This window comes from Solanum dulcamara, chromosome 8 (assembly GCF_947179165.1).
Source record: "Solanum dulcamara chromosome 8, daSolDulc1.2, whole genome shotgun sequence".
Classification (NCBI taxonomy): Eukaryota; Viridiplantae; Streptophyta; class Magnoliopsida; order Solanales; family Solanaceae; genus Solanum; species Solanum dulcamara.
The window spans coordinates 53,403,691-53,475,779 of NC_077244.1; the positions used below are offsets into that span (position 1 = coordinate 53,403,691).

General features: G+C 34.6%; 1 protein-coding gene across 9 annotated transcripts; it reads left to right on the plus strand.

Annotated features, from left to right (window-relative positions):
- Positions 1-11,349: 11,349 nt before the first annotated feature.
- Positions 11,350-45,552, plus strand: LOC129898542 (MADS-box protein AGL42-like). 9 transcript variants are annotated; one of them, XM_055973115.1, is made up of 8 exons: positions 11,350-11,461; positions 12,669-12,869; positions 33,798-33,885; positions 44,315-44,376; positions 44,469-44,568; positions 44,814-44,855; positions 44,942-44,983; positions 45,205-45,552. In XM_055973115.1, exons 1-8 carry the CDS (start codon positions 11,388-11,390, stop codon positions 45,346-45,348), a joined length of 753 nt encoding a protein of 250 aa, XP_055829090.1. In that variant the 5' UTR covers positions 11,350-11,387; the 3' UTR covers positions 45,349-45,552. The 9 variants fall into 9 exon arrangements, with proteins under 9 accessions (XP_055829090.1, XP_055829092.1, XP_055829099.1 ...); XM_055973117.1 differs by having other exon boundaries at positions 12,675-12,869; XM_055973124.1 differs by having other exon boundaries at positions 45,098-45,341.
- The last annotated feature ends 26,537 nt before the right edge of the window (positions 45,553-72,089 follow it).

The window sequence follows — 72,089 nt, forward strand, 5'->3', positions numbered from 1 at the left end:
TCACACAAGGGCAAGACCTTGTCCTAATATTTGTCAAAGTTGATCACATATGCCCTCAACATATCATCCAGCAATTGGATAGTGCTCTCTGATTGTCTATTTTTCTGTGGATGGAAAGCCATGCTAAAAGTGATTTGAGTGCCCAGATCTTCATACAACTTTCCCCAAAATTTAGAGGTGAATTGCGTTCCATGATCTGAAATGATAGAAAGGGGCACTCCATGCAGCCTTACTATCTCTTTCACATAGATATTTGCCAACTATTGTGCATTGTATTCTACTCTTACAGGAATGAAGTGTGTTGACTTTGTTAACCTGTCAACCACCACCCAAATGGAATCATACTTCCCCAAGGTCTTGGGAAGTCCCACCACGAAGTCCATGGCTATTCTCTCCTACTTCCATTCAGGAATGAACATTCTTTGAAGTGTACCTATAGGTCTTTGGTGTTCATATTTCACATGTTGGCAATCCAGACACTTAGCTACATACTTAGTTATGTCCATTTTCATACCCGGCCCCCAATATAGACGTAGTCTTGATACATCTTGGTTACTCTAAGGTAAATAGAGTACCACGAACCATGAGACTCCGATAGAACTTTCTAAATTATACCATCTACCTGGGGAACACAAATATTTCCCCTAAAGTTGAGCACCCCACCTACTTCAAAGACTGAATCTTGGGCTTTGCCCATCAAAACGTTTTCTCTCATCTCATTCAAGCTTACATCTTCAAACTGTTTGGCCTTAATTTCTTCTATAAAAGTGTGTCTTAGATCAACATTTTCCATCACCCCACCCTTCTTTGAGATGCCTACTCTCATGAACCTGGCCTCCAAGGCTCAAATCTCTCTAGCCAGGGGCCACTTGCAGGCTCCCAAACAGGCTAGATTGCATATGCTAACCGGTTTCCATCTTAATACGTGTGCTACCATATTAGCCTTACCCTGATGATACTGGATAGTGACATCTAGTTTATGAGCAACTCTATCCACCTCTTTCATCTCAAATTCAAGTCTTTCTCGATGAATATGTGTTACAAACTACAGTGGTCGGTAAACACCTCACACTTGATGCTATAAAGATAATGCCTCTAGATTTTCAAGGAAAATACTACCAATGCCAACTCTAAGTCATGAGTTGGGTATTTCCTCTCATGCACTTTCAATTGCTATGAAGTATAGGCTACAATGTTCTTATCCTACATCAACACTACACCCAAACCTGAATGTGAAGTGTAATAATAAACAATAAAGTCAATAGGTGATGTGGTCAGACGATTTGGAAGCTTTATTCGCATTTGTCCATCCACTCGAATGACACTTCCTTTTTAGTGAGTCTTGTCAAATAAGTAGAAATAGAAGAAAATTTCTTCATGAACCGGCGATAATAACTGGCCAGTCCCACAAAACTCCTAACCTCATTCACTAAACTAAGTCGAGTCTAGTTCTTAACTGCTTCAATCTTTTGTGGATCTACCATTACCCCTTTCTTTGAAACAACATGGCCCAAAAAGGTATATGAAGGGAACCAAAATTTACACTTAGAGAGTTTTACATATAGCTTCTACTTTCCTAGAACAATACGAAGATGGTCCATGTTCCTGTTCACTCTTCGAATACACCAAGATATCATCTATAAACACAATAATGAATGAATCTATGAATGGTTCGAAAACCCTATTCATCAAACTCATAAAGGTTGCAGGTGCATTAGTCAGTCCAAAAATATCACCGAAAATTCATAGTGTCCGTACTTGGTTCTAAAAGCTGTTTTGGGCACATCCTTAAGCCAAATCTTCAATTGATGATACCCAAACCTAAGATCAATCTTTGAAAATATTGATGCACCTTGAAACTGATCAAAGATTTCATCAATACATGGCAAGGGATACTTATTTCATATGGTGACCTTATTCAGGTGTTGGTATTCAATGCACGTTCTCATGCTACCATCTTTTTTCTTAACAAATAACACCAGAGCACCCCACAGAGAAGCATTGGGATGAATGAATCCCTAATCAAGGAGTTCTTAGATTTAAGCCTTAAGTTCTCTTAATTTTGTTAGTACAGCAAGGAGGAATTGAGTTTGTGTGGGTGTCCGGCTCTAAGTCAATGTAGAAATCTATGTCTCTGTTAGGAGGCATACCAGGCAAATCTGTAGGAAATACTTTTGGAAACTCGAACACTACCGGAATAAACTCAGTAGAAGAAGACTCTAAATTAATATTTCAAATATGGACCAGATAGGACAAACAACCTTGCTCTACTATCTTTCTAGCCTAGAGAAAGAATATGACCTTAGCTGACTTAGGCTTGTACATCCCTTTCCACTATAACCTTTTTCCTTCTCGGAATCTCCTGAGCCACAATTTTTGTATTACAATCAAGTAAAACAAAATAGAGGGATAGCCAAGTCATGTCTAAGATTACATCGAAATCAGTCATGTCTAAAATCACTAAGTCAGCCAAAGTCTGAAACCTCATAAACATCACAGAACAAGCACGATAAATATAGGTGACTATAATTGACTCTCTAACACGGGTAGAAATATGGATGGGGGCATCAAGTATATCAAACAGTGTATCAAAACCCAAGGCATATTTCACGAAAACATAAGAATAAGTAGACCCCAAATCAAAAAAAATCGTAGTCATCTAGTCACAAATAAGAATAGTACATGTGACAACTATGTCAGACAACTCTACCTCGGTCTTGCCCAAAAATGCATAAAACTGAGCTTGATCATCTTGATGGGTCACCTCCCTACATGCTACTCCTCGAACTACACTACCATTACCTAGGCCCCTACGACCTCTCAGGTTTCCTCCTCGCCCACCCTATGGACGTCCTCTACTATTTTCTCCCCCACGCATGGGCACTACTGCTCTAGCCTGCTATGGTACTGAAACTGTCCCATGGGGGTGAGGACGTTCTCTTATTATATACCCCCTCTCTCCATAATTGAAATAAACACGCTCAAAGGATGACTTGCTACCTAGAAAAGATGCTTATTGACCCACATGGGCTGGATGCTGCTATGGAGTACCTGAAAAACTACTAGTAAAAGTGGGCAGAGCTGAATGAAATAGTCGGGTTACAATTACCGGCTTGGTTGACCCTCTAGAATATGATCCCTAAAAATTACCTGTGCTCTTAGAATTCTTAGCCAAAGCCTTGGCCTGCCCATATCTCCTCCCACCCTCTACCTTCTTCACAAAGTCAGTGACTTCATTGAAACTTCGGCCTGACAAATTCATATAAACTGATAACACCTGAAATTCGGGGTTCAACCCCTTCATAAACCACCGAATCCTCTCTTCCTCTATAGTAACCAGTTGAGTAGCATACCTAGACAGCACATGAAATCTTGCCTCATAAGCATCCACGGGCATACCACCCTATTTCAAAGCGATAAACTCATCCTTTTTTGCAATCCCTCAAGATGTGTGGTACATATTTCTCCAGGAACAAGGAATTAAACTGGACCCAAGTAAGTGGGGAAACATTGGCGAGTGACACTCCATATAAACCCGCCACCATTGCTTGGCCTCGCTCTGCAGCTAGAAAGTCACAAATTCTACCTTATGTTGATGTACTATGCCCAGCTTTTGCAATCTCTAATATAAATCAAGAATAAACTCGTAGGCATCCTTATTTTAAAAGTCATAGAAGACAGGGGGCTTAACTTTCAAAAAGTTGTTGAGCATGTCATGTTCTGTGCCAATCATGACTGGACCCATGAGGGGTCTAAAGAAGACATCAGTACCTACCACCTCATCTACCAAGGGGGATGCGAAAGTAAATGGATGAGCAACAGGGGCTAGTGCCACAGGCATGGTGAGATGGCTTCAATGCCTGCTAACCCACTTAAGAAAGCCATGATCTACTGCACTAGGATGGGGTCCATAGGGGGGAGTCTATTAGACCCGTCTTAAGTGTCTTTCTCCTATTCAGCAACTCCTTCTTCCTCAACCTCTAGGTTCTCCTTTAACTTATTTTGAGGAGCGGGAGGGGGCTCACCTATTGGTATTTCTTCAAATGGAGCCTCAACCTTGGCGGATGCTACTCTCCCTCACCTTCTGTTGCACCTCCCTCTCCTGTCTCTACCTCGGCCGAGCCCTCATATGACTGGCTCTTCCTTTATCTCAACTGGAGCTATGGGCCGAACAACATTGTAGCGAGTGTTAACCATCTGCATACAAGAGAGTGAAAGAATTTAGATACCAATTTGGATCACCGTATACAAATTAGAATCAAGTTATAGCACGAGGGAAAGAAGATAGAGAAACTTTCCCTATACTCCTATAGCCTCTTGAAGAAAAAAGTACAAACGTCTCCGTACCGTTCTGAAAGACTCTATTAGACTCATTTTGGTAGGACGAGATTAATGAACCTAGGTATCTAATACCAACTTTGTCATGACCCCAAACCCGTCATGACTCACACCCATACTAAACCTCTAGTGGGAGAACCATTACTACAGCCTAACTAACAACAATCTCAAGATATAAAATATTTTTAAAATGCAGAAGCAGGTTTACTCAACAAAACCTAGGCTAAGTTCTCATAAACTCAGAATTGTCTAGTTATCAACCCAAATATGCAAAAAATCATCCTAGGAACTGAAATTCAATCGTACCAAAACTCTAAATAGTTAACAAGTCTAGGAAAGGGGACACAACCCCAAAACAAACATAACAATAGTGTTTGAAGTTTATGTCCCGAAAGAAGGACTATGAATAAAAGAGAGTCCACGACAGCCTGAAAGAAATAGATCACCCTTGAACTCAACACTATCACTCTTCTAAGTGACGTCTCTCCACAGTTGGATAAATATGTCATGTCCTCGACAAAGACAGAGCAAGTGTAGTATCAGTACATAAAATCAACAGTGTACTGGTAGAATCACGCAGCTAGCCAAAAAGCAAGTCATGGACACTTAAACCCCACATAATAAGAATATATATACAAAATAACTTAACTATTTCCATCTCAAACAGTACTCAAAAAGATCACAGTTCATCAATCCCAATATCATGAAATTTGAAATAAGGGTCCTCTTATGGGACCTTCAAACACTAATTTTTATCGAAACGTGACACTGGATCCAAGTTTTGTGTCAGAACGTGACACACAATCCAAATATGTGTCGTAACATGACATGCGATCCAATTATGTGTCATAAAAGCTTGCAACGGCAAGCGCAGCAATGGGTTGCTCGCAAGCTCAAATCAAAAAGAAATGTCGCCTTTGAGGAGATAAAGGAGAAGCTCGACCTAGACAGAGCTTCCCCCCAAAAACTACAAAACATATTACAACTGACTCGATCCAAACATACAAAGCAGACATAATTACAATCATTAGTCAATATCATATCATCAATAACAGGTTATTCACAAGTTAGGACAGTAAGTGATCATTTCACATAATTAATAGCATGATTCCATATTCATATACACACATACATACAATAAAACAATTTAACAAGTGCATGAAACACATGTTGGAAACAAAACCATCACCTACCTGAAATTCGAGCTTCAACAACTCTAAGATGCAAGAGCTTTCTATTTCTGGATTTGTGTCGCTTGTTCTTGGTCTAAAAATAGTAAATACACACAAAGGATCAACATAATAGTACACTTTACTCAAATTACAATATAATTCCCCTCCTAGACCAACCCATGATCCTAACCCCACCTAGGGCTAATTTTCACCATTACCCTCAGGCCAAAACCCTCCCCAAATGATCATCCACCATAGTTCATGGGTTCTAGAATCCGAATTATGAGTTGGGAGTAGAAATATTACCTTTTGAGTGAGAATCCGTGGAAATGTGATAAAAAATGCCAGTGAGAATTTGTGGAAAAGTGATTAAAAGTGCCCTGGGTCACCTTCTAACGTCTTAAGAATAGTTTATATGCAAAAAAACTATGTATGGGGCTTTTACTACGTAAAAAGTCGCGACTGTCCCGCCATAGTAGAATCATCCTGCTCGGGTGGGTTGCACGGAAATAGAGATCTCGGAACTTGAGCCCTAAACTCCCATTTCACAACTCATACTCATCCCATGGCATCTTAAATCATACCTTCATGCCAAATTAAACTCTGAGAGTTTTACTCACCCAAATGCAATTCCATGAAGCCATAAATGCTCTGTATCGTCTTGGCTACTAGCTAATTTAATTAAATTGCTGATTTGATCCCCCACCTATCACTAGGTCACCCTAGACCTCTTCTGACTTGGAATTCATCCAAGTCTGGCCTAAGCTCAAATTTCCGAAGTTACTACCCAAAGTTTTCTGGCCCAAATTCATTTCCCCTTGGCCTATCCATAATGAAGGGGATAGGTTGTTACACTTGTTTATGTTAGAATGACCTATTTTTGTTTAGTTTCTACCCTTAAACATATTACTAGCTATTTTGGGTTACGGATTAGCTTACCTACTGGGAGGTTATAGTAGGTGTCATCATGACCTGAGGAATAGAGTTGTGACAAATATATGATTATGTAAAGTAACTAAAGTTATTTAATTAAATATATAAAAAATGTATGAAAAAGACATTAAGAAATGTAAGGACTCGATGATATTTGACTTTATTAATATATTAATAAAATTCAAAATATATAAAATTACAATTAGTTATCTCTAATTTCATAAACTTAAATAAGAAAAATTAAAAAATGCAATAAAAATTGTAAATCTACATATTTTGAAGGCGGAATGACCTCGCAGACTCCTGTACTTGGCCTCATTTGTCAATTGAGCCCTCCTACTTAGTAGTTTGCCAACTGAACTCTTAAACCTATTAGAACACAATATTTTAAACCCCTCTAACCATTGACCAACTTATGTGGTGTTGCGTTGGATAAACGCGTGAAAGCATGCGTTTAAAAAAGAATACATACATAATTTTACATTAAAATTATTTTTTAAAATAACAATTAATTTTTAAAAAAACAAAAAAAAAACTATCTTCTTCAACCACCCCCCCCCCCCCCCATGCCAACTTTCTTCTTCTCTAACCAAACCTCCTCCGCACCCCAATCCCCAAAATTCTCACCTTCAACCCTTTTCTTCTTCGAATTCACCCATAACCCCCATTCTCCACCTCATCTTATTCTTTTTCCTCAACTTTTTTGCTACAAATCATCATTCCATCCCATAGCCCCTTCGTTGGCCACTCCCTTACCTCTCTAATTTTTAGTTTTCTAGATTTTAAAAATATTGGCACCATTATTTGTGTTGGTTAGTTTCAAAGAAGAGGTGTGTGTATGGATTAACATGAAGGGTGATGATGGGTATTGAAAAATTTTAAACTCCATGGATGAATTTGAAAAGGCTTAAAGAATAATAAATGGGTCTTGTGGATTTGTGAAATTAATTTTAAAATGTGATTGATGCTCATTGGGTTTGTGTTGGTAAATTTGAAGTTGAATTTTTAAGTAAAATGGGAAGAATTTAACCTACTTGGCATGAATTTGGTGTTCAATTTGTGAATAATGATGGCTACTTGAATTTTTTCAGAAATTGCAAAAGTGGCATATTTGATATTTTAATTTTTTAAATATAATTTCTTATGTGTCATTAAAATGGTGTGAAATGCTACGTGTAGTCGAGTGTATTATACGCATAACGATCGGATGGGAAAAGAGTTTGACATGTTGTTTTCTAATGGGTTTAAGGGTTCAGTTGGCAAACTGCTAAGTAGAAGGGTTCAACTGACAAACGGAATTAAGTACAGGGGTATTCGTGGTCATTCCGCATAGTTTGAATCATCTTTCCCAAGTCTTCTGTATCGACAATAATAGAAATTGGTTTATAATTTTCAAAATCTACTAATCCGTAATTTGGATTTGCTTGTGCCAAAGGATCTCTACTTGACATTATTTCTTCAAGTTTTTCTTCTTCTTTCGTATCTTGTTATTTTCCTTTATTTCTTCATTCTGAACTAGTCTAATCTCTTAGACAAACTAAACATTCATGGCATTGCTTTCTAAAGAGCGTCGATTATCTCCGATCTTTTACCTTACTTGACTAAATTCGCTCTTTGATGCAACAGTTGACATTGGAACATTTAGCATATTCCTAGCCAGGGTTGAAAGTATTGGATATTATTTTTGATTGTTCTTCCACCATTTCAGTATGCTAACATTATTTTGATAGGGTTTTGGGACCTATCTCAAATAATAAAGCTCGTCTTGATTATGCTCCTTTGTGATGTAGTTTGTATTCTATTACAAACAGATAAATTAGTAACACAATGGACAGGCATACCTTGTACTTGCATTTTAGAAGATGATGGCTCGTCAGAAGGACGAGATAGAGGAACAATATGAGTATAGATATCATTATCAAGTAAATTGACATAATGATTATATGATGTTTGAATATGATCGTTTGTATCACTCATTGTCTTAAATATAGTAGGTTTTTCTTCATTTTTAATTTTTAAAGAGCTATATCTAATGCGAACAAATTCAACCATAGTAGAAAATTTCATACACGGATTTAACATAACACCAATCAAATAAATAGAAGGAATAGAAAAAAAAATAAAAAATTTCAATCATTTCAGTAACAACTTCTTTGAATTCTACTTTAAATTTATATTCCATAAGCAATAAAGAAAGGTCGATTATATGAGCTAAAAGATTACAAATAGTAGGATAATAAGCACCAAAAAATTCAACAATAACGGCATAAACTTTTTCTAAAAAATAATAATATCATTAGTTTTACCCCAATATAATTCTTGCAACATGACTTCGGAAAATTTATATGCATATTAGTTAAAAATAGTAGTTAAAGACACTCTATAAATATTACAAGTCTTTAAAAAATCATAAGTAGAATTCCACATAATCTTTATTTCTTCGGGCATTAATCTTATTCTAAGATTATTTTTCTCATATTTTTTTTAAATTCTCTTAGTATAGCATTTCTATTATTTTCTTGAATAAAATCAAAAACATGCCTAACTTTTTCAATTATGGGCTCAAAAATATAAAGACCATCTTTTACAATTTATATATATGATAAATACATCTAATATGAAAAATATCAACTAAAGGGGGAAAACTCAGTTTTTAAAAAATTAATAGTAGTGATTTTGTTAGATACATTATCAAAATAAATACATAAAATTTTGTGTTCAAGACCATAATATTTGGCAACCATTGATATAGATTCAAAAATAAAGTGTGCAATATACCTATGGTCTTTATCATACTAAAATGCTAAAATAGGTTTTTACATGACAAAATCACTATCTATCCGGTGACAAGTAATAGTTAAATAATTATTTTTATTTATAGCACGATCAAGATTAGAAGTAAGAGAAACTCTACATGAAAGATTTGTTAATAACAAACGTAAAAATTATGTGTATTGTCCATGATGTTTAAAAATATCTGATCTACAAGTACGTTTAGGAATACCTATAAACATGAGATTATAAATTGATTGTAAATAGTGAATAAAAGCATCAAAAGAAGCAAATGAAAAAGGTAGACAACTCAAACCTATCATTTTCGCTAACTCTTCACGATTCTTCATTTTATTATATGTCGCAACTAATTTTTTGATTTGGGGGTTAAATCTACTTTGGGTTGGTCCAGTAACACCCTCAGATTGTTGTATTCGTTCTCTCCAACCAGTATGTTCTTTATCTAGTCTAGTCAATTGACTCGTACCACCTTTATTAACTTCGGCCTTATGCTCAAATTTTGTTTGGCAAACACTACATTCAACTAAAGTTGTTCCTTTTGTTCGATTAAAATAATGTCAAACTAAACTAGTTTTTTTCTTTCTTTTATAGGTCACAGAAAAATATTAGAAGTTCGAGATTGAATATTACCAACAACACTAGCAGGACTAGTTGACGTATCATCATCATTATTGTGTTTTACTTTTACTTCATTTTGTTCTTCTATATTGTAAGTTTCTTGAAGTTCATATTTATTCATATCATGTGCACCTACACCTATTTCTTCAATTTCACTAGGTGGTACTTCAGGCATACGAGAATAAAATTTACTTGTACTACATCTACTAGAACTTTTTTTTACAACCACTATTATTTGTGGGACACAATTTTTTAACACTTTGACCTATATTTTTAAAAATCTATCCATTATGCAAATTAAAATAGTAAAAATTATAAACACACAAATAATATAATTAAATATTCAAGAATTAATATATTAAATAAAAGCAAGAGAAGGAATGAATATACCAAAATGCCGTAAATAAAGAAAGAATCATAAAATTGATGAAATGTTGAACACTTGATATTGTTAATTGCAAAAAATAATACAAGATTGGTATCACTTTAGGAGAAAATTGAGAAATTGAGAGAGTACTAGATGATTGTTGGAGGAAAAAATAATGAAATGTAGGAGGTATTTATAGAAAATAAATGTAAAGCATAGTTTTATTTTTTGAAAAAATGGGAATTTTGGGGCACTTTTCAGAAAGTGGGGAGTTGGGCCAACGACCACTTTATAGTGGCCCAACGATCGCAACAACAATTTAATTTGTTTTTGAATATCGGATCGGGGACCATGTATTGATCCCTTACCAGGCCAATCTTACAGGTCCAAGGCTCCATCCAGCTTAGCTCGGGCCCAAGGTAAAAAATTCGTGGGCTAGTTACCAGTCCGGTCTAATCAGTGTCGGTCCCTTAGTGGCCGATCTTACCAGACCGAAAGCGGGTTGACCCGGCCAAGTTGGCAAGTTTAACATGGTGATCTCCTTTTCCATCTCTTTCGCCTCTCTCTCTATTTTAGTATATGTGATAGTTAAAATACATGTATCTAAACATATTTTTTTTAATATATGATTAAAAAAAAAATTAATGATAAGGTATACATAATTATAAGATAGACGTATTTATATATATAGTATGAAAATATATCTAATAAAATAATTTTTCCTTAATTCATTTTAGCCCAATTCAAATTTCGTCCATGCACAAGTAAAGAGGTACTCTTGTCTTTGCACCAAAGTGAATAGACACGCCAAACGAAGTTGGACCACGTGACTGACTTAATTCCTATTGGCCGAAAGGGTCAAACATTTTACATAATAAATAATTATGATGAGTTGTCATCTTTTGGTTCGTTGATACGTCAAATCATGGTACGATGATGTTATTCCCCACCCTACAACTTAATTACTTTTAAACCCCACCATATACAGAGTCTTAATTGGCTACACTAAAATCATAACGCTCTTTTCGTTTTTATTGTGTTATTACTAAATTACGCCTTTAACACGTTACTTGTAGTTTTGATTCCTTTTTAAAGGGTTAAAGACGGTACAATAAATTTGATGTGAGTTAAATATGAAAAAAAACATAAAATGATGTTAAGTATTAATGAGACTCAAAATACAAATTCTAGCTTGTTCTGACAACATAGTGAGGTATATGCAGTCATCTAATTTAGAATTGTAAGCTGTTAGAATTTCTTTTACTTGATTATATTTTTTATTTTTTAAAAAAAAATTATGCTGTTATGCACTTACATTGATTATTTTATACTATCTGATATTAGATTGAACAAACTATAACTTTAAACATTAAGCGTGGAAAAATAGATGAGTTAATAGGAACATATTAAACCGATTTAATTGCACCGAGTTTCGAACTTAAACTCAAAATAGAAAATCTTTCATTTTTGTTTTTTAAGTTAATTATGTTTAGAATATCTGTTTAAACAACAATTTATAGTGCACTACTCTCTCTATCCTAATTCATGTGAACAATTTTCTTTTAGATTAGTTAAAATAGAATGCCACATTTTTGTATTTATAAACAACATAGATTCAGAATTTTCCCTTGTCCTAAATGAGATAATTCATAACTATACAAATGTACTCTAAGATTTGTTTCCATATCCAATCAAATGGTACACTACTCACAAATGTTCGGTGCTTGTTTTCGTTGATAATTTCATTGAGTCTGTGTGAAAATAAAATAAAATAGTAATTATTTCATATGAAAAAAATAAAAAGCTTATCACTATTTTAGTAAAAATCTCCATATATTTTCCCCGTAAATTGATTCAATGAAAAATTAGTGAAAAAATTATACTTTATAACATAAAATTTCGAAGCGGTTGTTGTTTTAGTTATGGCATACTCAAATGGAGTGGTATAAAAAAAAGTATAATCCCATTCCCATTTGTGGGTGAGTTTTCTAGTTGAGATGGATTACCAAAAGAAGGTAGAAATAAGGTTTTGCTGGGACAGGACTTTGTTATGCTTACTTCTTCTTTTTTTGTGGTTTTGTTTTGTTGATAGAGAAGGGACAAAGGTAATAATTAATTGAGGGAAATACGATGAATTAGGAAATATCGGAGTCTCTGGTCTGAAAATAAAGAGATGGATACATCAACCATTTCCATGTCTTTTTTCGTCTATTAGTATTTATTCCTTTTTCCGGCTAATATCCTTTTCTGGGATTCTTTTACTTTATATTGGGTAAGATTCCATTCTTTTCCAACTGAATACATTGATATCTCGTTGATCTCGCTAGCTAGGGTTTTTCAAACATTTCTTCTTATTCTTATTGAAGGTCAGCTCAGTTTTTGATTTATAAAATCTTTTAGGGGTTTTGGCCTCTTTTATAAATTTTCTTCTTCCACTACTTAACAAGGTGCAGGAAATTAATTAAAATGGTTCGAGGAAAGGTGGAAATGAAGAGGATTGAGAATGCGACAAGCCGGCAAGTGACCTTCTCGAAACGGCGAAATGGAGTGATGAAGAAAGCTTATGAGCTATCAGTTCTTTGTGATGCTCAAGTTGCTATTATTATTTTCTCTCACAAAGGAAAACTCTATGAATTCTCAAGCTCCAGGTACCTACTTAAATATCAACATCCTTATTTATATATATATTGAAGTATCGATCCAATCTTTTACTTATTAAAACCCAATCAATCTTACATTTCATTGAATATATCTCTAATTTTTAACATCTCTTTTTCAAGAAATGAACAAACAATTGAAGCTAGTCACACTTATTTTGTTTTAGAAAAGATAAGTATTTCACTAAGGGATTGTTTGGTATTGGAAAGTTATCCCATGAGATTAGTTATGACGCAATATATATTACATAACTAATTATCTCATCACTATATAGTACAAATAATGTGATAAATATTCTCTAAATTAATTAATTAATATCGATAAAATAATATTGCAAGATTATTATCCTTATCCCTCATGCGAAACGATTTACATTATAAAAATATACTATAAGTATCCTGATTTAGAATTCTAATTATTCCGATATATGTTTGATGAAGTATGGAAGCATGGGCTTTAGCCTTTAATTTGTGTACTTTCGGATTTTTCAAAGTACGAAAGATTTGATTTTATATTTGCTCACTGTTCTATCTATCCTTGTTGAGTCTAACACAGTGTGTTCTTTGCTGTCGCCAGCACACTCTCTAAATAATTGCATCTTCCTATGAAAAATCACTCTTTAGGTTTTTTCCTTATCTCTACTAAAAAATATAAAATTAGCTACGGAATTTAAAGGTAATCGGCTAATCGCCAGTTAATTCGTTGCTAAAAAGCTTTCAACTAATTAAATTTTGTTATAATTCATTGCTAATTCGAAACTACATGAGATTGATATGAAATTTTAATTATTTAGCTATGAAATCAACTCTAGAAAACTGTATGCACTTGAATATAATTGTCCTCAGTCCTTCTGTTATCTAGTACACCTTATTTAGGAAAAGGAGATCTAATCCCCTCAACATTAGGATTTGGATAAGGATATGAGAATTTTAGGCTGTGTGTAATTATGGCTTATAACATCTTCCAGTAGATGCAGCAATGTCACATGGGCTCTTTGTACTATTTTATGTAGTTTCAGTTTGCTAGATTCTCCCATATTGGTTGACGCAATCAATTATTAGTCTCTTTTTCTGGTCGTCCACAATTTTTATATGATATCATGAAAGTCATCTATATGTTATGTTGCTTATACGTACTCAAATATTTAGCCCTGGGATTGGTCGGGAGAATAATTTTTATAATTGAGTTAGGTTCAAAATTCATTATTTTCTAGTGCCATTACACGGAAACATTTATTTTCCATCTACTGTAAAGTCCTATATCACATGGAACTCATTCTTTTTCTGGTATCCTTTCTTGCTTTCTTTAATTTGGTTGATTGAAAGAATAGAACAGGAAGGTACTTCTAGTATTGATTATTTCTGTGATGCTTATTGTACATGCAACCACACACTAATAATATTCACCACCAAAGGAGTGGAGGAAGGATAGTACCTTCATTATGTGGCATGTTTAAAATCATGAGTAGAAATACATGATTATTTTTAGGTGAACTACTTCATATTTCTTGTCTAGGTTACGTGCATATCAATTTAATTTTTGTCTTCTCATCTCTTAAATAAGACTAAACACCAATACATGCATCTCTTAAATAAATACATTTGATCTACTAGTTAATGAACATAAAATAAATAATATGCATGTACAAAATTTAATTATTCAACATCCCCTTAAACTTGATTCATCACTATAAGTCATTCTTAGCTTCTAAAAAATATCAATCTTCAACGACTTGATGAATATTTACGCAACTTGGTATTGAGATTCCACGAACTGATCAAGTTACACCTCCTTAGATATGCAACCTCCAATACTTAGTGTACATATACTTGCTCCTTTCATGAAATTGGCTAATGCAATGGCAGATTAGTTAATCACATAAATCTTCATTGTATCCTCTTATGGTTTATAAAATTCTTCAAACAAACTCCTTATCCAAATTGCATGACAACCAGAAGATGCAGGTCCTACATATATACTTCTCTTCACAAGTTGCCAAAGTCACAATTGATTGCTTCTAAAAATTTCATGTAAATGCGACATTTGCAAGAAAGAAAACAAACCCTCTAACACTATTTCGTTGAATAACTTCACTAGTACAATCACTATTACTTAAGCTTGAAATTTATTATTCTACAAGATCTAGTGATTTACTTTATATTTGCTTACGAGTGAAACGAGTCACCTAACTATTCCTTAAAAGACGGTAAGTGCAGTAAATAAAAAACACTTCATTTTACGTGGAAAACAAAAGGCACATAAGAATGTAAAAAACAATGATTTGTACCTTTACTGGATTTAACTTTGTAACATTTTAAGATTACAAACTATGTAACCTAAGAAATTAACTCTAATTCCTACAACTACACAAACCCCCCCTAGGTTTATGTTCCGAAGTCTTCGAGTTACTCCAACTTGAAGACAATGATCCTACTTCAATTTATACCTCACTGGAACTAGAAAGAATCAAAGATACAAATCGATAAACAATCCTAATACATAACAACGAACCTAACTCAGATCAGACACCTTAACTAGCACCTAGTTCTTCAATATGTATCACTGTATCAGGATGCACTTTAGAAGTCAATCTCTGAGCGACACATCTTGCTCAATTGAGAATTGCCTTTTACTACTTTAAAAATGTACGACCTCCACAGTTGAATGAATCTCCTATTTATACAACTCTCCAGAGAGTTATTCTTCAATTGAAACTCATCATCAACTCAAACTCTCTTTACTTAGAGTTCTACTTCAAGTGAAACTCCTTCTTCAAATCAAACTTCTTGTTTTTTAGTGTTGTAGTCAAACTTCAACGCTTCCGGTGTGTTATGTGACAAGAAGGTACCACCACAACTTAAGAGCAAGTTCTACAAAGTGGTGGTTAGACTAGCTATGTTATATAGGGTGGAGTGTTGTTCAGTTAAGATCTCTCACGTTCAAAAGATGAAAGTTGTCGAGATGAGAATGTTGAGATGGATGTGTGTGTTATGAAGGAAGGACGCAAACTCAAAAATAGAGAAAATAAATAATACCAAATTTAACGTGGAAAAACCCTTCAAATCGAAGGTAACAACCACGGGATCTTTGAAATCCAAATTGCTCCACTATAACAATAAGAGGGTTACAAATATTCTCCTAAATGGCTACACAACAATTGACAAGCAAGGAGAAGCAATAGCTACACCAACCAAAGTAATAGGAAGAAAAACACTCAAAACAGAGCTACTGTTCGGGATCTAACTAGGATGTTTCTGACCTCCAAATCTGATCTTCAACGTTCAAATTAAACACTAAGATGTTAGGAACACTTAATAAATATTTTAGCCCGATCCAACAGTTAATGGATTGTAAAACGCAATTTGAAGGTTGCTGATCGGAGAGGCAAAATTGTTGTAGAAAACACTCTTTTCTTCTCTCTTCTCTCTTGTTGAAAGCTCTCTCAAAAACCTCTCTTATGTGCCTATGTCTCTCAAAGACACTACTAATGAGCAATCTTCATAATTCTCTCAAATCATCCTATTTATAGAGTGGTACTTTTTTCTAAAGCCAAAAAACAACTTCAAATAGGATTATAATTCCAATCATTTTCCAAATAGAATTGGCAACCAAATTAGGAGAATTATTTCAATCCTTTTCCAAATAGAATTGGCAACCAAATTAGAAAAATTATTCCAATCCTTTTACAAATAGGATTAGGCCATGGGCCTTTGGATGGAACATGGGTCATAGCCCAACAAACTCTCCCTCCAGCCAAGGGGCCAAATGGGCTTAAAGCAGAGGAACTCTTGACATGCTTCATTCCTGTCGCTGTTGTACAAAACTCTTATTTTTCTGCGATCACCACTTTAGTAAGCATATCTGAAGGATTTTCATGAGTGTGTATCTTCTCAACCTCAAATAATTTCTCCCTCAATCTTCTGTAAAAAGAACGTCTGAATGTGAGGATGTGCCTTGAGATCTTCTTCTGACTTCTTCATTCAACACACCACTTTTTGCATCTTCCATAGTAACCTTACCACCAGGAGCAGAATTTGTTAAAGAAACTCGAAGAGTTTTCCAAGAATCTGGTAAAGTATTAAGAAGCCAAAGCCTTTGTATTTCATCATCAAAATTGACACTCATTCCTGACAACTGATCAAGAACACCTTGAAAATTATTTAAGTGATCAAGAATAGGACTGCCCTCCTTGTATTTAAAGGTCATCAATTGCTTTAGCAAAAATAACTTGTTATTGCCAGTTTTTGAAGTGTAAAGCGTCTCCAACTTTTTCCACAATGTTCTAGCATGTGTCTCATTCACAATATAGTTGCGAACATTATATTCAACCCATTGCCTTATATATCCACATACTTGTTGGTGCTCAAAATTTCAATTTTCATCTGTAACATTCTCGGGTTTATGAGTAGCAAAAATGGAAAGATGCATCTTTTTCATGAACAGTAAATCTTTTATTTTGCTCTTCCATATGTTTTAGTTACTTCCATTTAAATACACCATTTAGCTCATATTACCCTCCATCAAACAATTCTTGATAGACAACCAAAGCTCTGATACCACTTGTTATGACGGAAGGACACAAACCCGAAAATAAAGAAAATAAATAATATCAAATTTAACGTGGAAAAATCCTTCAAATCGAAGGTAACAACCACGGGATCTTCAAAATCCAAATTGCTCCACTATAACAATAAGAGGGTTACAAATATTTTCCTAAATGACTACATAACAATTGCCAAGCAAGGAAAAGCAATAGCTACACCAACAAAAGTAATAGAAAGAAAACCACTCAAAATAGAGCTACTGTTCGAGATCTAAACCAGGATGTTTCTGACTTCCAAATCCGATCTTCACCATTCAAATTAAAAACTAAGATGTTAGGAACACTCAATAAATATTTCAGCCCGATCCAATGGTTAATGAATCGTAAAACGCAATTTGAAGGTTGCTGATCGAAGAGGCAAAACTGTTGCGGAAAACACTTTTTTCTTCTCTCTTGTTGAAAGCTCTCTCAAAAACCTCTCTTATGTGCCTATGTCTGTCAAAGACACTACTAATGAGAAATCTTCATAATTCTCTCAAATCATCCTATTTATAGAGTGGTACTTTTTCCTAAAGCCAAAATCAACTTCAAATAGGATTATAATTCCAATCATTTTCCAAATAGAATTGGCAACCAAATTAGGAGAATTATTTCAATCATTTTTCAAATAGAATTGGCAACCAAATTAGAAAAATTATTCCAATCCTTTTACAAATAGGATTAGGCCATGGGCCTTTGGCTGGAACATGGGTCATAACCCAACAGAGTGGGCATATCAGGAGCGACAGGATTAGAAATGAGGCTATTCAGAACAAGGTAGGAGTGGCCTCGGTGGAAGACAAGATACAGAAAATGCGACTGAGATAGTTTGGGCATGTGAAAAGGAGAGACACAGATGGCGTAGTACGGAGGTGTGAGAGGTTGGCCATGGATAGTTTCAGAAAAGGTAGGGGTAGGCCGAAGAAATATTAGGGAGAGGTGATTAGACAGAACATGGCGCAGTTACAGCTTACCAAGGACATGACCTTAGGAGGATGTGGAGGACCCATATTAGGGTATAAGGCTAGTACATAATCTCGTTATTCTTCTGTTTTAGTAGATGCATTAGCGCACTATAACTTCTTGTGCTCTGACTTCTGTTATTATCTATTTCTTTCTGTTCCTTGATTACTCTATTTTATCTGTGTCACTTTCGTTATTTTTTTCTCATATCGCTTTGAACTTCTTAGCCTTATCCGACCTCTTTTTATGCTTTTATTAAGCCGAGGGTCTCTCGGAAACAGTCATCCTACCTTGATAGGAGTAAGGTATGCGTACACTTTACCCTCCTCAAACCCCACGTTGTGAAATTTTACTGGGTTGTTGTTGTTGTTGTTGTTGTATCAAAAGAAACCATCATCCCAACTTGAACTCTCTTTAGTTAGAGTTCTACTTCAAGTGAAACTCCTTCAAACAAAACTCCTTGACTCTTTAGTGTTGTAGTCGAACTTCAACTATTCTATTCATCATATGTTTTTTCCTTGAGTTTATCAGAAGTAACCATCATCCATTCCTTGATTATTGCACACTTGCCTTAATTCATTAGTGATCTTGCTAGGAATTTAGCTCATTGAGACACTATATCTGTGAATTAGCTTGACTTACATGTTTTATTTTACTTTGTCAATCATCAAAACTGCATAAAATCCAACAAAATCCTTAAAAGATGAGTAAAAAAATTCATAGTTAAGCGTACCATTGATGTACCAAAATATCATTTAGCTACCTTTAAGTGAGAGGTACTAAAAAATGATTCACAAGCTTAACACCAAAAAAAATATTTGATCATGTACTAGTTAAGTACCTCAAGTTTTAAGCAAGCCTCTTGAAAAATGTGGAGTTGGTTTTGCTTCATCTCGATGATTGGATAATTTAACTCCATTTCAGATTTTCCATCTCGAATTTCTTGAAAATATCTTTTGAAAATCTTTCTTGAGAAATAAAAATGTCATCATCTCCTTTACTCACTTTAGAGTTTAATGCCAAGATAGTAGGATCTAAGCCAATGCCCATGAATTCAAATTCTCTTGTCATTCCTTGAACTCTTCAAACAATTTTGAATTACTTTTTGTCAAGAACAATCTTCAACATAAAACAAACTGGTAAAATATCATATTATCCTTTTATTTTGGCAAAAGACATACATTTTTCCTAACCCATCCGAAGTTTCAATTGCACACCTTTTCTTTTTGGGATCCCATTTTCTCCTGAATTTTATAAAAGTGAAATTATTATCATTCTAAACGCTAAAGTGGTAAAGAAAGTGTATTTCTGTCATAATTCAAAAATCAAGGTCATGATGATACACATCCCAAATCCAACCTGATGTGTAAGTCGGACATTAAATCACATCCGAAACTATCAAAGGGGAAATCAGGCCACAAATGAAATAAAAAAATATAACAAAGAATTTCTCAAAATTTGGTGTCATAAGTATAAAGTGCATCTAATACAACTGTTGAGATTAAAATACATCACAAGTCTCTAAATAATAGTAATGATTGAAATAAAGGAGGGAACTAATGGCGATCCGGAACACAGGACCTTACCACCAATCCGATATGAATCAATCTTCTAGAGGGAATCAATCGCTATTTGTGGTACCCTGACTAGAATCTGCATCAAAAATGACACAGAAATAGGGGTGAGTACAATCCGCATGTACTCTGTAGGTTTGACAGATTGATTATAAGGAATCAATCATGCTTATGAAATTAACTAAGAAACGTTTCCACCTGCATATAGAAAAGTTCCACTACGGTATCTGTACCACCAATTTATAAGAAATGGTGCTAGTAAAGTAAACACATAAGGTCAACAACATCATATATCGTTAACAAGTCAAATAACTCAAAGATCGATATAATGCAATGAAATGATGTAATGATGCAGTGGTACAGCAGAATCAAGACCGTCGCACAATCTGTCATATACACTTTATCAAGCTAAGGTTTCCAAACAAGAACCTATGGGGGACTCGCAGTCCATATACCAAATCACAATCTCAATATCCCATCAACTTGTCACCTAGCTCGTTGTCAAGGATATAAAAAAAGTGTCTCATTTTCTTTCTCAAAAAGAATTTTCACATTTTTTAATTTTCCATGATCAATGATATGATGAATGAGGATGAATGCATCATGACACATAAAACATGAAGGCAATTTCCAACTCAACATGTAATATAAGGTTCAAAATTCTCAAAACTCAAACTAAGCATGATATACAGCCTCAAATAGATAGTATATAATGGGAAGGAATAAAATGAAATAAGTGTCCCATAACTCAAATGTGATCAATTACCCAATTCCAGTCTCAAAGAAGGATAGTCAAACCTACCTCGAAGGTTGAAACTTCACCCGAACACTCTAACCAAGCTCTATTCTCAAACACCGACTCTGAAATGATCACCAACTATCAATAATAAAAAGAGTTCATCAAAAAGAGTTCAACGATACCCATATTGCAAGATTTAAGAATTAGGGTCAAAATCATCCAAAAATTGCCTCGAAAATGAAAAAAAAGGTAAAACTAGAATTTATTTGAAACTCCAATTCTACACCTCAAGAGAAGTTCGTGGTTGAAAACCCATTAAAATCGAGCAAGAAAAGGATTAGAAACTATGAAATTACAAACTTTGAAATTTGGGAGAAAAACTCCCGAAACCTACATTGAAATCTTGATTTTGAAATGTTTTGGAAGATGAAATTGATAAAAAATGATTTAGAAATGATAAATGAAATTACCCAAATGATTTTTACTGAAAAATATCTTCTCTAATCGTCTACCTCAAGCTCCAAATGATTGACAATGGTGGAAATGAGAAAATATGAAGAATTCTCGACTTGGTCCCTATTCAGGCATAATTTCTTCATCGCGATCGCGAGCTACTACCTCTCGCGATCGTGGAGTAGTATGTATCGCAATCGCAAAACGAATAACGTGAATGTGAAGAAGGCCGAAAAGACTCATCGTGATCGCGTTACAAGTGTCGGGATCGTGAAGGATAAAAAGAGGACTTATCGCGATCGCGTGGCCTTAATCGCAATAGCGATGGGTTAATTAACATACATTAGAAATCAGAAAATAATAAACTGAATATGCTACTCAACTAAATTCGATATTTCGGACTTAATGGAATTGTCGGATTTTTCAAAAAAAGATCGTTATGATGAATATATCCTCCCGGACCTCATTTAGGCCTAAAACTCAACTTTTAGCCTAAATTCCAAAATGAATTCTAAGGTCTCCGGGCTCCAATCCAATACTCTACTAGATCAAACTCAACGTTCCAATAGAACTGACGAAATTTCCATTCAATGCTCGGATCTCAGAATGTTGACTAAAGTCAACTATATCACTAAAGTTTCTCCTCAAGGCTAAACTTCACCAAAATCTCACCAGATTGCATTGGAAACCGCACAAATCATCACCACAACACAAACAACGTATGAAAACGCTATGGGAAAGGGCAAAATAGTCATTTCACACACACAAAAAAAAAATCAAGAATTGAGACATTACAAGTTCACACTCTTAGAGAGAGTTAAAAGCATAAAAATATTAATAATTTATTTTTCATAATTTTTTTAATTTGATATTAAGTTTTTGATTTTTATAATTTTCTCTCTTTCTTTTCACTTTTCTTTTTCATTTCTTTACATTTTGAAGTTTGAGCATAATCTATATAACTTAGAGACTCACAATGCGTCAATAAATAAAATTATGTCAAATCACTTAAATTGCATGTTACCTCATGACCCCTTGCATCATGCAAGTCCCAAAAACTTCTTGTCTTTCAGCTACTTTGCTTGAACTTAATTCTCGACTTCTTGAACTTGAAGGGGTGTAGTAGGGTTCTCCGCATCTTCCTTGTTATGAAAGAAAATTTTTGAGCAATCTTTCTTTCAAGCATTCACCTCTGAGTACCATATTCGTCAAATTCAACATCTCTACTTGTGAATTTGCCTTATTTTGGGTATATAATTTATAACATTAGCAAATTTGATCATAGCAAATAAGAATATATATTTTACCTTTTTCATCAAGTTTAGACCTCTTTTCATTTGACACAGGCGCATATATTATGCTTTCAAAAACTCACAAATGGGCAACTTTTGGTAAGAAATTACTCCAAAGTCCAAATTGTTGTGGTAGCTTTTCTTGAACACTTTTTGTTTGACTCTGATTGGATAAGCATATTTCACAAACAATTATAGCCCAAAAGTTTTTTGTCATATTTTTTCTCTTCAGCATATTCATCACCATTTTGAGAATATTCTGACTCTTTCTTTTCGCTATGCCATTTTGTTGGATGATTGTAACAATCAAATAATGATAAATTTTTAAATTTTTTTAGGTAAAATAGATCGAGACCTCCTAAATTAGTTGAATTTTATTTGGTGGTGTATATTTAAACTTTGTAAATTACTCCTCAACTTGATAATTTGATAGTCTCGGCTTCCCTATTGTGGCAAGGAGAGTGAATGCACTCTAATTTCGACATGCGAGAGGAAGAAAAATAAAAAAAAAGTCAGCTTTCAAATGCATATTTTTAACTATTAATTGCCACATAATTAATATAATAATTTATTTGTTTCAATTATATTTCTCTATATTTTTTCTTAATATACATTACATAATTTATTATGAATGTAATTTTTTATTTTTATTTCAAATGCAATGATTATATGTTTCAACTATATATTTCTTCTCTTTTTCTGGATCCGAATTTACAAAACTTACTTCAAACTTTATTTACTTTATTTATTTTAGCCAAAAGAAACGAAAGTTTAGCCAAATTTCTACAAAAAGGAAAAAATATGTTTTTTTTCCATGCAAAGACTATTTATTTCAATTTTCATTTTTTTGGTCAAATACGTAAAATATTTGCTTGAAATTTATTTATTTCTTCCTAGATGTAATGATTATTCGTTCTAACGGTGTATGCTTCTTTTCCTCACCTTGATTATAATATCATTATTTTTAGTCAAATAAAAAAATTCAAAATATCATTGTTTCATTTTAATTTTATTTTTTTAACCGAGCTTGCCCTGAAAATATGATTAAATAATTAGTGAACTTTAAAAAAGTAAAGGTATTGTCTATTTTGTTTTAAAATAATGCCACATGGATAAAAAAAAATCACGTGGCAGCGTGTGTGTAACACATCTAAGGATTGGCATCGTTTGGGGGTGGCAGGGGGGGGGGGTCTGAATAATCTAGAATCCTGTCGTCTTTTTTATCATAAAAATTCGAACTAAATAATTTTTGCCTCGCCTGATCATTGGTTGCTGAGAGGTTAGAATCAAATTACCAAATTAAAAGGGGATAATTAAGTCAACACAATTAAAATTTATAAAAAAAAAAAAAAAGCTCGACAAATTTAGAAGGATCACGATCTATTATATCTTTTTTTCTTTTTTTACAAAATATCAGGAATCCTTTTGAAATAAATTCGTCACCTCTAATGGACCGAAGTGACTTGAGTTGATAGCTAGTTTATTTCTCCACTGTACTCTTGAAATTTTTTATGTTTTCAAACTCCTTTGATTTTATCAAAAGATAAACCCAATTTTTTCGAGTTAACTCATCAATTAGAAGAAGAAAATAATTACTTTTATTAAATAAAGATGGTTTTACTAGTCTGCACACATCCATGTGGATTAACTTCAAAGGATAATTACTTCAGAACATCTTTTCGTACATGATTTCAAAGGCAGATTCTCACAAAGATGGTTAGCATGATCAATAATTGGAAACCTTTTCACCTTAGATTATCATAATTCAAATGACTAAGCTAGTGTTTTGTCACCGCCCAAAAACCGAGGTCATGATGACACACATCTCAAATCTCAACCTGATGTGTAAGCTAAACAATAGATCACATACGAGACTTCCAAAGGAAAAGTCAGGCCACAAAAGAAAAGAAAAGAAGTATAACAAAAAAATATCTCAAAATTTGGTGTTATAAATATAAAGAGCATGTAATACAGTTATCGAACCCAAAATATATCACAAGTCTTCGAACAAAAATAAAAACTGAAAGTAACAAATGGAACTAATGGCGATCTGAAACATAAGATCTCACCACTAATTCTATACGACATTATTCGCTAGAGGAAATCAGTTGCCGCATGAAATACCCTCACTAGGATTTGCATCAAAAGTGATACAGAAGTAGGGTGAGTACAATCCACATGTACTCAGTAGGTTTGACCTAATGAGTATAAAAAATTAATCAAACTTATGAAATAAACTAAGAAACCCTTCCACTTGTATATAGAAATTTCTCATTTCGGCATCAGTGCTCCCAATTTATATAGAATGGCATGAGTGAAGTAAACATATAAGGTCAACTCAATATCACATATTATTAGATAAGCTAAAAATTCAAAGAACAATGCAATGCAATGTAATGAGATAATACAATGAAGTGGTGGTACAGTGGAATCAAGGTTGTCGCACAATCTGGAGTATATACCTGTCAAGCTAAGGCTTCCAAACAAGGATCCATGGGGGACTCGCATGGTCAAGAATATAAAAAGGTATCTCATTTTCTTTCTCAAAAAGAATTTCCACATTTCTCAACTTTCCACGATCAATTAAGATGAATGAGGATGTATGCATCACAACACATATGGCATGGATACAATATTCAACTCAACATGTAATATAAGGTTCAAAGTTCTCAAAACTCAACTTAAGCATGATATACACCCTCAAATAGATGGGAGTGGGAAGGAATGCATTGAAATAAGTATTCCATAACTCAAATGTAATCACCCCCCTACTCAATCCCTCACACGGGCATTACAAATCAAATTGTATTACAAGACTCTCTCACAGGTAAATCATAAATCACATTCTCTCAAAGTTAATAGAATAGAAAATAAGGCCCCCACACGGGCTAAATCGCACAAATAAGCTCTCACACGATCATTACAATATAAACACATTCCTAATTCACACTACGATCATATCTCAAAGTCTATAACATATGAGTGATCAATTACCCAGTCTTAGTCTTAAAGAAGGATAGTCAAACCTACCTCGAAGGCCAAAATTTCACCCGAACACTCTAATTGAAGCTCTACTATCAAACACCTACTCTGAAATGATCATCAACTATCAAGAATGGGAAGAGTTCATCAAAAAGAGTCTTATAATACCTATGCTGCAAAGTTTGAGAACCGGGATCAAAATCATCCAAAAATTACCTCAAAAAAGGGTAAAACTAGAATTTTATTTGAAGTTCATCTTCTTCACATCAAGAGGAGTTTTTGGTTGAAAACCCCATTAAAATCAAGTAAGACACAGATTTAAAATTAAAGAAAATTAATTTTTGAAATTTGGGATAAAACCCCAAGAACTCAATTGAAATCTTGACTTTGAAATGATTTTGGAAGGATGACGAAAATGAGAAGGAAATGATAAATGAACTGTCACGCCCCGGGAGGATACCCTAGACGTGGGCGGCACTCAGAAACCATTACTGGCTCTCAAGTGAACCACTTGGCTTAATCACACATCCATTCATTCATTCAATCAGCGGAAGACTTAAAATAAAGAGATAATTAGGTGGGCAATTCCAATCAACAATCTAACTCAGGAAAGAAAGGTCATGGACCAATAAATCGAACTCTAATCTATGTTATTAAAATAGTCTGACAAGAACCATTCAAGGAAATAAAATACTTCATCGACCCATTACTATCTAGTCTATGAAGCTTCTATCACTACTATCTAATTGGTGCCAATGTCAGATTCATGGTTACCTCAAATCAGAATGAAAATACTAAACTCAACGCAAGAATAACATTAGTATCCTCCGAATGTAGGGGAGGACTCACCAATAAGCTGAGTGTGAATAGATCCTCAACGGTGCGTCTATTGATGATCTCTTAAACCTGTCTCTGCATCATGAAATGATGCAAGTTCAAATGGACGTCAGTACATGGAATGTACGAGTATGTAATATGGCAGAATGAAACATGCACCAAGGTAGAATAATATCAGTTCAGATATCTCAAATCAGAAAGGTAAGAGAGACTCAATCAAGGTGTCATAAGTCGAAAGTAAGAATGCAATTTAGACAGAGACCAATCATATGCAATTCAATCCAATCATGTACAATCCAATTCAATCATATACAATTCTATCCAATCCAATCCAATTATGTACAATCCAATTCAATCATATACAATTCTATCCAATCCAATCATATACAATCTGACTCAATCTAATCACATACCATCCAATCCAATCCAATCACATTCAATTCAATCCAATCCAATCAACTAAGTATTCAATCAACTCAATAATAAACTCAAAGGACTTGACTCAACAAGTATGCAAATTAGAATTTAACAATGTTTTACAATTCGATTCAATCAAACCAATCATATCATGCACAATCCACTTAATTTGAGAGTTTCTCTAACCGACAACCATCACCTATGAGCCAGTGATGTACAACAAGCCGACGTTGTTGTCACGCCCATTCAATACTTTGTCAGGATATGAATGAATCAACCAATCATGGATCCAATAATCAATCAAGTCCTATCATGTCAGGACAATGAAATAGAAAACATCCAACTTTAACGGTCCAATCCTTTTCTACGTTGGCTATGTAGTTCATGGATTTGAGTAGGGACTATACTCTTATCCAATTCGGTGCTCGATACTCCTCCTAAGACTCAATATACTCATATCTATCAGGTGAGTAAAATACTCAAAATACTCATTTAGTGTCTTTTGGACTTAGTTCAAATCAACTCATTTAGTCTCATTGGACTTTTTTCAAAACTCAATCAATCTAGTTTCATTGGACCTCCTTTCAAAAATCAACTCATCTCAATCATCAAACTCTTCTCTTTAAATTTGATACAATCTCAACTCAATGAATGCAATAAATATTAAATGCATTTACAACATAATTTTAACCCTCAACTCAATGAATGTAATAAATATTAAATGTATTTAAAACATAATTTAATCCCTCAACTCATTCTCAAAATAGACGTTTTAATGTAAAAATACTTAACTCATTTATACTCAAAATACTCATGATCAAAATAATAATTATGAGACTTTTCAAACTTCACTCATGCTCAAACTCTTTCTAAATCAAAGATGAAAATAGTCATTCTTTAAACTCAAAATAGTGCATAAATAATTTATTCAAAAACGTTCACAAATCATTTTTTTAAAACTCCTTCTCAAACAATCATTTATAATCAAAATCCTCATAAGACTCCAAACAAATCAAATTATGCAAATTATATCATGTAGTCATATTAGACTCCAATCCACTCCATCTCAAGACATCATTATCAACATCACTTCTTCATCAATCATTTTACCTTTTAAAAGATAAACATCATTTACATCATCATCAAACATCTTGCTCCAAAATCCTCATTTAATTCTATGTTTAATCTCATTAAACTCATTAAAATATGCATCATCTCACTTTGGAAGAAATGTTTTTATTTATACATGAAAACCATCAATTTTAACCTCAAGACAAATTATGACAAAATGAAATTTTATATTGGGTTCATGTGAATGAATACATGAATCCATACTCTCAACAAAACTCAACTCAAGAACATCATTAATACATATGAATTTATATACAAAACTCAATAGAAATTATAGATAACTCAAGAAGTCAAATCATGGAACCTCAAAACTCAACTCAACGCGAATCAATGAAGATGTAGGGCACGTGGATGAAATCAATCCAACGTTGTGAGTAGCTTTACATACCTTAGAGTAGAATTTGAAGAATTCTTGATGTTAGATCCTAAATGGAGAACTTGAATCCTTGAGTTTGAGAGCAAATTTATTGGAGATGATTTGAGAGAGAAGAGGATGAAGTTTAGGGTTTTGAGGGAGGCAAAAGACTAAAAAATGACTTCAAAATGCGCTCAACTTCGTCTATATATAATTAGGTAATGGTCCAAGTTGCCCTTACGAAAATCTGGAATTTTTTGCACAAATTTGAACTATACAAGAGCAAGTCTGCGACACAGAGGTATTTCACCATAGTTCATTATTTTCCGAGATTTTAAGTTGAAGCAAAAAGTAGCCAAGTCCGCGATGCGGACTTAGTGCACACCTCTTTGGTTAACTGGACATAACTTTATTACTCCCAACTCCAAAAAATGCAATATTGATGGTGTTGAAAACAAGACTCAAAGATATTTAATTTGATAGGTCATGGACCCCCAATTCGTTATATTCTAGGAGATATGGTCATTTGAAGTAGACCCTTATATGGACTCATTCGAAAACTTAGTCGATAGAAATTCTTTGGACTTGGCTTGATGTTAGAGATCCCTTATGACCCTAAACCACATCTAATACTCTTAAAATACTTAGAAATTTATCCTAACTCATGTATACAATTAAAAGTCATTCAGTTCAAGTCTATACGCAAAAGAAGAATGGTTCGAGTGTTGGCAAAAAAATAATTGGGGTGTTACATGAACTTACCCAATTGAATTTCCCCAAAAATTCTCTTCAATAATCGCCTTCCCCAAGCTCCAAAAGATTGACAATGGTGGAAATGAGGAAATGGAAAGAATTCTCGAAATTGAACACTGTTTAGGTATGATTTACCCATCACGATCACGAACCATTAATTTTGGCGATTGTGAAGCACAAGAAGGGTTACCCATCGCGATCGCAAAAAGCACACTGATAGAGAAGATCCATTGCGATCGTGGACCCCCCTCTCACGATAAAGCTCACTGATCCTGTATATCGCGATTGTTGACCTTAGGTCACGATCGCGATGAACAAAATATCCTGCACCAGAAACTAGAAAACAATAGCTATGCCAACTCAAAAATGCCTCTAATTGGACTCTCAAAAATTGTTCAGGGTCCGATAAAAATAGATTGGATATTCTACCCCACTGAATTCGATATTTTGGACTCAATGGAATTGTCATATTTTTAGAAAAAGTTCGTTATGATGAAAATACACTCTCGGAGCCCTTTTAGGTCTAAATCCCAACTTTTATCCTAAATTCCCAAAATGCATTATGAGGTCCCTAGGCTCTAAGTCAACACTCAACCAGACAAAAATTGTTCAGGGTCCGATAAAAATAGATTGGATATTCTACCCTACTGAATTCGATATTTTGGACTCAATGGAATTGTCATATTTTTAGAAAAAGTTCGTTATGATGAAAATACACTCTCGGAGCCCTTTTAGGTCTAAATCCCAACTTTTATCCTAAATTCCCAAAATGCATTATGAGGTCCCTAGGCTCTAAGTCAACACTCAACCAGACAAAACTCAACGTTACGAACGCAACGAAACTGACATAATTCTAATCAGACACTCGAATCTCGATATGCTGATCGAAGTCAACCATCTCATCAAAAACTCCACTCAAGGTCTCAAAATAACCACAATTTAACCCGATCGCATCGGGAACTGCATCAACCATCCCCACAACACAAAAATAAAGCATGAAAATACTAGGGAAAAGGGCAAAATGGTCATTTCCCACTAAAAAGTAATTTCTTCAAAATTGGGACATTACATGTTTGGCCATGGATTTTTTAATATTTTTTGGCAAATTAATTTTGGATAAAGTTTCACCACACGTTTGACTATAGTTTTGGAAAAAAATATATGATTTTTAAAGATATATAATTTATACCCATAAGTGCTAAAACTGTAAAAAAAATATATCAATAAGTTTATATTATTATTTTATAATGAACATGTTCTGTTAAAACATAACTTTATAATATAACCGATGACAATCAACAACATCAACAACAACAACAATATAGATAAGAGCAATATTAATTGCATACAAGCTAAGCAATACAACTCGTAATCAAGAATTTGAGCACACTATACTCAAAATTGATGATAATCTCTCAAGAGCTTCAATTATAGTTTTTTGGTCTATGAAACATAACAAAAAGAGAATGTATGTGACTATCACTGACAAATAACAAGAAAATAATGGGTGTTTTTGTAAAATGTAAAAATTTGGAATAATTTTTAAATTTTAAAAGTTTTCAAATAATAGAATTTGGTCCAAATAATATTTTTTCCTACTATTGAAAATTTAGATTGTTTCCCAAAAAATATTTGCCAAATAATAATAAATTATATAGCAAAATAGTATTTGCCAATTTTTTTCTCAAACATTTTTGATAATAACTTTTTCCAAACGAGTCCTAAATCCCATATGTTAAAATCAAGAAGAATCTTTGGTACATGAAAGTATGCATTTTGCTACATCACTTAAAAGTTTTAAGAAAAATATTTTATTATGGGGGTTTTAAGGAGATATATAAAAATAAATTCATATTTATCATGGCACACAACATTATTTCACTTTAAAAAAATAGGTGGAATGACCTGAGAGACCCTTATACTTAACTCCGTTTGTAAGTTCGACCCTTATACTTACGATTTTGCCAACTGGACCCTTTTAACTCACTGAAACACAATGGTCAGAGGGATTTAAAATATTGTGTTTCAGTGAGTTTAAGGGTTCAGTTGGCAAAATCGTAAGTATAAAGGTCCAACTTACAAACGGAGCCAAGTATAAGAGTCTCTCAGGTCATTCTGCCAAAAAAATAAGAACAATATCTTTACAAAATATATACAATTTCCAATAAATCCCCAAAATAAAAACTTGAGAGTTTCCTTTCTTCATAGAGTATGAATCTAACCTTTGAGTTTGATCATAACCAAAGATAAATGCCTTAGAGTGTTCCAAGTTGAACATGAAGAATCACGAAGAAAAACCTACTACTATAACAAAGAACATGTTACTGTCAAAATTTAACTATACAGTTCTTTAGTTTATACCTAAGATAGGATCTTGATTACATTCGTAGATTGTGGTAGGTGTTGTCTTGTTTATTGTAAGGAATTTTATTGACTAAGGTAGAGTCTTTGAAGATTAAGAAGGTAGAACTGTGGGGAACATTTTGATAGGTGTTACAAGGGAGGTTGTTAACCTGCATTGTGTGGGCTCGAGTTTTAGTGAAGTTCTTCAGAAAAGTCCTACAGAGGTAGGTTGTGGTTTTTGACTTTCTTAGCAAAGTAGTTTTTCATGCAAAATATCAGTGTTGATTTATTTTATGCAATTTATCTTCTTACATTGCTGCTCAAAGGGCATAGGTTGCAGCCAAATTAATAATTCAGTATAGTAATTTAGGAATTTGACATGATTCATAGTGAAACTGACCACATTGTGTTGTATCAACATCCTACTCTAAAAGTGTGCATTTATTTGTTGGTTATGTGATGATTTTGTTATTATCGATAATGACTAGGATTACATCAATAATTTAAAGCAATATCTCTTTCAACACTTTCATAATAAATAACTTGGTAGACTGAATTATTTTTTAGGTATGAGGTCACTTAATCTACATCAGATATTGTTATTTTACAATAAAAATATGTCTTGAATATTCTTGAAGGTATTGTTATTTTACGATATGAGATTTCATCAACAGTCCTATAGATTTAAATGCTAAACTACTGCCAGGATAAAGGGCGCTACTTAGTGATCCTTGAAGATACATGAGATTTGTTGGTAAATTGAATTATCTCAATGACTACATATGATATATTTTTTTGTGAGTGTTGTATGTTAGTTTATCTCTATGTTGTTTTACACATTCTACGATATGTAAAGTCATCGAGTAAATGACTATTCTTTGAGGATTGAAGCTATGAGAAAATCTTTGGATATATCGTTATTTGTTTTCCCATATTGCTTTGAACTTCTTACCATTATCTGACCTCTTTTTATGTTTCTTTTGAGCCAAGAGTCTCTCAGAAACAACCGTCCTACCTTGGTAGGAGTAAGGTCTGCGTACACTTTACCCTCCCCAGCCCCCACGTTGTGAGATTTCACTGGGTTGTTGTTATTGTTGTATTAGAAGGTAATTTGTGAGAAAATTTGGATCAAACTATTGCTTAGAACTAAAATTTGAAAATCAGTCAAATAAAACTTGTGTATAATAATCAAGAGGCCCTTTATATTGTCTCAGAACCTTTCATGAGAGAAAATAGACATTAAGATTGATTGATACTGTATTAGAGAAAAGATACTTTTACAAGATATTATAATAAAGTTTGTAAAATTCAATGATCAATTTGAATATATATTTCATCAAGTTCCTTATTAATTCTGATTTTAGTTATATTTGTATTAAGCTTGGTATATATGACTTATATGCACCAACTTGAGAGGAAATGTTAGAATATTAATGCATATAGTGTTCCATATAAAAAAGGATATATCACTGTGTACTATGTAGAATATACGTATAAATAGGCTCAATGTTATAATATAGATACAAATCTTAATAATATTTTTTCTCGTGTCTTTAATTCTTACAAATAATACTTATTCAAGTCTAAATTTGAATTTGAAGATTAAGACTGAGATCCATATATATAAACAAGCACTTGGCTAAGGTCATTTGTTTGCCCTTAATGAAGATCTTAATTTTTATTATTCAGATTTCAATATTATGTCGATTTATTTTTTAGGTCGGAATCCAATCATTCAAATTTTATTCATTAAATGTATTTATTTATTCGGAAACAACCTCTCTATCTCCATGAGGTAGTGGTAAGGTCTGTACAGGGTAAAGTATACGCAAACCTTACTCCTGCCAAGTTAAGACGACTGTTTCCGAGAGACCTTCGGCTCAAAAGAAGCATAAAAAGAGGTCAGATAAGGCTAAGAAGTTCAAAGCGATATGGGAAAGCAAATAATGAATAACGCAAATAATGAAAGCGTCACAGATAAGAATATTTAGTTGAAATAATATTAAGTTAATATGAAATTTAATTTGGATCTTATATTTATAAACTTTTAAACAAAGATAAGGTTTTGGGAGTTTTTCAAAAAGATACCGACCACATAAAATTACCTCATGTATTTTAATATATAATATTATATATCATTATACAATATTATTCTTGGGGAAAGCATTATACATAATGTATCAATCTTATATAAAAATGTACAATAATGTATAAAAGGTGTTTATATACAAATATGAATTAAATCAGATAACAAACTCAAAATATGAACTACGCATATGGCATAAATATTTTCTTTCAATAGACAAAATATATTTTTTCTTAAATTTTACACATCCGATGTATAGAAAATAAATAATTTTAATTATCTAATATATATAAAACATCTTAATATTCAGTAATTAAACCAGCCAGCTAGTTCAATATATCTTTCATGTTTGGAAGGTGTTTTACCAATAAGAAGTCTTAATTATTACTTTATCTTCTTGGAATAATTCAGCATGCAAAAGACAATCGACAGATATCGTGAATATGCAAAAGAAAAGCAGATGAACAGTAACACCTTTGAAGTGGTACAACACATGGAGGTCTGATTTCTTATTAATTATTCTCATTATAGATTGATAAACAAAAGATTTAAAATTGGCATGGTTTAATTCATTCCTTCTTTAACTAGAGAATTTCCTTCCCTGAAAATATGTCTCAACATTGAATTCCTCAACTTTTCTTATTAATATTAGAGCACTTGGTGGAGTTTCCATTGATCAGTTCAAGTACCTCTGTTGAGTTTGTATCTACTTTCAAAGGTTGTGAATCTCAATGGAAAGCTAGTTTTAGTCCATCGAGTAAGCCGAGCAGTTCTGTATTACTATGTGTAAAAAATGAGAAGTTAGTAAAGTAGTTAGTGGACAATTGAACATAATTAGTTAGTAGTTAGTTATTAATCAGCCAATCAGAGAATGACACATGGATAGTTAGTTGTAGACTAGGTTGGTTAGTTTTCTACATATAGAAGATATTTTATACTCATTTTTCAATTAGAAGAATTCAATACAGAAAATATTTCTTCTCAAGCTTGAACAAATTCATCAATGGTGACATAAGTATTGATTTTATCATGGTATCAAAGCATGGCCCATCTCACTCCGATTTTGGGCCTTAAATTAAAATATGTCCATGCATCAGATGTTCAACCCTGGGCGCGAGGTCGGGTGCTGAAGGATGAAATAGTCTCACATCAATGGTTAATGAGATGGGTGATATCTTTATAAGGCTTAAGCAATCCTCCTCTATTTATGCAAGCTTTTAAGGTGTGAGTTAGGTCTAAAATATAATTTTACATGGTATCAGAACTTGGTTCAGTGTGATCCGAAGTTGATAAACTTCTTTTGTTCTAATTAATTTCTTCATCATTCTTCTTATCTAATTCAAAATAGATGTTTAAGTGTAATAATACTCAACTCATTTATAGTCAAAATACTCATTTTCAAAATAATAATTAAGAGATCTCTCAAACTTAACTCATGCTCAAACTCTTTCTCATTTAAAGATGAAAATATATCATACTTTAAGCTCAACCAATACATAAAATATTTAATGCAAAAACTTAGTTAGGGTTCATGTGAATGTAGACATGAACGTAAATCTCGAGAAATTAACTCATGAAAATATATTTAGATAGATACAAGAACTCAATAGAATTTACATAAATAACTCAAGAATTCATTTTATCGAAATTGAAACTCAAAACTTAAGTTTACTTGACTGTATGAAGATGTAGGGCACGAGGATGAACTTAGTCCAACGTTATAATAGTTTTACATACCTGATTTTGAAACTATTGGACTAAAAACTTTGGTGGAGACTTGATTTCCCTTGAGCCTAAGGAAGAACACTAGCTTTCTTGGAGGAAATCTTTGATCTTGGAATCTGAGTGCTTGATCTTGAGAAAAGAAACTCTTTTATGGACTTTTTAGAGTGGAAGAACTTGGAAAAACCTTGGATGGAAGGCTTCTCTTGATTCTTGAATTTTGACATGAAAGATTTAGAGTTTTTGATGGAAAAGAGGAACCTAGGTGAGTTTTGAGAGAATATCTTGATATCTGGATGTTTAGATTGATGATTATGAGAGCAAAACTAGTTAGTTGAATTATATACTCCTTTAAAACACCCAAAATGACTTAAATAGGGTTAGAAAGCTTTGGAAAGGACCAAAATAACTCTAGAAGAAGTGCAAGAAGTTTATGGAAAAAAATGCAGCAGGCTTTCACGGATGCCTTCACCGTCTATCAAAACTTCTACCAGTCGTATAACCTGTCCGCAAGAATTTGACTATTTGTTAGGGCTTTACTAAAATGGACATAATTTTTTACTCCGAACTCTAAATAAAAAAAACTTGATAGTGTTAGAAAGAGAACTCAAAGACCTTTAGTTTGATAGGTCATGGGCCATCTAATTCTTTATATTCTAGAAGATATAATCATTTGAATTTGACCTAAGTAAAATCTTATATCGAAACTCAATCGATAAAGAAGCTTTCAACTCAACTTTGTGGTAGAGGATTTTGTGACCTTAAAACATCTCCAAATCTATTCCCACACTAAAGAGTTGATCTTAAAACCTATATATAATTCAGAATTACCCGATATGACCATATATGCATATGAAGAATGACTCAGGTCTTAGCTTAAATTTTTTTTTGGGTGTTACAATATCTTCCCCTTGGAATCATTCGTGCTCAAATTATGATCAAGCTAGGAAATTGTACAAGGCATGAATATAATGCAGAAATTGAAACACTTAAACACATGAATAGACACTGAATCTGAAATGAGAGAAGGGCTATAATCTCAAACGCTTTCTTCAAAATTTCTCATAGCTTTCTAGGAAAAGAATTACGGCATGATTCGCCTGAGCCTTTTGATTATGAAGTACTGATAAGGTCTGAGTATGTATGTCAATTGACATAGGTGCATGAAGCATGAACGATTATAATTTGGATAAGAGTTATACTCTGTCTAGAGCTATTTGACATGAAACATGGATACCTCAGGCATGGAATAAAAATAGTGCTAATATGCATTAAGCGATACAACTGATAGCTTTTGAGCTTGGCAACTCTTCTCAACTACGCTCTTATTTGTGAATACTATACTTTAATAGTTGAAACTAATAGCTCCCACTATGGTCTAAGTCTAACTGCATGCTCTCACGGAGTTCAAGCCTAACTCAGTCATAAGGTGCTACCAATAAAATGACCATACTAATCTAACCCACGGGATTCATGTTCTATACCTTTGTAGAGACTTTTATTTAGAGGATGCTACTTCTCTTACCACTCTAATATAGTTACCTAAAACTCTTAACAAGAAGTCACCAATAATCTAATGCCATCATTCATAAAGACAAACACAATATTCGAGCTTTTTATTCTAATCATTTTATGGCTTCTTTGTAGTCACTACCACCCAAGAATTTTCATGTCTTTCTTAGCATCTTTACACCCACAATTTCATTAACTTTTATTAAGAGGTACACCAAATACTCTTACTTATCTATTACACATAACAACACCTCATCTCTCTCCTACTCCATATTTATAACCTTAAATGGAATAAGCACACCATAATTATCATAATAAGAAACACTCACTCCCTCTCATCTGCAATAGCTTAACTATTATCAACAACATCGTTATCAAGACTGGAAAAAAAAAATCACTGAAAGGGCTTAGAGCAAAAAATATAAGAACGATTCATTCAAGAAATCTGATCCGAGAACATACATGACGTAACATGATTTGTATAATATAGGGTTGAAAATTTTTAGATTCATGAAATAAGATCAGAATCGTTAACTGAAGTTACCACCTCTCATTCTAGGAGCAGAGCATAGACGTGAATATGTCTGAAGTGTATAGCAAAGGTTATGGACATAATGCTGATATACGAGATGGTGATAGGGTGTTATAATGATTGAATTTTGAGAAATGTGCTAGAGTAGGAATGGACTGATATATCTCCAAAACTCTTTCTGAATACATCACTATCTGATTCTCATAACTTGACTTGGTTTCTCATCTTATCATCTCTCCCTTAGGCCTAAAGCCGACACTCTAAGGTTATGGACCTATTCCACATTCACTAAACTAGTTTATATTTATTTTACTCTAATACTCGGGAAATGCTAATTTCATGGAAACTGAACTTTCCATATGCAAGTACTAAGATTCCTTCTAAGGCTTCTTTTACAAATGTTTCTCTTAACTTCATTCTGTTTCTATAGAAGTCTTTCTATAATCATTACCCGCACTGTCTTATAAAGCCGCTTTTCTAACACTTAATAGTTTAACTTCTCCTTCTTAGCCCTCTAACATTTATATATTAGGTTCACATGTACCTAATTGAAGGAAACTTGAACTATAACGAGAGACTCATCCTCATTTATTTATAACCCCTTCGGCCTAATTATGGATACTACAAATACTTACTTCAACCTTCTCCACATTAGCAACTGAAGGATACTAAATAGTCACACATAGTAAATCATAAACTTAAAGCCTCATATAACTATATACTATCTCGGATACACATCTTAAGCCTTCTCTTACCTAATGGCTAGCCACAATTCACTGTTTTCATCTAAGGGTCACATACACCTCATTTGTAATATCACACTTTTTGCAAGTTAATATTTTAATCTCTAGCATACTCTATATCAAGTCTTCTAGAGCAAATTTCAAAAATAACACCATCACTTTCATAATGCTATCTTGTGTTCACAATGCTAATCTAAAATTCAGACTTAGTGACTAGTACTAAATGGGTACATCAACACACTTCTTGCATACGTTACTAACTTATGAATACTAGATAAGATTGAGAAACATTAGACTACTAAGACCCCATGACAAAAAGTCAATCTTTATCTCATAGTCTGTCTAATTATAGTCTATCATCATACTCCCTTTCACCACCTAAGTACTATCTACCTATTCACTATACCCTATCATAAACTCCTTTCTAGGTCAAGTATACTCTAACTCAACCTAATCAATAATTCTTACTCTCCTTTCTATCATCCACACAAACTCATTACTCCTTAGAAAATACATAGCGGAATACTACCTCACTAACGAATTACTAGGTTCATGACTACAACTACATACTATACTCAATAACCATCCCTGCTCTTTAGGTTGACATACTTCCTAATGTATACTTCTAATTTTTGGCACTTCTACTATTACTGGCTCCTAACATTGCATATCACTCTAACCCTCGGGTCTCAATGCTACCCTAGCATCCTAAAATATACTTCCCTCCTCAAAGATTACATCTGGGGCAAGGTTTAAAAAATAGAGTCTGGAGCACATCTTTCTTTGCTCAAACGAACGATTCATATGAATAAGGATGCATACTTTTGAATAGATAGACTTAAGAACACTAATGAGCTCCTCTTAGGCCTTTATGCAGTCTCTTTACACTAATGGACTCCTCTTAGGCCCTTGTGCAGTCTCTGAGAGTAACTTATTAATAAGGATATGAGCTTTACTGTTCCAACAACCTTGACCATGAGGAGTAGTTGAATGAATTTGTGCAACGAACGAATCTGAAAAAGTTTTTTAAGGGATAACTCTATTGCACGATTTAGAAATTGAAAGAAGGAAAACTTTTCTTAAATGTCCATAGTCACTCTTTTATAGAAATGGGGCCCTCACAACAATAAATAAAATCCTACTGACAGGACTTTATAGACTCCCTAGGACACTTGACACTCTGGGCTCTAATACCAAGGTTGTCACACTCCGAGCCTACACCTTAAACATTGGCGACACTCAAAAACCATTGCTAGTCTCAAGTGAACCCTTGGCCTGACTGACTACTGAACTGAAGACTAAACATACATGCAGAAGTTTTAAAAAGTAAACCTTTAAAACATTTAAGTAAATCTCATGCAAACGTCTGAATAAATCTGAATATATATAATAATAATAATAATTAAAAAAATAAAATCTGAATGATAATGATAATGAATGCTTAAAACTTCTGAATACAAAAAAACTGAACTAACTCACTAACTTTCACTATCTATGAAGCCTCTATAAAACTGAGATAGATGTCGAGACTAAATTCACGGCTACCTAAGTAAAATTTAAATAAACTGAACTAACTAATTTGGAGCCCTCCAAAAGCAAGGAGGTCTCACCAACTACTAATGGAAAAAGATCCTATTGAAGTTTCTACGATCGTGAGTACCTAAATCTAAATCATAAAATGATGCAGTGCCAAATGACATCAGTACATGGAATGCACAGTATGTAAAATAGCTGAAAAGAAACTTACTTAAGAATACTCAAGTCAACTAAATGGAGTGAATACTCAATAAACTCAACTCAACAAAGCATGTAATATATGAAATAGATAATGCTTTACAAAAATATAGATAATGAAATGCAACTCAGTATATAAAAGTATAATATTTTACTCTTACAGAGTTTCTCTAACCAACAACCATCACAATGAGCTTCGTGATGATACAACGTTTTGCCCACATTGCAAGAGCCATCCTATACCTTGCCAAGGCATAGGACAATAACTACTCTATGGATCCATCTAAAAATTCCTCTTTTGGGACTGTGAGGAGGCCTGAATGAACAGTACGATCCTATTTACGCTGGTGGTGTAGGTTATGGGGTTGGATCTCTAAACTCGTACCCAAATCGGTGTTCGATACTACTCTCAAAAATATCTTTACTTTGCTCATATCTTAAGTGAGTGTATTTACTCAAGTAACTCATTTAGTCTCTTTTGGACTTAGCTCAAAACTCAACTTTTCTCAACTCATCTCTTCTCTTTAAGATAGATATAATCTCAACTCAATAATGCAATTAAAAACATTATTTAACTACTCAACTCAATTTCAAAATAGATGTTTAACTGTAATAATACTCCACTCATTTATACTCAAAATATTCATGCTCAAAATAATAGTTAAGAAACTTTTCAAACTTAACTTAACTCATGTTCAAACTTTCTCATTTAAAGAAGAAAATATATCATACTTTATGCTCAACCAATGCATAAAATATTTAATGCAAAACCAATTAGGTTTCATGTGAATGTAGACATGAATGTAAATCTCAAGAATTTAACTCATGAAAATCATGAAAGTATATATAGATAGATACAAGAATGCAATAGAATTTACATAGATAACTCAAGAATTTATTTTATCGAAATTGAAACTCAAAACTTAAGTTTACTTGACTGTATGAAGATGTAGGACACGAGGATGAACTTAGTCCAACGTTATGATAGTCTTACATACCTGATTATGAAACTATTGGACTGAAAACTTTGGTGGAGACTTGAATTCCCTTGAGCTTAAGGAAGAACACTAGCTTTCTTGGAGAAAATCTTTGATCTTGGAATCTTGGCGCTTGATCTTGAGAAAAGAAACTATTTTATGGAGTTTTTAGAGTGGAAGAACTTGGAAAAACCTTGGAGGGAAGACTTCTTTTGATTCTTGAATTCTTTGACTTGAAAGATTTAGTGTTTTTGATGCAGAAGAGGAACCTAGGTGAGTTTTGAGAGACTTTATTGAGTCTTGGATGTTTAGATTGATGATTATGAGAGCCAAACTAATTAGTTGAATGATATACTCCTTTAAAATACCCCAAAATGACTTAGAATAGGATTAAAAAGCTTTGGAAAGGACTAAATAACCTTAGAAGACATGCAAGAAGTTTTTGGAAAAAAAAACGCAGCAAGCTTTCGCGGATGGCTTCACCGTCCGTCTAAACTTCTACTAGTCATATAACCTGTCCATAAGAATTTGACTGTCTAATAGGGCTTTACTAAAACATACATAATTTTTTACTCTGAACTTCAAATGAGGCAAACTCAGTGGCATTGGAAAGAGAACTCAAAAACGTTTAATTTGATAGGCATGGATCACCTAATTTTTTTATATTCTAGAAGATATAGTTATTTCAAAGTTGACACAAGTAAAATCTTATATCGAAACTCAATTGGTAAGGGAACTTTCAACTCAATTTTTTGTTAGAGGATTCCCGTGGCCTTAAAACGTCTTCAAATATATTCCCACACTAAAGAGTTGACCTTAACACCTATACACAATTAAGAATTACCCGGTATGACCCTATAGCCATATGAAAAATGACTCGGGTATTAACTAAAAATAATTCAGGGTATTACAATAATGCTTTTCTTAATAATGATCTTTTTGAAGAGGTTTACATGTCCTCGCCACAAGGTTTTAGTATCCATGGAGTCTAAAGTCCGTAGGCTACTTAAACCTCAATATGGATTGGAACAGACATCTAGGCAATGAAACTTAAAGTTGACATAAGAAAATGACATGTGGATAGTTAGTTTTAGACTAAGTTTTCTACTTATAGAAGATATTTTTCAATCTAAGGAATTCAATACAGAAAATATTTCTTCTCACTCTCTTCCTTTCTTTGGTCACAAATCTTTCTCAGGCTTGAACATGTTCATCAATGGTGACCTAAGTACTGATTTTATCAGTATGGTTTGCCAAATAAAGCAAACTACCTGGTCTCCATTACTATTTCTCAGTTCACTTTTATTTGTCCACTGTATTCAAAATGCATTTTTACTTTTACTTTATGGAAAGGAATGAGAAAATTTTGTGTATTTCATCATTGAACAGTACATGTATACATACAAGTATGTAAAGCGTAAAGAATGGAAGGAAAATCCTAAACCCTATACAATCGTAGACTAGAGGTCTTTTGAATACGGACAAATAAAAAAGTGCACAAATGGAAAGTGCACAATTTCAGGATCGCAATCCTGGAAACTTATGAATAAAAAAAGAAGAAAAATTCTGAGCTAACCTATGATGATTTGGTACGGTTGTAATAGTCTTATCCTTTTGCTTAGTATTTCTTCCTGAAGAATACTTTAACTCTCCTTGAAGCTGGTACAACTTGTAAATCCTGTAGACTCTTCGTGATCTATAGGATCATAATATCACATTTTTTCTTGGAGAAAATAGGCATTACATTTCTCTTGTGTATGTATTTAGCTATGGGCTTTTATTAATATACATATTAGGAGTCATGCCTAACCCCCACCAAAAAAGTGGTTACTTGAGCTGGTGTGGAATAAAATCTTGAATTTTGGGTGTTCTTATTAAGAGTTCTATTATTATTTATGTTCTGGATACTAATTATACAAATCAGTGTCTGTTTTTATAAGCAGAAAAACAGTTAAATAGAAACGTAGTAAAAGAGAATTATTCCAAGCCTACAAGCTATTTGTGTGTCCTTAAGGAATTATAACTCCTACATTGTTGCCAAGGTTTGGATTATATCCTCCCAAGATAAAACAAAAAAATATTTATGTAATAGTGACAATGCAAATTACAGGATTCCAATGAATACAACAAATGAAGCCAATCACACCACACGACACTTTATTTTTAAAAATTGATGGAGAATTAATGATGGAATCCTATAATTTGCATTGTCACTATTACATAAATGGAGATCTGACATGAGTAATTTGGACAATTTCCACCCCATTCGTTAGTTTTTGAGGTTGGGTTATTTCCAAGATTCATTTTTTTACATAATATCATAGTCAAGTCCATTCAAATTCATTGTTTATAAAGTTCAACTCCCATTTTATAATATTATTCACGCTCTAAATGCCCAGTCTTGGGCGTGAGAGAGTGGGGGTGAGGTGGTGGCTGTGGTGTTGGAATTCGAAGTGGGATGGGAACATGAATTTCTTATATGATCTTAGACAATCCTCTCCTCATGAACTAACTTTATGGTTGAGTTAAACTCAAATATCATATATTTACTTGGTATCATAATTAGTCCATTCCTATTTTGACTCTCGGTTGTCCACGCTTTGATTGGGTTTGGACATGAAGGGGTGTTAGAATGAATTAAAGTCTAATATTGGTTAGAAAATGGATTGATAGTTTATTTACACGGACTTTGACAATCCTTCCTTCATGTGTTTGCTTTTGAGATTGAATTAGGTCCACATTTTTTTACATGGTACTAGAGTACTTAGACCTATCTGAATTCTTGGTTCACCGATGTTGTGCCCTCATATTATATTGTCCACGCTCTAGTTAACGAGGTGTGGGTGTGGAATGAGTTTTAAGAGTCCCACATCGGATATAGAATGGATAATTGATCTCGTTATATGAATTTGGACAATGATCTTCACTCTATAGCTAGTTTTTTGGGATTGAGTAAGTCAAAGATCCATTTCTTTACAGACTTATTTTACATTGTATCAAAGCTAGACTGATTTGCTATAGGTCATGAACAATTGCGGGTGGTGGAAATATCTTCAATCCATGAATATGCACACACCTGACCGGATAATGGATAACCCGGACTATCCAAATCTAGACGTGAGAGGGGGTGATAAATAGAATGAATGTCACATTGGTGAATGACAAGAACTCTAGGATCCTTATAAGGCTTGGACAATTATCACCTATGAGCTAGTTTTTGAAGTTAAGTTAGACTCAATATTCATTTCTTTACACAATATTAGAATTAGGTCCATCCTAATTCATTGTTTTTGATGGTGGGTTCTCCGTCTTATATTGTCCATGTTCTAGATGTCTAATCCTAGGTGTGAAGAGGGAGGAAAGGGGTTGTTGGAGTCCCGCATCATTTATGGGATGAGAACATGGATTCCTTATATAATTTTGGACAATCCTCCTCTCATGAGCCCGCCTTTATAGTAGAGTTACGCCCAAGTTTCTCATCTTTTACTGTTCTTGGCAAATTATGATGATTTAGCTGGAATTACCCTACAAGATATTAACCCATAGTGGTGATCTAGGCTTTTGTCTGAATATACTGATTTACAGTTCGTGGAGTCATTTGTTAACATCTAGGATAATGTCATGAAATTTACGGTTTATATTCCTCATTTGTTGCAATCTCATCATCCGTAGTTGGTTTTGTTCCATAATTTGTTTAATGATTTGCAGCATTTGAGGGAAGAAACAGCAAACATTGCAAAGAGGATAGAGATCCTTGAGATTTCCAAACGGTATTGTAGTCAGTTTTAGCAGTTAGTTTTCCAGTTTCAATGTAGTCTCGTTTTAAAGAAATTTCTTGGCGTATTGAATTTCAAACGCTTAGGAAGCTTTTGGGGCAAGGTATAGGGTCATGTTCAATGAATGAACTTCAAGAGATAAACAACCAGCTGGATAGAAGCTTAAAGAAAATCAGGGCGAGAAAGGTATTACTCTCATCGTCTCAGTTTATGTGATGTAGTTTTACTTAACACGGAGTTTAAGAAAAAAAGAATTTTGAAACTTGTGGGGTAAAATAATTCATAGATATTTGTGTGACTACTGTATATATACTAAAAAGGAAACTGAGTCATATAAATTGAGAAGATAGTAATTAATATGTAATTGACCTTAACATGTTTACATGATTTGGCTGCATTGGTTAACCAATTCTTATGTTGGTCATTTCTAGTTTCAATTATTCAAGGACGAAATACGACGGCTAAAAGACAGGGTATGATGATATAACTTCAATGCAATTTTAAAAGTACTTTGCTAATTTAATTTAAAAGTACACACTTTTGTTTTCCTCTTGTGCAGGAGAGACTATTGCTTGAAGAAAATGCAAGGTTATCTGAAAAGGTGAACTCTCCCATAAATCAATATTTCCACATTCGATCCCTAGCTAGTATCCACATATTGAAATGTTGCTGGAACTTCTTAGCAGCTCAGTTGGTTAGTTACCTGAACTTTCAGGTTGTTGGCGAGGGTTAGATTCTCCACATTTTCATCCCCTCCCCTATAAACTCTTCAACTACGTACATGTGTTTGTTGACAATTCTTATAAACCATGATATTGCTAGTGTGGACTAAGGCCAAGGCCAAGGCCAGCAGCATTTGAACTACCGGTTGACCTAACACGACCAGCCCAACAGAAAGAAAAGGAGAAGTGTTCAGAGGTGGAGACTGATTTGAATATTGGCCTTCCTGACATTGGTTGGTCGTAGTAATTCTGGAAATTAAATATGGAAGATATTGAACCTCTTCAAGTTAGCTATGCTTGAGCTTTTTCTTGTTAGCTCAGAAGGGCATAAAAATTCAACAAATAAGATATGCCGATACATCTCAGCTTCTAGGTATTATTTCTGTGAACAACAGTTGTAAAGAAGCCTAATTTATTGCATAATAATAAATTTTCCTCTCTCCCTCCACTTCAATTTATTAGTTGGAAACTGAAAAATATATATAGTGATGAATGGCTACTATGAGTTCATATAGTTCAGTTGATTGTCTCAGAGGGGTTATGAATATGTGGTAGCGCGCATTACAGGAAGGGTTTAATTTGGTTTCCATTCCAAGTGTAAGGCCTTGAAGATAAATCATATTTGGTTTGTTGTTCATGGAACATATATAGCTTAGAAGGCTGACGATATCTGTGTTAAATGGATTAATCAAGTGTATATAAAAGATGAAGATTGGTAGGATTAATTATTACTATCCTTAGTATTGTTGCTGGTATTGGAAGAGACAATGCATGATTAAAGACGTATATATTTACCTCAATGTATGTGCAAAATGGATGGTTATCAGGTTCTTGAGGAAGAGTGGCCTTGGTGGATATGAGTTTAGAGTAAGGGAACATACTTTTATCTGTTGGTTGACAATGCATAAGAAACTACTTAACAAGATAGATTTTTTTATACTTGATATTAGTGTAGATGATAGATGCCTCTTATGTGGATACTAGTATTGGGCACGTGCGTTGCATGTGTATCTCATGTTAATTTATTTCAACTCATTCGGATAATATATGGCATTCTATAAAACACATTCGTGTAATGTGTAATAAAAAATGTAACTATGAAAAATACAAATTCATTGAGCAGAATATATAGTCTAAGTGTTTATAGCTACAAAGGTGACCAAAAGTAATGAATACAAAAAGAATCTGTTATAAAAATAAATGTTAATAAGAGAAAAATGATTGAACATATGAAATAAATGTACATTTATAAACATGAGCCAAATAAAATAGAAATAGAAATCTATTGATCCTTGAGATACCAACTTTTAATTAAAAAAATTGGTTTTGTGAAACTATGTCAAAGGTCACACACTAAATTAGAAAATAACTTAAACTTTCGTGCAATAAAAAACTGCGAATCATCTTTCTTTTCCATTTCTTTAGCTACATCTCTCAATGATGGTCATTGATGGGGAACAAAATATTCTATTAAACAATTTTAATAGCAAAGTCCTTGATTATTGCTATCTTTTTATTTACGAACGTTTATGAAAATTTAAGAGTCACATTTCTTATTTCTCGTTATAAGTATTTGTTTCTTTTCCTGAAATGTCTCGACTTTCTTTCTCTTTCTAGTACCCGTTTCATAATTATTATTTTTCCTTCAAGTTTATTCGATTTGGGCAAGAGGTCGGACAGTTGCCTCTCAAGTTTGAAATCTACATACATTCGTGTCCGAAAGTAAGGTCAAACATCATGCGTTTTTGTCTTATGTTTAGCACGGCTTGCAAAGATAAAAATGTGGATATTTTTCATCAAGGTTAATGCAAAAATTGATTGAACGGTTATATTGCACATGTAAATTATCCTGATCCATTTAAATGAGATACCTTTACAGAAAGTTATAACACCTAAAAACTATTGCTACATTTTATAAGTGGAGAGAGCATGCAATGCAATGGTTCAGGCAATCGGTAGTTACTAACAATTTCTCTTCCTCAATTGAGACATTCATCTCTTAGATCCTCCCAAACAAACACAATGCAAGAAAGAATAGGATATCTAGTTTTGTTAAATAATATTTTATTTCTACGATTTGTCAGGAGTTGCACTAAATTTTCTATCTTATTTGAATTTTACCACAATTGTATTTAATTTAAAATATTTTTTATATTAGTATTATCACATGTAGGTCAATTGATCAAATTTCATAAAAATCTTTTTTTTTATAGTTTTTTTTTCATCTGATTTACCACCGTCAAAGTTTATAATTATTAACTCTCACATGATACCTATTATTTCAGTGCCAACACAATTTGAGACAATTATTTTGATGGCATATTCAACTATTTTTTCCATTCAGAGTCTTTTATTTTATTTTTAGCAAAGAGAAGAATATACGAAGCAATAAATGGACTCAAAAAGCAAGAGAGGGTTATTTTGACATCACATATATATAAAGTTGCTCTGTAAAGATAAAAACTCAGGCTGAAAATAATGAAATTGATGCGGCGCTTTCCATTCCGGAAGTTGCTGAATGGTCATCTGCACAAATTGATTACTCAATAGAAGAACAGTTGGAAAATGTTATATATAATTCGATCGATCCATAGCCTCTAGAATCAGGTTTACCAACTATTGCCTCGAATTCTCTCTTTACCTAAAGAAGAAATAAATCAAGAAAATTTGAATGCTAAATCTAAAATATTTTAAGCTAGGATAATAATATGTATTTATACTTTTTTGTACAATGATATGTAAAGATCGTGCGTTAATATACATTTGTGTTTGAAAAATCTTAACCTAACAAGAAGAGGGGGCTAGAAAAGTTGATTTTGATGGCTAATCAAATTCTAGACTCCACTAGCTCTACGTGCTTCTCATCCTCTCAGGTTATTATTTTTTTACAAAAAAAAAAAAGAAAAGATGAAAATTAATAAATTAAACTGATGTCATTGTTGGGGGAAGGAAGCACCACAATTAAAATTTAAAATGACAATTAATATGAAAATAAATTAGTCACGAGAATTTTATGTGGAAACCCCTCTAACTGATAGAGGGGAAAAACCACAGGTTAGAAGGATCTCACTATTAAATATGGAGTACACTGCTCTCAAATACAAGGAGAAAACAACAATTAACACTTCTCTCTTGTAAAAGGAACAACTACTAAAGAGGACACTCAAGACTACAATATTTATCTTGGTGTATAACTCTCTTTGTATTCTTACTCTCTCTTTCTGGGATAATCTAAATGAGGGCAAGAGACCCTTTATTTATAGGAGAAGAAAACGCGTAAAATTTTACGCATTAATATTTGTCAATAAATTTTTCCTACGCGTTTTCTCTTTTCAAAAGGCAGCATTACTTTTCCTACGTGTTTTCTCCTTTCAAAAGGCAGCATTACTTTTCATTTCTTTTGTGCCTACTTCTTTTGACTTTTCTTTTCACATTCTCCCACTTGAAGATTTAATTGAGAATTAATTAAGTCTTCACACCATTATTTCTACCCAATTAGTGCAATGTTATGTTTCTGCTAAGCCAATAGAAGATCGACACCATATGAACTTGTTACTGTTGATCGGCTTCGTAAACATATCTGCTAGGTTGTCATCAGTGTGAATTTTCTGAATATCCACACTGCCTTCTTCCACCTTCTCACGAACAAAGTGATACTGAACTCGTATGTGCTTTGTCCTTGAATGAAATGCCGGATTCTTTGCAAGATGCAAAGCGCTTTGACTGTCACAAAATAGAACAACCTTCTCTTATTTGTGCCCGAGCTCCTCCAGTAACATCTGCATCCATATTGCCTCTTTGCTAGCTTGTGTAGCTGCTACATATTCTACTTCCGTCGTAGATGTAGCCACGATAGATTGCAGTTTTCAAACCCAACTTACAGCTCCTCCAGCAAGAGCAAACACATAACCTGTGGTGGACTTACTTTTATCAAGATCACCTGCATAATCTGAATCAACATAACCTTTAACAGTAAAGTTTGATCCTCCATAACATATTATAACATCTGAGATACCCTTGATATATCTCAGGATCCTCTTAACAGTATTCCAATGCTCTCTACTAGGATTAGCCATGTATTGACTAACCACTCTCACTGCTTGTGCAATGTCAGGTTTTGTACATACCATGGCGATCATTAAACTTCCCACTGCTGATGCATACGGTACTCGAGACATCTCCATTCTCTCTACTTCATTGCTAGGACTCATACTTGAGGATAACTTGAAATTAATAGGAAGTGGGGTAGAAATAGACTTACAGTCTTGCATCTTGAAGCGTCTCAAGATTTTCTTCAAGTAGTTCTTTTGAGAAAGCCAAATCTTCCTATTATTTCTATCTCGGTGAATTTGCATCCTTAGAATCTTGTTTGCTGGTCCCAAGTCCTTCATTTCAAACTCCCTAGACAATTGTGCCTTTAAATTTGTAAGACGATCTTTGTTGGGTCCTGCTACCAATATATCGTCAATATACAACAGCAAAATAACAAAATCGTCATCACTAAATCTCTTGTAATAAACACAAGGATCTGAACTATGTCTGTTGTATCCAAGGCTTATAATGAAGGAATCAAATCTCTTATACCAACACCTCGACGCCTGTTTGAGGCCATATAGAGATTTTTTCAACCTGCAAATCAAGTTCTCTTTTCCCTGTTCTTCAAAACCTTCTGGTTGGAGCATGTAAATTTCTTCTTCAAGCTCTCCATGAAGAAATGCAGTTTTGACATCTAACTTCTTCAAGTACAAGTCAAATATAGCACGCATCGCCAGGACCACTCGAATTATTGTGAGTCAAACCACGGAAGAAAATATCTCATTGAAGTCTATACCTTTTTTCTGAGCGAATTCTTTCACCACCAATCTTGCACGATATTTCTCCACTTGATCATTACCATTGCGTTTGATCTTGTAGACCCATATATTTCCAATGGCCTTCCTTCCTTGTGGTAATTGAACAAGATCTCATGTTTTATTTTTATGAAGAGCTTCAATTTCTTCTTGCATTGCTGCCACCCACAGAGATGATTCTTGACCTTTCATAGCCTCGTAAAAAGTTGAAGGCGCTCTATTTTCTGTTAGTAGACAGTATGCAATATTACTCTCCATAGAATAATCTGAGTGCCAAGCTGGTTCTCTTCTCTCCCTAGTTGACCATCGAACTTGTGGAGTTTCGATCTCAGCTTGCTCTTGTTCTTCGTGCTCTAGTGCTGCTTCAGAAGAAACTGGAACTTCTTCTATTTCTTCAACTTCAACTGTAGTAGTCTCTGATTTTTATTTTGAAGGGCTACCTTCTTTTGCTTGTATCTTATTTTTAATAAATACAACATCCCTGCTGATTACCACCTTGCGGGTTGTGGGATCCCACAAGCGATACCCCTTGACTCCATCAGCATATCCTAAGAAAATGCATTCCCTAGACTTTGGATCCAACTTCGATTTTTTTGGGGTGTTGTACATAACATAAGCAGAACTTTCGAATATATGTAAGCGAGAATAATCAGCTGGTTTTCCTGTCCATATCTCCATTGACATTTTCAGATCAATTGCGGTTAATGGTGACCGATTGATCACATAACAGGCAGTTTTGACTGCTTCTGCATAGAATAATTTTTCCAACCCTGCAGTTGCCAACATAGCTCTTGTCCGTTCCAACAAGGTTCTATTCATCCGCTCTGCTACTCTATTTTATTGTGGAGTATATGCCACCTTGAACTACCGTTTAATACCTTCTTATTTACAGAAGTTATTAAATTCATCACCAGTTTATTCTCCTCTATTATCTGTCTTCAAACACTTGATCTTTTTCTCAGATTCAAGTTCCACCCGCGCTTTGAATTCTTTGAAAACTGGAAAAACATCTGTCTTTCTCTTGATTGGATACACCCAACTTCTCTTGGAGTAATTGTCGATGAATGACACGAAATATTTTGCTCCTCCTAGGGACTGCACTGGTGCTTGCCAAACATCAGAGTGGACCAGATCTAATATTTCCTTGCTTTTAGCAGAGGAACTGCTAAACTTCAGTCTATTCTGCTTACTGGTAACACAATGCTCACAAAAGGGTAGTGAAACCTTTTTGAGCCCTGGAAGAAGATTTTGCTCAGCAAGAATCTTCAAACATCATTCCGACACATGGCCAAGTTTACGATGCCATATCATCATTGATTCTTCAAATGAATTTGCTAATGCGGTTGATGCTTCTCTTTCTTGGAGTGTTTCACCTTTAAGCACATATAGGTTTGCAGCAAGTTTTTCCACTTTCATCGCTACAAACGCTCCTTTGGATATTCTCATGACTCCACCATGAGTCTTATATGAACATCCATTATCATCTAGTTGTCCTAAAGTCAATAGATTCTTCTTCAAGTCTTTTACATGTCGTACCTCCTGGATGGTGCGTACCGTGCCATCATACATCTTTATTTTGATGGACCCAATACCAATAAAATCCAAAGCATGATCGTTTTCCATGAACACAGACCCTCCTGAGATAGGATTATATTGATGGAACCATTCTCTCCTGGAAGTCATATGCCATGTTGCTTCTGTGTCCATGATCCAGACATCAGCGAAATATTTTATGCCTTCATTATTTGATATTGCCTCACTACATAAAATATCGTCATCATATGAGGTACATGCAACATTCCCTTGAGCATTTGATGGCTTAGGGTGTTCACTTTTCTTTTTGAACCGACAATCTTTCTTGAAGTGACCTTTCTTGCCACAGTTGTAGCACTTGATATTCTTCTTACTTCTTGATTGAGATCTGCCATGATTGTGCTCCCACTGGGGCCACGTTTTATTGGTCTTCCTTTCACCATCATTAAAGCTTCAGCTTGCTGCGAACTTGCTTGTCTGTCTTCCTTATTTTTGCGGCTACAATTTCATCAAAAACTAGACTGTCTGTATTGTTCGTCAGATTGATGATGAGTTGATCATACGAGTTAGGTAGACTTTGAAGTAGAAGCTCCGCACGTTCAGTCCCCTCTATTTTGCAACTCATTGTTGTAAATTGCGAAAATAGAGTATTCAAAGTATTGATGTGTTTAGTAACCGACATGGACTCTGTCATTCAAAGAGTATACAATCTTCTTTTTAAGAAGATTTTATTATGCAAAAACTTGGCCTCATACAACCCTGTAAGAGTATGCCATATTTCCTTCGCCGTCCGTTTTTCCGCCACACTAGACAATACTTGATCAGCTAGTGCCAAGTGTAGATCAGCAACTGTGTTGCTGTCTATGTCATTCCACTTGCTGTCATCAATAAAATCTGTAGGCCTACCTTTAATTGCAGCTAAGCAATTGTCCTTTCTCAATATCGCTTTTATTTTTATTTTCCACAATGAGAAATTAGTCTCATTGAATTTTTCAACGTCAAACTTTATTGTACTCGACATTGTTATTTGCTTCACACCCTTCTAGATTATTTCTGAATGTTTTTGCGAACAATCGTGACAAACTGTACCGTCATCAAAAATTACTATTCACCGAATTTACTATTCACGTGAATAGTACTTTTCACCAAATTTACTATTCACAAAAATTTACTATTCACGAATAATATCTTCGCATAAAACAGACAGAATAACTGAGAGCTCTGATACCACTGTTAGGGGAAGGAAGCACCACAACTAAAGTTTGATATAACAATTAATATGAAAATAAATTAGACACGAGAATTTTATGTGGAAACCCCTCTAACTGATAGAGGGGAAAAACCACGGGGTAGAAGGATCTCACTATTAAATATAGAGTACACTGCTTTCAAATATAAGAAGAAAACAACAATTAATACTTCCCTTTTGTAAAAGGAACAACTACTAAAGAGGACACTCAAGACTACAATATTTATCTTGATGTATAACTCTCTTTGTATTCTTACTCTCTCTTTCTGTGATGCTCTAAATGAGGGCAAGAGACCCTTTATTTATAGGAGAAGAAAACGGGTAAAATTTTACGCATTAATAATTGTCAACAAATTTTTCCTATGCGTTTTCTCTTTTCAAAAGGCAGCATTACTTTTCCTACGCGTTTTCTCTTTTCAAAAGGCGGCATTACTTTTCATTGCTTTTGTGCCTACTTCTTTTGACTTTTCTTTTCACAGTCATAGCCCATAAAAATGGTGAGTAAGAATTATTGAATTCTGTCTTGCCATTTTATAGCTTTTTCTGATTTGCATTCCTTGAATCTTTCGGTTCGTGTCTTTATTATTCCTAATTAATTACTTTATATTTAATTGGACAATGCAACTCTTTGTATTCGCCGATTTATTAAGTGGAAAGTGGCCTAAAATATCCTTGAACTATTGAAAATAATACAAAAATATCCCTCATCTATCTATTGGGCCTAAAATACCCTTGACATTCACCTTTAGATCCAAAAATAATCTTTTCCTTAACGAAAAAGGGTATGAGAGACATTTTTGTACCATTTCCAATAGTCGAGAGCATTTTAGTCCCTTTTTCAAAATTAAAATTCTGTTAAATAAAATTTGATTTATAATACGAAATTGGAAAAGAATGTCAACGAAGTTGAAACGAAACCAAAATATTGAATGGAGGACAAGTTTAGGAAGATGAAAAAGCAATTCTTAGACATTGAATATATAGGCTGCTGTAATTATGTAACCATTTAAATATTACTATTTAATTAGAATAGATATTTTATTTATTATATTTGGCTGCAGTAATTGTGTAAAAATTTAAAAATTACAATTAATTAGTTTAGATGTTTTATTTATTATATATTTTTATTTAGTATAAGGGCAAAATGGTAATTCAACTTATTAAAAGTTAGGATCTTCTCATTTTTATTTTTAGTATAGTATAGTATAGTATATAGTATATATTATATAGTATAGTGTGTGTATATATATATATATATATATATATGATTTTTATTTAGTATAAGAGCAAAATGGTACTCCAACTTTAAAGTTAGGATCTTTTTATTTTTAGTATAATATTAATTAATTATATATATTATATTATTATGATATATAATACGATGACATATGATATATGATATGATGAGATGGGATGGAGGCCATAGAACACTTAGTTTTTGAATGTCTATTCTCAACTCAAATATCAGCAGGGGATTCTTAGTGTTATATATGGCTGGGCAAAGGGATATGTGCTTGCAGACTTGATCATGGGGATATGAAATTGACCGGCTAGAATCATAATATAAGATTATTATCGTCATCATTTTGTTATTTATTACTTCTTCTTGATCTTAACTATCTGATAGTTGACCAACTATTGAATACTATTTGTGGCTCGATAATTAGACTTGTAAGAGGGAATTGTGAGTGTAATAAGATGAAGTAGAACTTGTTTGTGAACTTTATAGGGAAAAGGGAACGATTCGCTATTGGATAGAAATATACCCTTTAGCCTTACTTAGTTGATATACATACAAAATTTAGAGGCACTTCACTATTGACCGGTGATCATAGAAATATAAGCGTTAGAAATAGTTGAATAGTCTTATATTTGTCAGAAAAATGTTCAATAAGTGATATCAACCCGCAACTAATGACCCGATATGAAAATCAAAGTCAGTCAAGTGAATATTCAAACTGATTGCTAGCGAATCCGTAGCCCTGGATCGATTTCATCATCGACATTCGACAACATAATAGTCTACTCTTCATCTGGCTAATTGTTCATTAGTTAGCTTCTTTTAATTTTTAGTATTAGTTGATCAAATAAAATAACCTTTAGATTTTAGTACTTGAATAAATAATATTTAAACTTCAAAATTTGTATTAATTATTTGTACGATCTCGTGCACATATGTGCGCTTGACAATCACCAGAACTGGAGGAGAAACTTGGCAAAGGTGAAATGGATGAGATGGAAACCTTGGGTTCTAAAAGGGATATGAAGATCCGATGGAATTGGTTTTAATTTGGATAGAATAGGTTTATTTTGCTTCTTTTGTATTGGGACAATTTCAAGTTAGTTTACAAAAAAAATATAATCAAGAAAATAATAAGATGAAATATAGCCAAATTCACTATTTAGCCACAAATTATTTTTATTTAATCGTGGCTAAATAATGTTATTTTTTATTAGCCACAATTTACTTTTATTTTTTTATTAGTTATGATTTGATCATGGTTAAATAACTAATTTTTTATTTTTTTAATAACTAATAGTTAAGTAGTGTATATGTAACGTATCAATGTTGTATAAATAGCGTATACACATATATGAATATTGTATAAATGGTGTATGAAGATGTATATATAATGTATGAATAATCATATAGTGTATATCAATACTTGTATAAATAGTTATTTAGTGTATATGTAATGCGCCGACATTGTATAAATAGTTATGTAGTGTATATATAATGTATTTATATTGTATGAATCGTGTATAAATCGTTATCAATATCGTATAAATGGTATACAAACATATATATATTATGTACAAATAATTATGTAGTGTATATGTAATATATCCACATTGTATAAATGTGTATAATTATGTATCGAATTATGTAAACAATTATGTAATGTATCGATATTTATTTGACTCTCATCCATTCTCACCTTGATAAATAAAAAAGATAAACGAAAAATAATAAAATGATATAAATATTCATTTTTCCATGAAAAAGTGAAACAATTAGAAAAGGGAAAAAGTTTTTTTTTTTTAAAAAAAGAGCAACAAAAAAATATAAACAACAATTTTTTAATAGCATTATTTAGCCACTGTTTAACCGTGGCTAAATAGCGATAAATAGTGGCAAACATATTAATTGCATCAAATATGATCTTTATATCCGAATTGGGCCATTTTGAATAATTTTATAAAGTTAGTCTAAAAAAGTGATAAACAAATGTTATGGACTTATCACCTGATGTAATTTTTCCTTTTTATTTTTGGATTGTGCAGACTCTACTGGGCCAATTAGACATTTGTTATTGGGAAAACTACATTTATTAGACACAAAAAATGGGTTAAATTTACAAATGATTCTCATAAAAATTTGTCTTGATATTTTATCTTTCATAAAAAAATAATCTTATAAAAGTAGTCTTCATTCATTAATTGAGAATTCCTTAGATAGAATTGTCCTCCAAATCTAACAAAAATAAAAACTTGTACTTTGATAACTAAGTGAAACTAAAAAAATTATATTTCTTTTCTTTTTTCCCTTTCTTCTCTTTCTCTCTTTTTTTTCTTTCATTTTGTCTTTTTTCTTACATTTTTTTTCTTTTCCTAGTGCAAGGTTCAATTTTTTTCACATATATATATATATATTCATGATAATGTTGAATATACTATAGTAATATCATTCATTTACCACCGAATGATTTAGAAAAATCTTTGTGATACCATCACCATATAATATATTTAGTATCATTTAGTATTTGTGCAATCTTCTTTGAATATCTGGTTGTTCCTCAATGATAACATAACACTATGCAGATACTATTAAGATATCATTGAGGATTTAGAAGTTCCAAATTAAGGATTGAGGAATGACTTTGTGAAATAGGGGTTGTTCCTCAATTATATATATTATTTCAATATCATGATAATATATGAATATACTATGATAATATCATTCATGTACCATCTAATGACTTAGAAAAATCTTTATGATACCATCATTATATATACATACTATGATGGTATCATTCATTATTTGTGCAATTTTCCCTGAATGTATGGCTGTTCCTCCATAACATCATAATAGTTGTCATATATTGTTATGGTATCATAGAGGATTTAGAAGTTCCACATTATAAATTGAGGATTGGCTTCGCGAAATAGTGGTTATTCCACAATTATACTATTTCAATATCATGATAATATATGAATATAATGTGATAGTATCATTCATGTACCATCGAATGACTTAGAAAAATCTTTATGATACTATCATAGTATTCTATGATGATATCATACATTATTTGTGCAATTTTTCCTGAATGGCTGATTATTTCTCAATGCACTATACTTAACACAAAATTGGCCCCTGAGCGTGCTTAACACAACAAATGAGGAGGCTGATGCTCTATTGCTAAATGCTAAATATCTACTTCTGAATGTCCATGGTGAGTTCTGACCTTGTGCCGTAATTGAAGTAACTTTTCAAGAGGTAACTTACTTCGTCGTTTGCTGGATAATTGACATTTTCTCCATTAGCACCTAAGTCCTAGGGAATAGCAACAAAGACGCTTCTCATGTTCCACAATAGCAAAAAAACATATCTTAAAAATGAACTTCTTTGATGAAAGTTGTACGTGAGAAAATTAGAAATAAATGAACGTAGATTGCATCAGATAGCTTTTCATTTTTTGATTCAAAATTTATGCATAAAATTGGGGGAAAAGGAGAGAATCGAGTGTTGATTTGAATTGGGGAAGAAGGAGATTTAGGAAAGGGATTGTATTGGGGAAGGGAGCAGAGTTTTTCTTTTTTGAATTGTTGAAATAAGGAAAGTCGTGTGCTTTGGGGTATTAATTGTAACGGGATATTTGTCTGTAATTATTTTATTGCTATAAGGCATAAACTTAGTTTTTTTTTTGTTATTTTTACTTTCAATAAATAAAATTCAGCCCAAGGGACACCGTTGATGCTTATTTATTTAAGACAATGAATATTTTAGGGAAAAGGTTCTGATATAACCCTCAACTTTTTCATTTAGAGTTGATATACCTTCATTATGAAAGTGACTCATATATACTCCTACTGTTACATAAATGGATCACATGTACCCTTTCTTCTAACGGAAGTGAAAAAATTAATTTTAAATTTATTTTTAAAGTTTTTTATTAAAAAAAATACATATAAAGGTATATATGATCCTACATATAAAGGTATATATGATCCTTCTTCCACATAATTTATTTATTTTTTACTTTTTTAATTCAATGATTAATTTAAATTTTTTAATTTGATGGTCAAATTTATTTTGATGATGGCTAATTGAACTCCTTATACATTGAGAGTAATGAGTGTTTAAAGTTACCGTTTGTGTGTCTAAAGAATAAAGTCGTGTGCTTCCTTAAACAATTTTAATTTGACATCAATATAAAGGTTCATAGAATGAAGTAATCAATGAAAATTAGGGGTGCATTGATAGCCCCTACATTGTTGTCCATCTTAGCTTTGAACTTACAGCTTCTCATAGTATTATTGCTAGGGCCCTGCTATTATATTGTTGCTATGTACCATTTGGATCTTCTGAGATTCTGATCTTTTTCTATTTGTGTAGGATCAATTCATATTTTTATCTTTTGGCCAATTGTATTTACATGGTCAAATTCTTTCAATGGTAGCTCCCGACCACCACATGTGGGAAACTATCTGTACAACTTAGACAAGTACAAGTGAACCATTTGTGAAGTACTTTTATGTCATTGAGTCCAATCAAAATCATTTTCCCTAACTGTTTATCTCTCTTTCTCGCACTCTATTCATGAATTAACGACTATTCCTATTTTGGAAAGGAAATCACTCTAAGATTTCCGATAAGTATGCAATGTTTGTTATTTCTCCTGTATTAAGGTTAGTAAATCAAAAATATTAAATTTGAAAAATAAAATAGTATTCGAGTCCACAGAATTCACTGTGTCCTTAAGAAATTTAATCCCCTCACTGTACCCGAAGTTATAGATTATTTCCTCCTAGGATAAAACGGATAGAACATTAAAAAAGTAGCGGTACCTCAAACTTCTTCAATTTCAACGAACTCAAAAAATAGTAAAATAATCACACAAAGACACAACTTTGTTTGTAAGAAAATATATGCAGAAGAGAAGAAAATTTGATGCTCAAAACTAAGAGGAGGCCTCTCTATTTATAGCCAACAAGGTTTCTTTTGGGAAAGGAAGTGTCTGTTCAGAAGGAACAGGTCCTTTCTGAATCTGCAAGGGGAAACATCAGGTCCTTTTGAATCCGCGAATTTCAAATTTCATTTCCATTTAAGCTAATTCGGTAATTTTAGTTCCGTGAATTTAATTAATTCAATCAATCGCGAATTAATTAATTATTTCTTTAATTAATAATTTCGAATTAATAGTGAATTAATATTAAGAAAAAGGAATTAAATTAATGAGATTAATAAATAAATTTTATCTAAAAAATTATCAATCAATCACATGCCGAAGCCGAAGCCGTAGCCGAAGCCGAGCCGAGCCGAGCGAGCGATGACGATGATGGCGCGAGGGGCACCCTCTACTTAACCTTTTTATGAGTTAAAATAAGTCTTTTCTAATATAAGGAAAAGACTTTTCCTTTCTTCTACCAATGAGGGAGAAATGACTTTTCATTTTCCCTTCATTTGGTTCCCCCACATTTTTCAATTCTTATTTCCCATTCACACTTCACTTAAATCCAACAATCCCCTACATAAATGGAGAATGTCTATTGTTTAAAACATATGTATGAAAAACTGTGTGATTCGTAAGTAAGGATTAATTGCATCTGGATAAGTAGGTTTTCCTTTGAACTTTCCATAGTAAACATATATCGAATATACTCGGTCAATCGGTATATTTGATATCTTTGAACTATTGAGCTTTGGTGTATACCTAGACAACATAAGTCACACAATTAGCCCTTTAACTGTTTTTGGTTCTCAATATTTTGTTCGTTTCAGCCCTGAACACTTCCTGGTTCATAAGTGCGTAGAGAACTGACCTTACCAGATTCTACTTGAAGCGGCTTACACTTCACACTTACATATGTGATATCTAAATGTGTTATCCCGTAGAAACACCATTTGATATGCCATGTATCAAACTTAGATATCATTAAAAGGTCTTAATGTCTTATCCTTGTTACTGAACATTATCGCATTATGGGAATGGATCATAAAAATTATTTTGACAATGTTGAATCGTCATCAATGACTTTGTTTGGTCTCCTTGAACCTAGATCTTGGGATCTTCAGTCTTCTAGGTAGAGTTACCGCCACGATGATTTGTCCTCGGCCATAGTCCCATTCCCTTTGATGATCGCTCAACTCCCTCTCTAGTTAGAACTTTTATAAGTGGATCCGATAAATTATCCTTTGACTTTACATAATCAATTGTGATAATTCCACTAGAGAGTAGTTGGCTAACGGTATTATGCTTCGTCGTATGTGAAGAAACTTATCGTTATACATAACTCTCCCAACTCTTCCTATTACAACTTGACTATCACAATGTATGCATATAGGGACCATTGGTTTGGGCCAAAATAGAATATCTTCTAAGAAATTCCGGAGCCATTCTGCTTCTTCACTGTCCTTGTCTAAGGCTATAAACTCAGACTCCATTGTAGAGCAAGTTATACATGTTTGTTTGGATGATTTTCAAGATATCGCTCCTCCACCAATGGTGAAAACGTATTCTGTTGTGGACTTAGTTTCAGTTGATCCAGTAATCCAATTTGCATCACTATATCCTTCAACAATTATTGGATACTTATTGTAATGCAAAGCAAAGTTTTGAGTGTGTTCTAAATACCCCAAAATTTGTTTCATTGCCATCCAATGATTTTGGTTGGTATTACTTGTGTATCGACTCAATTTACTTATGGCACAAGTTATGTCTGGCTATGTAAAGTTCATGATTTGCATCAAACTCCCCAACACTCTTGCATAATCCAATTGAGCTTGAATTTCACCTTTATTCTTAGCAAGATCAAGGTTCACATCAGTTGGTATTTTTGCACCTTTGAAGTTTAAGTACTTGTATTTTTCAAGTACCTTTTGGATATAATGAGTTTGAGACAATGCTAGACCTTGAGGAGTTTTGTGAATTTTAATTTTCAATATCAAATCGACAATTCCTAGATCTTTCATATCAAATTTACTAGAAAGCATACGCTTAATAACATTTATGTTTGCAATGTCGTTAGTCATTATTAGCATATAATCCATCTATAAACAAACAATGACAACTTTGTTTGCAGTGTCTTTAATGTAAACACATTTATCACACTCATTAATCTTAAATTCATTTGTCAACATGGTTTGGTCAAACTTCGCGTGCCATTGTTTGGGTGCTTGTTTTAGTCCATAAAGTGACTTAACAAGTTTGCAAACTTTATTTTCTTTACTAGGAACCACAAAGCCCTTGGATTGTTCCATGTAAATTTCTTCCTTCAATTCTCCATTTAAGAAAGCTGGTTTTACATCCATTTGATAAATTTCAAGGCCATATACTGCAGCTAGTGCAATTAACATTCGAATGGATGTAATCCTAGTTACAGGTGAGTATGTATCAATAATCAATGCCTTCTTTCTTTCTAAATTCTTTGACGACAAGTCTTGCCTTGTATTTTTCAATAGTTCCATCAGCTTTCATTTTTCTTTTGAAAATCTATTTTGAACCCAAATATTTATTTCCTGAAGGAAGATCAACCAATTCCCAAGTATGGTTGCTCAAGAGTGAATCAATCTCACTATTAACAGCCTCTTTCCAAAAATATGAGTCCGCAGCAGACATAACTTCTTTGAATGTTTGAGGTTCATATTCAATAAGGAGTGTTGCAAAATCAGATCCAAATGAAGTAGAGGTCCTTTGACGTTTATTACGCTTTGGATTCTCTTTATTAGGTACATTTTCCTTTGGTTCTTCTCGAGGTCGTTTAGACCCTTCACTAGGTATGTTCAAATCTAGTTTTATACTGATTCTATTACTGTATTGTCATGAATATTCAGATGTTCGGACTTATGAACTAAAAATTGACATGCGTTACTATTTGTAGCATATCCAATAAAAACACAATCTACATTCTTAGGTCCTAGTGTGACCCTCTTAGGTTTAGGAACTTGGACTTTGGCTAGACACCCCCACACTTTAAAATATTTCAAGTTTAGTTTTCTTCCTTTCCATTTCTCATATGGAATAGACTGTGCTTTGCTATAGGGAACTCTATTGCGTATTCGATTTGCTGTAAGGATGGCTTCCCCCCCAAGTTTTATGGTAAACCTAAACTTATAAGTAAGACATTCATCATTTCTTTTAAAGTTCGTTTTTTTCCTGCAATTCCATTTGATTGAGGTGAGTAAGGGGCAGTAATTTGATGGATGATTCCATTTTTCAAATATATTTCTGCAAAAAGAGATTCATACTCTCCACCTCTATCACTTTTTGTCATTTTTATCTTTCTATTCAACTGATTTTCAACTTCAGTTTTATATTGTCTAAATACTTCTATTGCTTCATCCTTAGTATTCAACAAATAGACATAATAATTTCTAGTGCAATCGTTAATAAAAGTTATAAAATATTTTTTCCTATCACGAGTTGGTGTTGACTTCATATCATAAATGTCTATATGAATTAATTCTAAGGGACTGAAATTCCTTTCAACGGATTTATAAAGATGCTTAGCATACTTAGATTCAACATATATTTGACATTTTAATTATTGCACTCAAAGTTAGGCAATACATTTAAGTTGATCAATTTTCGCAAGGTTTTATAATTGACATGTCCTAAGCGTGAATGCCATAAATTATTTGGCTCAAGTAAATAAGAAGAAGCTTGAAATTTATTATTATCAACAACCATTACATTTGGTTTGAAAAGGCCCTCGGTGAGGTAACATTTTTCCTTAATACATTTCGTTCTTACTAACAACTTGTAACACCCCTCAAAATTTTTTCCTAAGATTCAGACCCTTCTTGTATTCGAGTAGGGTCGAACTCGAGTATTGTGGGACATTTGCATGAGTAAGGTGAGTCTCTGAGAAACTGAGTAGCGTTAGAGGTGATGTGGGGTCATGAAAGACCCCTAGGACCAAATCAATCCAAAAGATTCGTCGTGGCTAAGTTTGAGGAGGAGTTCGCATGAGGGGTTGACTTCTAACGACCCTATCTTTTGATATATGACGATCTGGGTGGCCTACGACTTATTAAATTATTGGTCGTCAAGTCTTCTTTCCAACGCCACCAAGAATGTACATTTTGGAGTTTAGAGTCAAAAGATATGACGATCCTAAGATGAACTAGCATAACAGAGAATTTCAGACCTGGGTTGCAATTGCTGGAAAACTGGGCTTGGTGCCGCAGTGGCGCGATGCGCCACTATTGCGCCAGAAACATGCCTCAGTAGTTTGGTCTCTGGCACGGCGCGCCACTAAAAGGTGTACAGGGTTTTCAAGTCAATTTCCAGAACCCAAAAAATATTGGCCTTGGCGCTGTAAGGGCGCGACGCGCCACTATCGCGCCAAGAATATGCCTCAGTAGTTTGGTCCTTGGCGCGGTGCGCCACTACGAGATGTGCAGGTTTTAGGCGTAATCAGCCTGGCGCTGCAATGGCGCGATGCGCCACTATCGCGCCAGGAGCATTTTTGCCTATTTTTCAGAACTTTTGAGAAGGGGTAATTTGGGAATTTCCCCAAATTATATATGTATCAGCCTTAGCATATTTTGGGATCATTTTTCAATCCCTTACTCTCTCTCTAAAAAGCCCTAGGAGTTCCTCTCTCTCTCTCTTCTTCTTCTTCTCCATTTCCAACAAGGAGGGTTCTAAGAGCTTCAAGATTTGAGTTCCCCATTGAAGACCCAACATCAAGGTTTTCTTCAAGTCTTCACTAAGGTATGTAAGGCTATCCAAAACATGGGTTGAGTCCACCCATGTGCCCTACTCTTGCTTTGAGGCTAGATGTCCATAAAAATGGAGTTTCTTGGTAGGGTTTATGTTTGAATGAGTTTTGTCCCCTATTTATTTGATGCTATATGTGTTGATGATATTGAGCTAAGAAGTTCCTAAAACCTTCATGTAAGTGTGAGTTGATGGATATGACTTGTTATTATGTTTTGTTGATCTTTTTAGCCATGTGATTATGTTGCTTAAGTCATTTTCCTTGAATGTGGTATTCTACTTGAATTATTGAGCTAAAGCCATAGAGTTGTGATGAGTTTTGAGGAGATGTCATAAATGCTTATCTAAATGAGGCTTGATTGAGTTAATTGGAGGATAGAATTGATGAGTGGATGAGGTCCTAAATGGAACTTGGCATTATGACTTAATTGAGTTGAAATGAGAATAGAGTTGATGAGTTGGCAATGACCCACATGAAACTAGCCGTGAGGGCATGTTTGAGATGATTGGAGGGAGTTTTATGAGCATGGAGTCATGGGAGGAGTATCGAGCACCGAAGTGGGTAAGAGTATAGTCCATACTCGAACCCCAAAAACTACGCCGCCAACGTAGGAAGGGATGGAACTGTTAAAGTTGGATGTTTCCCAAGGGATCGAACCATTAAAGTCGGATGTTTCCCATTTTATTATTTTGAAATGATAGGACTTGACTAATCGATGGTATCCATAATTAGGGAGGCGTTCATGCCCTGGCAAGGTATGGACGAATATGGCAACAACGTCTGATTGTTGTTCTATCACCGGCTCATAGGTGATGGTTGTCGGATAAGAGAAACTCCCATTTAGGTCTTGATAGTGCTCCGAGTCAGTTGAGTTAAGTGGCTAATGAGTTAGTCCCGTCTAAACTATTCTTGTTAGACTTAGGATATTTGAGTGAGTTGTCATGTATATATGTATAAGTTGAGATCCTGAGTTAATATTGATGTTTTCTTGATGTTGTTTCATCCGACCATTTTACATACTCGTACATTCCACGTACTGACACCATTTGGCCTGCATCGTTTCATGATGCAGAGACAGGTACCAGAGATCATCAACTAGCGCACCGTCGATTATCTACACACTTCCAACTACGTGGTGAGTCGTCCTAGCTTCCGGAGGATCTTGAGCTCCCTGTATAGCTTCATGTTGTCCCCTTTATTTTGATTGTGGTAGCCATGGGCTTATCATTGGTACCTTCTAGACTTTGGTAGAGGCTTCATAGACTAGAGTGTGGGGAGTTTAGACCTTTATTTTGGGGAGTCCTATTATACTTATTTTGTTGAGTCAAACATGTTTGGCCTTCGGCCCCTATATTGCAAATAACATGTTGTAATTGAGCCTTCTGTTGAGCGTATATGACTGAATGATGGAATGATTGAGTTAGGTGGTTCGCTTGAAGGTCAGAAATGGCTTTCAAGTGCCGGTCACGTCTAGGGTACCCTCCTAGGGCATGACAAACATGGTATCAGAGCACAGAGTTCAAGTATTCTAGGGAGTCTATGAAGCCGTGTCTAGTAGAGTCTTGCTTATGGGTGTGTTGTGCACCACACTTATAAGAAGGAGGCTATAGGACATTAGGAATTGTTTCACTTCTTTCATACTCTGACTTCGTGCGATAGAGTTAAACTCTATAAAACGCTTTTCTAATTCCTGCGTTTGTACGTTATAGATAATGCCTCCTAAACATACGGCTAGCCAGAGAAACGTTGACAACGCTGAGATGCCCCAATCAGAGGTATGCCTAGCAAGGGCTAGAGGCCGACCTGCGAGGTATGCAGAGGCAACCCAAGTGCCTGCTACTCCGCCTGCACCCACATCAGAGGCAGAATTTCGAGAGGCGATTGCAATGCTCACACAATTAATGGCTGCCCAAAATGGTAACCAGAGTTCACCGACTCTTAGCTCTAGTTCCCTAGAACCATCTGCTGCCACTAGAGTTAGAGACTTTCTGAGGATGAATCCGCCTTCATTCACGGGTTCTAAGGTTGATGAAGACCCCCACAACTTTATTGTTGAGATGTGGAAAATTCTGAAAGCCATGCATGCTACGGAAATTGAGGGGGTCGAGTTGGTGTCTTATCAACTCAAGGATGTGGCCAACATCTGGTATAACCAATAGGAGCAAGGTAGGGGTGAGGATGCTGAACCTGCTATGTGGGATGAATTTGAAGGAGCTTTTCTTGACCACTTCTTTCCCCGAGAATTGAGGGAAGCGAAGGTAGAGAAGTTTGTAAATCTGAAACAAGAAGGCATGACAGTTAAAGAGTATGGCCTGAAGTTCATCCAGCTATCCAGGTATGCTCCAAAAATGATCCCAGATATGAGGTCAAAGATGAGGAAGTTCGTCTTCGGATTAGGGAGGCATGTGAAGAAGGAATGCAAAGCAACATTGTTGATCTCGGATATGGATATTTCTAGATTGATGGTGTATGCTCAACAAGTAGAGGATGAGAAGAGGAAAGACAGAGCAGAGCATCTGAGCAAGAAGGCAAAATCCGCGGGCCACGAGGATGAGAAGAGGCAAACCAAGGGCAACAGGTCCTTCTTCCAGAAGAGGCCTCCCAATTATGCCTCATCTATCGCCAGCGCACCTATGCCGCAGAGCAGGTATGAACGGTAGGGACAGAGTTGCCAGAATTTTAGACCCCAGGGTTCTCAATCCTAGGCCAGTGTAAGTCAAGGCTTGAGAAGGAAGCCACCATCCGGCAAGTGTGGTAGGCTCCACTTGGGAGAATGCAGAGCGGGAAGGGTTAGTTGTTATAAATGCGGCCAAATGGACCATTTTCAGAGGGAGTGTCCAACAGGAGGAAACGAAGTCTAGCATTCTGCCACTGCACCACCGGCTAGGGGTAATCAGAGGGGCACTACTTCAGGTACGAGTGGAGGTACAAACCGCCTATATGCCATAGGTAGTCGTCAAGACCAGGAGAACTCTCCAAATGTCGTAATGGGTATGATACGAGTCTCTTCTCTTGATTATTATGTATTGATGGATCCGGGTACCACCCTATCTTTTGTGACTCCTTATGTGGCTAGTAAATTCAATAAAGTTCCTGAATATCTTCGGGAGCCTTTTTGCGTAGCTACTCCTATCGGTGATTCTGTTTTAGCTGAGAAGGTCTATAGAGATTGCACTATGTCAATCCATCATAGGGACACCTTGGCCAACTTAATTAAGTTGGATATGGTCGACTTCGATGTGATCCTTGTCATGGACTGGCTTTATGTCTTCCATGCCTCTATTGATTGTAGGACTCGGATTGTCAAGTTTAAATTCCCAAACGAAGCAGTCATAGAGTGGAAAGGGAGTCCTGTCACGCCTAAGGGTAAGTTTATTTCTTACCTTAGGGCCAGGAAGCTAATCTCAAAAGGATGTATCTATCACCTTGTCTGAGTGAAAGATGACAATGTTGAGTCTCCATCCCTTGAGTCAGTTCCGATTGTCAATGATTTTCCTAAAGTCTTCCCTGAAGATCTGCTTGGAGTCCCTCCTAATAGGGAGATTGACTTTGGGATTGATGTTCTTCCTGATACCCAGCCTATCTCAATTCCTCCATACAGAATGGCCCCAGCTGAGTTGAAAGAGTTGAAGGAGCAGTTGAAGGACTTGTTAGATAAGGGATTCATTAGGCCGAGTGTCTCACCATGGAGTGCTCCCGTCCTATTTGTGCGAAAGAAAGATGGGTCCCTTAGAATGTGTATTGACTACAGGCAGCTGAATAAGGTAACCGTAAAGAACAAATACCCTCTCCCCAGAATAAATGATTTATTTGATCAACTTCAGGGTGCCACGTGTTTCTCAAAGATAGACTTGAGATCCAGCTACCATCAGTTAAAGGTGAGGGAGTGTGATATTCCGAAGACCACTTTTCGGACTCGTTATGGCCACTTTGAATTTTTGGTCATGTCATTTGGGTTGACTAATGCCCCCGTAGCTTTTATGGATCTCATGAACCGAGTGTTTAAACCATCTCTTGATACGTTTGTGGTCTACTCCAAGAATGAAGAGGAGAACGCCTATTATCTTAGAGTCGTCTTGCAAACTTTGAGAGAGCAGGTACTGTATGCAAGGTTCTCCAAATGTGAATTTTGGCTTGCATCGGTGGCCTTTCTAGGTCACATTGTATTTGGAGATGGTATTCAGGTTGATGCTCAAAAGATTGAGGTTGTGAAGAATTGGCCCAGACCCACATCCCCGACAGAGATAAGGAGCTTCTTGGGTTTGGCCGGCTATTATCGAAGGTTTGTAGAGGGATTCTCATCCATATCATCACCATTGACTAAGATGACCCAAAAGAAGGCTAAATTCCAATGGTCCAATGCTTGTGAGAAGAGTTTCCAGAAACTAAAGGCCAAGCTAACCACTGCTCCTGTCCTGACCTTGGCCGATGGAACAGAGGGCTTTGTGGTCTACTATGATGCATCCAGAATTGGTTTGGGTTGCATGTTGATGCAGAAGAGGAAGGTGATAGCCTATGCTTCAAGACAACTTAAGGTTCATGAGCGAAATTACCCAACTCATGACCTTGAGCTGGCAGCTGTGGTGTTTGCGCTCAAAATTTGGTGCCACTACTTGTATGAAGTACTCGTTGATGTGTTCACCGATCACAAGAGCTTACAATACGTCTTTAGCCAGAGGGAACTCAACTTGAGGCAAAGGAGATGGCTCAAGCTACTCAAAGACTATGATATGAGCATCCTCTACCATCCAGGTAAAGCTAATGTCATTGCTGATGCTCTTAGCAGGCTGTCTATGGGTAGCACTACCCATGTAGAGGAGAGGAGGAGGAAATTAGCAAAGGAGGTACATAGATTGGCCCGATTGGGAGTTCGTCTAGAAGAGAACCACAAAGGCGGAGTTACTGTTCAGGATAGGTCTACATCCTCGCTTGTGGCAGAGGTAAAGGAGAAACAAGATCGAGATCCCGTCCTCCTTCGATTGAAGGAAGTTGTTCACAAATAAGGGGTGATGGTTTTCACCAAAGGGGGAGATGGGGTATTAAGGTACCAAAGTAGATTGTGTGTACCTGATGTCAATAATGTTCAAGAAAGGATTATAGTCGAAGCACATACTTCTAGATACTCTATTCATCCAGGCTCCACAAAAATGTATCACGACTTGAGAGAAATCTATTGGTGGAGTGGGATGAAGAAGGATATTGCAGAATTTGTTTCCAAGTGCCCGAATTGCCAGTAGGTGAAGGTTGAGCATCAAAGGCCATGTGGTTTAACCCAAAAAATAGAAATTCCGAAATGGAAGTGGGAGATTATGAACATGGACTTTATCACTGGTTTGCCAAAATCCCGAAAGCAACACGATTCAATTTGGGTAATTGTGGATAGAATGACGAAATCAGCTCACTTCTTGGCGGTTAACACTACTGACACCGCAGAAGATTATGCAAGGTTGTATATTCGAGAGATCGTCAGACTGCATAGGGTTCCCTTGTCTATCATCTTAGACAGAGGAGCTCAATTCACTTCCCAATTTTGGAAATCCTTTCAAAAGGGATTAGGTTCGAAGGTGAACTTGAGTACGGCCTTTCATCCCCAGACAGATGGCCAAGCAGAGCGCATCATCCAGATATTGGAAGATATGTTGAGGGCATGTGTGCTTGACTTCAAGGGAAATTGGTATGATCACTTACCTCTCATAGAGTTTGCATATAACAATAGCTATCATGTAAGCATTCAAATGGCCCCTTATGAAGCCTTGTATGGGAGGAGGTGTAGATCGCCCATTGGGTGGTTTGAAGTTGGTGAGGTTGAGTTGATTGGGCCTGACTTGGTTCACCAATCCATGGAGAAGGTGAGAGTTATTCAAGATAGGCTAAAGACAGCCCAAAGTCACCAAAAATCTTACACCGACGTAAGGAGGAGAGACTTAGAGTTTGAGGTGGGTGATTGGGTGTACTTGAAAGTGTCACCCATGAAGGGTGTCATGAGGTTTGAAAGGAAAGGGAAGCTCAGTCCTCGATATATTGGTCCTTACAGATTTCGAGGCGGATTAGGAGTGTTGCCTACGAGTTGGAGTTACCTTCAGAGCTAGCCTCTATTCATCCGGTATTCCACATTTCGATGTTAAAGAAGTGCTTAGTCAATCCCTCGTTGGTAGTCCCCATTGATAGTATCGAAGTTAAGGATAGCTTATCCTATGAAGAGGTTCTGGTCTAAATTCTTGATCGCCAAATCCGCAAATTGAGGAACAAAGAGGTCGCCTCAGTCAAGGTCCTCTGGAGAAACCAATTTGTTGCGGAAGCCACATGACAAGAGGAGGAAGCCATGAAATCTAAATATCCATATCTATTCGTGCCTACCGATGAGAATGTTGAAGGTAATGCCCATTTTCTTGACTTGAATTTGTTTTCTCATTTTAAGTTTGATTGGTAATTGTTTGAGAAATTGATTGGTTGATTGACTGAGTTCTGATTGTGATTTGTACCCCGAGTCCATTCTTGGTCACTCGTTATTCGAGGATGAATGATCCCAAGGGGGAGATAATGTAACACCCCTTAAAATTTTTCCCTAAGATTCGGACCCTTTTTGTATTCGAGTAGAGTCGAACTCGAGTATTATGGGATATTTGCATGAGTAAGGTGAGTCTCTGAGAAACTGAGCAGCGTTAGAGGTGATGTGGGGGTCATGAAAGACCTCTAGGACCAAATCAATCTAAAAGATTCATCGTGGCTAAGTTTGAGGAGGAGTTCGCATGAGGGGTTGACTTCTAACGACCCTATCTTTTGATATATGACGATCTGGGTGGCCTACGACCTATTAAATTATTGGTCATCGAGTCTTCTTTCCAACGCCACCAAGAATATACATTTTGGAGTTTGGAGTCAAAAGATATGACGATCCTAAGATGAACTAGCACAATAGAGAATTTCAGGCCTGGGTTGCAATTGCTGGAAAACTAGGCTTGGCGCCGCAGTGGCTCGACGCGCCACTATCACGCCAAAAACATGCCTTAGTATTTTGGTCTCTGGCACGGCGCGCCACTAAAAGGTGTACAGGGTTTTCAAGCCAATTTTCAGAACCCAGAAAATATTAGCCTTGGCGCTGTAAGGGCGCGACGCGCCACTATCGCGCCAAGAATATGCCTCAGTAGTTTGGTCCTTGGTGCGGTGTGCCACTACGATATGTGCAGGTTTTAGGCGTAATCAGCCTGGCGCTGTAGTGGCGCGACGCGCCACTATCGCGCCAGGAGCATTTTTGCCTATTTTTCAGAACTTTTGAGAAGGGGTAATTTGGGAATTTCCCCAAATTATATATGTATCAGCCTTAGCACATTTTGGGATCATTTTTCAATCCCTCACTCTCTCTCTAAAAAGCCCTAGGAGTTCCTCTCTCTCTCTCTTCTTCTTCTTCTACATTTCCAACAAGGAGGATTCTAAGAGCTTCAAGATTTGAGTTCCCCATTGAAGACCCAACATCAAGGTTTTCTTCAAGTCTTCACTAAGGTATGTAAGGCTATCCAAAACATGGGTTGAGTCCACCCATGTGCCCTACTCTTGCTTTGAGGCTAGATGTCCATGAAAATAGAGTTTCTTGGTAGGGTTTATGTTTGAATGAGTTTTGTCCCCTATTTATTTGATGCTATATGTGTTGATGTTGTTGAGCTAAAAAGTTCCTAAAACCTTCATGTAAGTGTGAGTTGATGGAGATGACTTGTTATTATGATTTGTTGATCTCTTTAGCCATGTGATTATGTTGCTTAAGTCATTTTCCTTGAATGTGGTATTCTACTTGAATTGTTGAGCTAAAGCCATAGAGTTGTGATGAGTTTTGAGAAGATGTCATAAATACTTATCTAAATGAGGCTTGATTGAGTTAATTGGAGGATAGAATTGACGAGTGGACGAGGTCCTAAATGGAACTTGCCATTATGACTTAATTGAGTTGAAATGAGAATATAGTTGATGAGTTGGCAATGACCCATATGAAACTAGCCGTGAGGGCATGTTTGAGATGATTGGAGGGAGTTTTATGAGCATGGAGTCATGGTAGGAGTATCGATCACCGAAGTGGGTAAGAGTATAGTCCATACTCGAACCCCAAAAACTACGCCGCCAATGTAGGAAGGGATGGAACCGTTAAAGTCGGATGCTTCCCAAGGGATCGAACCATTAAAGTCGGATGTTTCCCATTTTATTATTTTGAAATGATAGGACTTGACTAATCGATGGTATCCATGATTAGGGAGGCGTTCATGCCCTGTCAAGGTATGGACGGATGTGGCAATAATGTCTGATTGTTGTACTATCACCGGCTCATAGGTGATGGTTGTCGGATAAGAGAAACTCCCATTTAAGTCTTGATAGTGCTCCGAGTCAGTTGAGTTAAGTGGCTTATGAGTTAGTCCCGTC

Excerpts from the sequence above, each read along its gene's own strand:
- LOC129898542 (XM_055973115.1), top strand. The coding sequence starts at position 11,388 with ATGAGACTCAAAATACAAATTCTAGCTTGTTCTGACAACATAGTGAGG. Across the intron at positions 11,462-12,668 it reads CAGTCATCTAATTTAGAATT|GTGCAGGAAATTAATTAAAA; the intron begins GTAAGCTGTTAG and ends CTACTTAACAAG. Across the intron at positions 33,886-44,314 it reads AAGTGGTACAACACATGGAG|CATTTGAGGGAAGAAACAGC; the intron begins GTCTGATTTCTT and ends AATGATTTGCAG.